At 45.4% G+C, this 72,089-nt stretch overlaps 2 protein-coding genes across 2 annotated transcripts; both read right to left on the reverse strand.

The window, feature by feature from the left end:
* Positions 1 to 21,813: 21,813 nt before the first annotated feature.
* On the reverse strand, positions 21,814 to 29,284 carry LOC142585019 (antimicrobial peptide microplusin-like). Its single transcript, XM_075695456.1, has 5 exons — positions 29,125 to 29,284; positions 28,530 to 28,591; positions 27,314 to 27,403; positions 26,479 to 26,505; positions 21,814 to 22,067 (listed from the first exon to the last, which is right to left on the reverse strand). The coding sequence occupies exons 1-5, from the start codon at positions 29,198 to 29,200 to the stop codon at positions 21,990 to 21,992; spliced, it is 333 nt and encodes a 110-aa protein (XP_075551571.1). The 5' UTR covers positions 29,201 to 29,284; the 3' UTR covers positions 21,814 to 21,989.
* Positions 29,285 to 41,010: 11,726 nt separating this feature from the next.
* LOC142585028 (antimicrobial peptide microplusin-like) lies at positions 41,011 to 46,827 on the reverse strand. Its single transcript, XM_075695469.1, has 5 exons — positions 46,675 to 46,827; positions 46,036 to 46,097; positions 44,622 to 44,711; positions 43,776 to 43,802; positions 41,011 to 41,251 (listed from the first exon to the last, which is right to left on the reverse strand). The coding sequence occupies exons 1-5, from the start codon at positions 46,748 to 46,750 to the stop codon at positions 41,177 to 41,179; spliced, it is 330 nt and encodes a 109-aa protein (XP_075551584.1). The 5' UTR covers positions 46,751 to 46,827; the 3' UTR covers positions 41,011 to 41,176.
* Between the last annotated feature and the right edge of the window lie 25,262 nt (positions 46,828 to 72,089).

Here is a 72,089-nt window from a genome sequence, read left to right on the forward strand (position 1 = left end):
TGATTCTCTCTGTGTTTGTGCTTGTCAATACTTGCAGTTTTATTTATTTACTTTTTTGATAGGAAGAATATGGAAACTGCAAGCGAACTTCTGCCGAAGGCGTCGCCGTCACCGTGAGGTTTCGCATATACTTAGGTATAACTATGCCATATGCCATGCCATGTTATAGGACATGCGGTATATGCGAGTTATTTGCCACACCATTCTATCAATAATGTTGCTCATACCATGTCTTACACTCTTTACAATATTCTTCCTCAGTATTCTTGAGAATGGTAGACCACAAACAAATGTCATGAAACAAAGTGCCACAGGGCGAAAGAATAATATAGCTCAAACCTGAAAATAATGTCATTTTATTTTCACACCTATGCACTATGCGTGTCCCGTGCATTGAGCGCACATTAAAAATGCCCTAATTGTCAAAATTAATCCAGACGCATGCTCACGTCGCAAGCTCACTGCGGCGTGCCCCATAATGAGATCGTGGTTTTGGCACGTAAAATCACAGAACTCAATTCTACAGCTACAGTGACAGGTACCAGTCTCACACTTCGTGTAATATTCTAAAATACTGCTATCACATTCTTTCCTTCGTGCTTATGGCGAAACTCTGATCGCTTTCTTTATTTTGGTTTATTCGGTGTTCTCCAATAAGCTTTAATGTGGAGTATTGCCTGAGGGAGGTCAAGAAAGGCTAAACCGATTGAAAATGAGCGCAAGTCCACTCATTACGTAATATTTCGCAGTATCAAATCAAAATTTATACGATAGTTAGCAGTAGAAATCACAATGGCTATACATTGTATATTTGCAGGATATGAATATTGTTAAAATGTCTTCAATCATGAGGAAATTAATTGAGTGCAAGCAGCTTTTTTTCATTATTATTGAGCTGACAACCGCTGTGTATAATTCAAACTCGAGTAACTCAGCGAAAAGCAAGCTTTTATTTTAAATGAACGCATCACTTAGAGCGCATAAACAACAGCGAAAAAAGAAATCACAAAAACAAACTTCGACGCACGCGCCCCATGAACAACCACGACAACTGATAGCGACAGAAATGCGCGATGGATGTTGGCGTCGGCGTGGCTGTAGCCGCTTTGCATTCAGAGCGCGTAACCTTTCAAAAGGCCTTCTTTCTCGCGTTCGTTGTGCGCATCCATGAATGGCGCGTGAGTCATATGGGGACTTTTGCTTTTCGAAGTCTACCTTTTAATAGGTTCAAGTGATTCCTCGTCGTCCTTAGTATTTATGCAAATCCACCTTATTAGGGTGCAACAGAGGCAAACTTCTCCAGCAAAAAGTCCTCACATTTCTCTCTGGGGTCTTTTTGGGTCGGGCAAACGCGAGAAGGAAGCCTGTCGTGGACCTTTCCCCACATTCCCGTTAAAGAACCTCAGGTGGTGAAAATTAATCCGGATTCCCCCACTACGGTGTGCCTCAGAATCGAATCGTGGTTTTGGCACGTAAAACTCCAGATTTTAATATTTTTTCCCCAACATTCCGCCTGACGGCAATATACGGCGCGGGCGCTCCTGAACACACAACACCCTTATAAAACACTGTTGTGAAAGTACGCCATTCATTTATCCATTATGCCTGCGTTGTAACCTTAATAGCATCCATCCTTGCCGTCTGGAGGCGACGAATGTGGCAGCCTGATCTATGTTTTTATCCTCTATCTTCTAGACTTTACGGCGGTGCATCTGTAGGGCTGTTACGGCCGTGCGTATCTCGTCATTAACTGTGTGTGCAAAAACTTTGTTCAGGAATAGCCGTGTGTGCGCCTGCAGAAAATGCCCGTTTTTACACACAGCTGCCACCACGGTGGTTGGTTGCGATCGGGTAATTCTTGTCGCCGGCGCTTATCAGATAACCAGGGAATGGTTCTATGATTGCTCACAGAGCAGATTAATATGTATTGGTGCCCGCATGGACGAAAATGTTGGAAGTTTCCGAGTTATCACTCGCCTGCTGTATGATTCCCACTGCAGAAGGAAAATTCGCCGGGCCCGCTGACTTGCATTCTCACGAAAAATCAACACTCCCTGATATCTTGTGTCAGTAGTGACCGTAACGCTGCGTTTTTGCCGCAGGTGGCGTTAGCCTGGAGGCAAGTGCCGCGTTCAGTTGCTGGTCATTGCCGGTGGATGCCTCTCCAGCCTGGCGTTAGAGCTTGTGCTTGACTTGCGGACAGGTGCGCGTGACGAAGATTCATGAACGCAAACACTCCTCGTGCAGCAGATGTGACCGAACCTCGCCGACATTCTCATGGCACACATTCAAGACTCTATCGCACCGCTTGCAGTTAACGACAGAACACTTCTTCCCTCAGCTCTTCAACACTTTCAATCAATAACACCGATTCCCGCGTTCTCACTGGAGCGTTGCTTGAGTGGCGGGCGACGGCTGATGCCTGCAAGCTCACGAATCAGATGTTCAATGGTGGTGGGCCTGTGGCGACCCCAGGTGCAGGGTGCGTGAGACTGCTCGCTGTTACGTTAATCCAGTTAATGGAACGACCACGACGCCATCGCAACCGTCAGCAGATATCTACTGTCGCAAATATCATGTCATGCCATGGCAATAATCACATGCATGCTTGCCATTTCATGCGTATCCTGATATAAATTTATTTAAAGCAACGACCACGATGGCATCAGGACCACGAGCATGCCATGACATACCCGTCATGTCATCTATGCCATTCATGTCACGTCATGCATGCATGTCTTGTCATGTATATGCTGTATATATACAAATAAAGAAACTACTTCAACGGCAACAGGACTCGGAGCACATGCCTAGTGGCCCAAATATCATGAACGTCATCCCATGCATTTCAGTAATACCTCTCTAGCGGCGAGTTGGTAGATTTCCAGTAAAAGAGGACAAAAAAAGACGAAAGAGGCGCAAACCAGGACGACCACAAAATGAGAGGGACACAAAGAGAAACGCTACCAACAACGGCTTTTATTCTCCCGCCAAAACGCACGTGTACACCATGGCCACACATGCGCAAACGCAATCAAAATGAACACATCACTTGCGCCAGGTAGTTAACAGATATGTGAGCTTAAAAACTGATCCTCTAAGGCGTACAGGGATAAGTAAGTGTCACTGGCACAGTCATCTACTTTTTTTCTACGTGAAAAGCTTCTAGTACTAAGCGCGCTTGCTCGCATTTGCTTCGGCCAGAATCAAGGTCTCATCTAAGCGCGGTGCACGATTACGGCAAGTATTCAAATGGGACCCAAGATGTGCCCCTCTGTCAGCATTGTTGTTTGCTTTTCTGGCGTGTTCCCTGAGTCGCTTGTTGATACAACGCCCGCTCTGACTGATGTACGTCTTTCCACATGATAAAAGTAGGGCATAAACTACTCCGATTGCGCAGGGAATATAAGATATTCCATGCCTAATTTGGCAGCTTTGACTGTTATCATCGCATGTGCGGGCACACAGTCTTGCGAGCTTATTCAGAGCACAAAAAGTCAAAGGGACGCCGTGCCTACCTGCGGCCTCCTTAAGGTTGTGGGAAACCTTATGCATATAAGGCACCACCACAGGTCTGAACGCTTCACGTTCGGTCGTCGACTTCGTAATCTACAATTTAATCAAATTCTGCCGCCGTTTTTTTTTTCTTAGTTTACCGATTGTGAACGTTTTTGAGCACCCGCGAGATGGTCCTGAAGCCCCAATTCAGCCGAGCGGCGGACGCCAATTTCCGTGAGCACAGAGAGGATATGCCGTTCTCCATGCGTCGCGCAACTGCGGGAAGAGCACACGAGAAGCAATTCCAGCGTGTATTGCCTTTTTCGTTGCGCTGAAAAATAGGCACAATGAATGTCTGCCTACTGGCCCGCTTATCGTTGGGCCATATCAGCAGCAAGGCGCTGTTGGTACTCAAAGAGGAAGAGGAGGAGGAAAAGGAAGTAACGAAAGGTAGGGAGATCAACCAGGCGCACGTCCGGTTTGCTACGCTACACAGGGCAAGGGGTTTAAGGGAAGAAACGAAAGGAGAGGGAGGGAAGAAGGTGCTATCAGTGGAAATACGTGCGGTTGTCCATGACTTCCCGTATATGATCGGTCACTCAGGCCAGTCGCTTTCATGAAACGAAGCAGTGCTCGCGTCTCTTTGTAAGCCTGCGACGCGTGGGGCCGCAGTCCGAGAATCTTAGTCTCTCAATTTGGTGTGCTATCTAATCGCTTAAACACTCTCCCAAGATAGTCGGGTTCGATCTCCTAGAGATTACAAAAAGACAACACGTGCTCGATCGTCTCTTCCCAGTTGCACGAGTCACAGATCGGTGTGTTCGACATTAGAATAAGTAAGGAGTAGGCTTTCGGAATAGTCACCCCTAACTAGAGGAGGCACAGTACAGTTGCATCGCGGCGGGAGAAGTTCGGTGGATCTGCAGCTTCATTGTAGAATCCAGCCGGTTGAAACGGCAGTTGGAGAAACTCGGGGTGCTCCACAAAGCTTCAGACTTCGTTGGAGCAAGTAAACGAAGGCCGCTCGCTGCATCTCTTCTTGATAAGGGTATCGGAAGTGTCAGGGTATCTTTATGTGGTGACCGGGCGGCATCATCAACAAGGTCATTTCCGACGATTCCACAGTGCCCCGGTAGCCATTGGAAGATGATGCCATGTCCGTTTAGAAGGGCTTGATGGAGAACCTCTCTCGTATCAAACACCAGTTCATGGGTCTTGCGTCGTAAGGCTCACTACAGAATCTGCAGGGCTGCCTTGGACTCACAAAAATCGACCCACTTTCGAGGTTTGGCTTGTGAGATGTAATTACTAGCGGCACGTAGAACGGCAAATTCTGTTGCTGTAGAGGACGTTATATCGGACACTTTAAGCGTAATTGTAACTTCTAAGGCGGGGATGATAACAGCGCCTGTGGAGCTGGTGACTGAGCCAGATCCATCGGTGTAAATGTGCGTTCTTCGTTCATATGCCTCGTTTAGTAATGATAGTGTAAACTGACGTAAAACCACTGTGGCATGAAGGGTCTTCTTCGCAATTTCCGGAATCATGAGGCGTACTTGTGTCTGTAGTAGGCACCACAGCGGTAACAGTGGTCTTGCCGCTGGTGTAAAGCCTGACGGAAGGTATCCTTGATATGTCGCAACCAGTTTGCAAAATGTGGCTTGAGGCATTTGTGCTGGCAAAGCAGCAACATTGTGACTGGGTACGCTACACAGATGTCCAATGTGCGCCCTCAGGTTGTCAATCGTTTATGTGTTGGAACTATGTAGTCTCTAGCAATCATGATTGCTGCCTGAGTCGAGGCGCATCGTGGTAGTGGAAGATATGTCCGTAGAGCGTGGTCTTGCAAACTCTTGTTTGTTTTACATGGGAACACCAAATCCGACAATCTGTTCCGTAAAACGCCCAGAAACAGTGCTCTGTACAGCTGCAGCATGGACCGTACCGGCGTATCCCAGGTTTTTCCGCATAGGAACCTCATTGTATGCACACGTGTACCCAAGAACTACAGGGCAAATATAGGTTTACTCAACGCTTAGTTTTTCTTTCCTCTTTTTTTCTTTCCTCTCTTCAAGGCGCTTCCGGCGCCTTGAAGAGGCACACACATCTGCTTACAGATATTCAGTCAACAACAAGCTGCAGCTTGCAAAGAAAAAAAAATGAATTGGAAAGAAACCTACTTCCTCTAGCTTTCCAAAACAACAACAACATCAACGACAAACATTTGCACTATTTTGCGGCATTGCAGGATCATTCAACACGAAGACGATCGAAACTTTCAGACTTTGCCACCAAAGAGACTCATGCCTACATGACGCAACGCGCCCGCCGATTGTGTACCTGTTACACACGCTACTCACGTGATCTCGTCTCCGCCAGTGCTGCCTGCGCACTTTAGTGCGACCCGCTCAGATGTCCCACTTTCATATGCCGTTTTCAACTACAATGTCGGTTCGTAAAGTGATTCAAGCATGCCTTTGAAAAATGTTAGTTACATATCTTTATTCACTTGCTTAAAGCAATTTGACTTCGTTTTAGGGTTTTCCAGGAGGCCGCGCTCTACGTTTTCTTGGGTCTCCTTAAATTGACCTTCAAGCTTGAAGTTAAACCCTAAAATCCTATTCCAGGTGGGCGCTCTTCCTGCGAAATCTTCTTCCAATCAGATTTTTGAACTTTTAGTTTTCGTACCGCTATCATTCTAGTCCCTTCTTGATCTGTTTGGAAAGGTTCACGTAATGGGGGGGGGGGGCTAATTTTACAAGTTTTAGGACTTTCCGTGTTAAGGGGCCTAACTTTCTCGTTCTTTAAGTAAATATTTCAAGCTTATTACTCTTCAGGCGAAGTGTCATTTTTTCAAGAATGACACCCGTTTGCAGAATGCGCCATCAAACGCCGGGACACCCATGTATTTCGTCCCATACTTTGGCAATTATCTCTCAACTGGTGTCATCCTGAAAAATTTCAAGTCGATACACCTTGCAACCAGACCGGCTACAATTTCTAAATTTTGATATAGGCCGTAAAGTCGGTTAAACATAGGCAGTACTATGCCGAAATACATAGGAAGAATTAGTTGAATATGTGTTTTATCTCACATGTTAGTAGTGTCCAGCTCAAGGACAAGAATTAGGCTATCTGCTTTTAAAAATTCCGCCCTACCTATACAACACCCGTCAAATTTATGCAAAGTTTCATCGTGACCTGGCTTTTCTTTCGCTTGAAATGAAAAATGACGCTTGCGGTGAACACTTTTTGAGAACGCTTTTGTTATATATTATTATTCTTGCGGTGGTGCGCTGTAAAAAGAGATGAACAGTTCACAGCGACAGTCGGTACCGCTAACACAATCTGAATTCGAAACCAAAGCGGCAACATGGTATTCCTGCTCTATCCACAGAAATAAATATACGTTCACGTTCAGAAACGAATCACTGGCTTAAATTATGAATCATTGGTTGGAGTAAATGAATTCACAAATGAACTTTCCGAAAATTAATAACTGTCATTTCGAATTCCAGTGTTTTGGCAGGTTTTTCCTTGCATGCATGAAGAATCTCTGCTTTCTCCAAGTGAACCACGAGTTCAGCCTTTTCAGCTCTGCTCTTCTCAAGTGCACTGTTGAAGTCTGACGCGTTCCGCAACAAATTTCTCTACTTGACTGCTTTGCGAAACTAGATTATCATTGAGCACCTCACAAGAATAAGCAACCTCAGACTGTTCGTTCTCAGGAATGGCATTCTTCTCGTGTAATTTTACCAGTTTCCAGCTATTCCTTGGAGCTCTTGTGCGCGTGCTTGAAGCTGATCTGCTCCGCAGGTAAGACTGTTCAATTCAGCTTTTCATCTTATACTTGCAGAAGTCGCGTTGACTGCTCTTCCTTCTCGCATCCAGCCTGACTCAACTGTTGTTCTAGCTCTCTGCAGCGAGACCTACTTGACTCCAGTTCATTGCGCAGCGTGGCAATGGCTTCCGCAAGTTTTGCGCACTGTTCGTCGCTGACCGACGGTTGGGATGAAAGCAATTCTCTTCCTCCAAACGCTCCCGTAAGATTCATCTCCAAATTCCCAAGCATTGTGTCCAGAGCGAGCATCTTTGAATTCTGTCGAGACAATGCATCCTGATGTTTACTCTTTTCCGCTGTGGCTTCACGCATTATTTCCGCCTGAGCCACCTTTTCCACCGGCGATGATTGCAGAGCTGCGTTCAGCTCGGCGTTTGACTTGAGCAGCTCCTGGTTCATGGCATCAGAAGAGGCCAACTTCTGTGCGCGGCCACCACTCGGATGGCACGTGGCCCCGCCACCACCACGATGGGTCGCATGGGCGGCCGCTCCTGTGGTCCAAGGCGCTGCTTCGAGTAGACGCGAGTCGTCCGCGTGCGGTCGCCGCTGTGCACGGCCACTACTCGGATAAGACGAACCCGCTGGTTCCGGTGAGCAGCCGCCCTTGTCTTCCAAGGTGGAGCTTCGCCTAGACGAGAGCCGTTCGCGTGTTGTAGCCCCAACGACACAGCCACCACCTTGATAACGACGCGATACCATGCTAGCTCCAGGACGGGTTCCGCGAGGGGTTGCTGGCGTCCAAGGTGAACTTCCCAGTAGAGGCGGACTGCAGTGTCTGGTAGACCCATGGCAGCGAGCGACAGCAGAGGGTTGCCTCTGTGCCACATTGCTTGAGGCGTCCTCTAGCAGTGCCGTCCAGATGTCCCAGCCTGAAGCTGTCAATGACCGCTGGCCGAAAGGGCACCAGATTGGCCGGCCCCTTTTCATCGGAGTAGTGACGTGCCTGCAGCGGTATGACGTGCCTTCAACCTACCCAGTGAATCGGCGCTCACCAGGTGCAGGCGGCTGACCGAGGCGGTGGATGAACGTCGAGGAATGGCGCTGTAAGGACGATGTCCAGGCGGCCGATGTGGCGCGCTGTCGTGCCTGTCAAGGAGGTGATCGAGGACAGCAACGCAGTCAGCGTCGAGCCTTGCCGAAATTCAGAGCGCGTTCGCTTTGCTCGTGGCTCGAGAGGCGAGCGTGCGGGATTGTCGGGGCTACAATGACGAGTGATGATGATCGAACGCAATGATGATTACGCCATATTCTTCCATTGCGTCGAGAGCATAATAATTCACCGACGATTTCGATATTCCCTAATGCGAAATTTGAGCTGATCTCTATATATGTTTTCCTTTCGCGTGTCAATGTTTTAATTATGATTTTACAGGCTGTCTCCTTTAACTTGGGCCAAACATTAAAATATGTAAATACTACGTGACTGAACAGAACGAAGGTAATGTAGTTTGCCATCGCGTGCAGACGCTCAGACAATTTCTTGCGTTCGGCCTGATTACATCATTACGCTTAATGTATTAATCACCTTCTCAAATATTATAAATAGATGAGAGAGAGAGAAAACATTTATTTTGACCATCAAGGTCGTTGCTTTTGACGTCGAGTGGATGGTGTCCTCATTCCAGGACTCCATTGTCCATGGCTGCTCGATGTACTTGCTGCAGGAGAGCTTCTTGTCCCACCAGGGTATCGCCGGTTAGCGGTACCTCCCACAGCTCAAATGACGTGCTAGGCGTCTTTAAGTGTTGAGGTTTGCCCCCGCACCCCCACGAGATGTGAAAGTGTGTAGGGCGTGTGTCGCCGCACCAGGGGCAGATGCTGCGATATGTTTGTGGGTACATTTTTCTGCATCTGTGTAGGTTTGGAAATGTGTTAGTCTGAATAAGTCTGAGAGCTACTGCCTCTTCAGTGATGAGCTTTCTGTGAGGGGGAGGATAAATCCTGTGGTTTAAGCGCTGGATCTCGAGTCGGTCGCAGTAATTGAATGGCTGGGGCACAAAGGTAAAGGGAGGGTGAGGGATTGATGCGACGATTGGTTTTGCCCCGCTGGGTTGATTAGCGCTCGAGCTAGGGCGTTCGCCCTTTCGTACCACTCCAGTCCCGCGTGGCCCGGCGTCCACGTGAGCAGGTGTTCTCCTCCCTTCGGGATGCCCTTGAGAACTTCTTCCCTTAGGATTAGGAACGCATCTTGCGCAGAAAGTCCCAGCCTGAAGGCAAGCATGGTGTTCCGGAAGAGGTCACCGTCTTCTATGTAGTGTTGGATGCGGGTTTCGATGACCCTCTCGTGCAGCTTGACGATGCACAAAGCCACCGAGGTGGGACGCAGGGCGTTGATCGCGGGCTTCTTGCCAGGCTTCGGAATGGTCACAATTTCCGCGTGTTTCCACTCGTTCGGTACGTGGCCCTTGCTCCAGATTTCCTCGTTTAGGTATTCGGTCAAGTCCATGATGTGCATGGGGCTCAGGTTTCTAATCATGGCATTGGTGATTTTGTCAACCCCGGTGGCAGTGTTGCGCTGTGAGGCTCATGCCGCGGCATACACCTCTTCCTCCGTGATCGGAGCGTCCAGTTGTGGTCTTTGTTCCCCTTCGTATTTTAGGAGGCAGGGTCGTATGGAGTCGCTACCCAGGTATCTGGTTTTTAGGGTGTCAATTAGATCCTGGTCGGTCCTGGGTAACTTGTGAGCGATTTCTAGAAGCATGCGACAGGTTGTCGATTTCGCCTTGTCGGGCTCGATCAGGCAACGTAGGATGGCCCACGTCTGTGCCGTACTAATAAATAGATGAAATAAATAATAAATAGATGAAAAGTGCCAATGAGAAAATTGTAGAGAAACACGAAAAACTCTCAATACAGCTTTCGCTTGATCCGTAAGTGCTATATAAAGGTGTTTTTCCGAGCACGAAAGAGGCCCGCGAATGCACGGAAAATCGCCGCGCGACTGGCCGCTCGAGGCACTTAGCGTCTATTCGAGGGCTTCTTTCAGGCTCGGTAAAAGTGTTTCATGTAGCACGTACTGAGCAACTGAAAGCTGTATCGGGAGTTTTTCTTGTGGCTCTATGATGTTCTCATTGACACTTTTCATCTAATTATAATAATTGAGAAATTTAATAAATAAATAGGACTAATAACTAATTAGGCGCAATCCAACAAAAAATTTACCTAAGTATCTCCAAGCGACGGCAAACAACATTACCTTGGTAAAGTGCACCTACGTAGCATGTTCATATTTTTAAATTTTGGTCCAAGTGAAACGCCCTTCTATTATGAAGAGAATGCAGTAGTAGCGTAGCTTACACGGGCTATCTGTCTCGTGCGGCACATTGCAAACCAAGTGAAATGTGGCGCAGCTGCCTCGCTAATCAGGAGATCGCGAGAGGCAGCGCGTGGGTGACGCGTGGGCGCGATTCACAGCAGCCGCCGCAGACAGACCTCCGCTCATGCAGCGCTTTGTTTTCATAGACACGATGCGTGCTACTCTGACGCTACTGGCCGTCTTGCGCGGCACTACGCTTTTCATCTCACGCTTTCGTTCCACCAACGACGATACCGGACCTTCGTCGTGGGGAAATCGTGCCAACAGTGTCAGCGGCGACAACGCCCAAGGCACCATCACATCGAGCCTCACGCGTACCCGCTCGCTATAGCCCCTTGCAGGAGTAGTGATCCCCGTCACCAACGCTCCACTTTTCTCCTCGCTCTCTCTTCTTTCATCTCCCGTGGCGCTCCACGTTCGCTTTCATCTTTGCTTGTGCCCACCTCGAGAGAAATTGACAAGACCATCTCTGGCACTGATAAAAGTTCTGATGAGCAAGGGATTTAAAGTGAAATTTCTATGGATCCCATCTCACGTAGGAATTCTAGGAAACGTAGAAGCTGACGCTCTTGCACGCCTGGCACTTACTTACATGAGTCCCAAAAGCAAGAGCGCCAAAGATTTTTCAGAACCCTAAGGATGCAATCCGCATTCATTTTAGGGCGATCCACCAGACTGCGCACCCAGCCTGTGTCACCCATGGATATACTCGGGAAGAGGCAACGCTGTTGCACCGCATCCGAACCGAGTCCGCGTGCACCCCGGCTTGGTTATTCAAGATGTGACGACGCGCTTCCCCCGTCTTTGCCTTCTGTGGTCATATATGTGACATCGAACATTGCAATTGGCTATGACTGCAGTTTGTCACAGAAAACAAAAGCGATCTTTGACAGCCGGGAAAAGAATGGTCTCTCGCACAGCACATTTGAAGATGTCGTTTTTCCCGAAGAGCCCGCGGTTTTCAGGAAGAGAGTGCAACGACTACTGAGTGCCTTGATGCGAGACGCGGGGCTCTTCGACACTTCGTGACATGCATAGGGACACCCGCAGAAGGCTCAGGCAGAACAGTTGCCGGCTATGTATGCAAATCTAGCCCTTCTTTATGCAGCACCACCACCACCACCACCTGAATCTACGTGCACCCACCAGCGTCGAAAGCACAGTCGAATTCGTATAGACGGTCATCCGCAATGCAGAACTGAAAAGTGTCTGCACAAGTATTTTCATGTATACATACATGAAGACAACACGGCCTCGAAATCAGCCCGCTAAAAAAGAGGCACAATGTACTTAAGACAAAGCAAGTAACATCACTTATAGCTTCTAGGATGGCCATAAGATTCGCACCCACTAAAACAACAGAAAGTGAACCTACAGAGCGCATTCACTACTCAGGGATTGACCATGGTTCAAGCACATTGCTCACTATGAAATGACTGTTGTCAAGGATCGTCCAACGGTCACGCCAACGAACCCGCGGTTGGTCATATGGAGGATATTCTATGCGAATGTGTCGGAGGTAAGACTGTAACTGCAATGTGAGGCTACGTCATATATATATATATATATATATATATATATATATATATATATATATATATATATATATATATATATATATATATTGAAGCGACATAAGTGTGGCGTGCAGGCCGCGTCTAAGCGTGTACGATAGAAGAGAGTGTCAACCGTCTGGTAGATTTTAAGGTTAACATTCCGCGAAGGAAACCTCAGGAATGGAAAATGCTCTACAGGATTTAATTCTTTGCTTCTTTGTCGAACACTTGTCCTTTCAAAGCTTGTGCCGCAGGTTGCCAAGCCCCTTCCTGTCGTGTGATGCACTAGCTTATATACCTGCCACCTTGTTTCCGACGATTCGAGTGTCGTTTGGTAGCCACTTAAAACCGACCTTATGACCAGCGAGTGAAGCGATTGTCAGTGTTTTTATAACTTACTATATATTTGACTAATCGACATGAAAATAAAAAGAAAGCGTCAGGCAAGTGTCGACCCTAAAGAAGACAAGATCGACGCGCACATGGTTGCTCAAACGATTCGACTCTAAGTGTTGACTATATCTCTCTATTCTGTTTCTTTCCGTCTTTTTTTTATTTTTGATTTTTCACTTCTTTTGTATCTCATTCGTATTGTATTTCTCCAGAAGTTACGTCGAGATCAATGTGGGGCGACATAACGCAAAGCTATTGCAAATTTTTCAATTCCACTTCGGCAATCAGCCCTACACGATTCGTCAAAAATTTTTCGGTCTACCTCACTTCGCCTGTATGTTATGCGACGTCAAGAAAACCACAACAAACTCCCTACCTGCCATGATGCGTTCGCACTGATTATGCCTAAGTAGACCCCACAAATTAAATATAATCAAATCCTCCTGTATACCCTTTTTCGCCATTAGCCCTCCGCTATTTGTCAATTGTTCTTAGGCTCCGCCGACTTTGCCTGTCTGCCCCGCGACGTCACAAAATCGACAAACTCACCATTTACACATGACGTGAACGCATTGGAATCCGTTAATCTGCCGAAAATAGCCGAAGATTTCTTCAGAATAGGCTGATATTGATCTGGAGAACGGATTTATTTTTGCATAACAAAATTTTTACTTGGCAGTATAACGTTGTCGAGCCCTTTTGGCAGGTATAAGACATCACTCAGCCAACTGTTCATTGTCGAGGATCCCTTTTAGCAGCATTGTTATGTTTCCGTTGCATGCTGCCGCGATATTCGAGCAGCCACCGCAAACTAAGCATGCGGAAGCGGCATAATTGCAAATGAAGGCTCCACCCTACTCATCCGATTATGTACTCTCACTGCCCTAGTCCGGCCCCACTGAAACTTTCTCAATTCTGCGTGCTCCTTGCCTCTTGTCAGCCAGTTAGACAAGGAAAATACTTCAAGATAGACAATGCTGTTTGGTTTGAAAGCAAACAAATCTGACCTCCTGTAAATAAGGAGAGCGGTTGATTGGGCTGTCCAGAAAAAGCTGCAGCTCACCACGCTATGCCCACGTAGGCGGTTACGCAACTTTGGCGTCAGCGGATTGGAAGGACAACAGATTGGAATAGTTTTATGTTATAGGGTCCCTCGTCTCCTTGGCCGGGCTGCAACGTAGGAGACCCTCGCTGAATTCTTCAGAAGTCTCGGCAGCCACGCGTCTCTGCTAGGGTGACTGTTTCGCTCCAGGGCCTCCAAACGCTGCTCGACGTCCTGCTCCTCCTGGCAGGCACGACACGAATCACGCGCTTGGGCGACACGGGCTTCGCGAGCTTCGGCTCTCTTTTGGCGTGGCTGGAGCGTGCTTTGGCGAGACGAGCTCCATGCGCGTCGGCACTCTCACCGGCCCGTCGAGCGCGCGCAGCCTCAACGCGCTGTGGTTTCCTCTCGTCAGTGTCGGCTGCGGTCATGGAAGGCGCGGCAAGATGGCGTCACGAACCCCTCATACAAACTATGAGAGCCGCGCATGCGGTGGTCCTCCCTTCTGCCTTCTTTGATCCAGCCTTACTCCGTCCCGATGATGATGGGGATCTATTGGCATCTGCTTTGAAACGGGGTGGTGACAGATAGTCACCTAGCCCGCTTGATTTAATCAGGTATGTTGTACATGTTTTTCATTTTATCATTTTTGTATATATCTGCATAATCTTGTTTTTTTTTTCGTTCTTTGGATCTTCTGTATGTACCTTCTAGCGTTTCCTCTATGCCTCTATAAGATGCCGTCATATCAATCTCTTTCCTGGTTTTTTTACAAAAATACACTAAACGTTTTTTTGCTTATCACGACTACTGACCGGTTCATGACGAACATAAGCGCAAACCCAGCGACTCAAGTTCGTAAGCAGCGCCAGTCCCACGGCGTAGGAGGCTAGATAGATAGTGTGATAGCGGAGCACGTCATGCCGCATGTGTGCCTGACTGATTATCTGCGCATGATCCATGTGACGTCTCATAGCGATATATATTTATATATCTATTATGTAGGCCGGCACTGAATAAACTGACTCCATTCCCGGTTCGGCTGACTGAGGACGTTATAACAGATAGATAGATAGATAGATAGATAGATAGATAGATAGATAGATAGATAGATAGATAGATAGATAGATAGATAGATAGATAGATAGATAGATAGATAGATAGATAGATAGATAGATAGATAGATAGATAGATAGATAGATAGATAGATAGATAGATAGATAGATAGATAGATAGATAGATAGATAGATAGATAGATAGATAGATAGATAGATAGATAGATAGATAGATAGATAGATAGATAGATAGATAGATAGATAGATAGATAGATAGATAGAAACACACAAAGTGCCTGAAGTTCGCAAATAATGCTTTGCATTAGACAGAGCTTGATGGCGTAAACCACCGCGCTGTTTCAAAGAGAGGGCTCATACCATCCATCCGGTATGGAAGCCGTTTGTACCAGTGACACGCTCTGCAACGACCGCTTGTCACGTTGGTGGCACTTGGGAATATTTGCAGTTTAGATATTTATTATTATGATAGCAATTATATGGACACTCCAAGCGAATTTTTGCCGTGGTCGTAGTTGCCGCCGTGAGGTTTCTTGTATACTTAGGTGTAAGTATGCTATATGCCATGCCTGCCCTGCTATAAGGCGGGTTATATTGCCACACCATTCTATCATTTAAGTTCCTCATGCCAGGTCTTACATTCTTCACAAAATTGTTCCTCAGAATTCTGAGAATGGCAGATCATAAATAAATATCATGAAACAAAACAAAAACAGCCAATTCTTTTCACCATAATTCTTCTCAGACGTATATGTTGAAAGTACGAAAGAGTGATAGAGTTCAAAGATGGAAATTATGTCATTTTGTTGACACGGCTATGCACTACGTGTGTCCCGTGCATTGAGGGCAAGCTAAGGATCCGCTATTCATCAAAATTTATTTATTTATTTATTTATTTATTTATTTATTTATTTATTTATTTATTACATACTGCTGACCGAATATGGTCCAAGCAGGAGCGGCAGAATACGAAAACAGCAAAAATATTCGACCTTGAAAGAAAAGGCGCGTGTATTGACAAAAAGACACTCAAAATTGACGATGCATAATTATACGAAACTGAACGAGATATTGCGCGCATAAGAAAAAAAAACATGAAATAAAAGAAACAGGGCGCAACTTATCACTTGTCAATCACTTGTCAGGGGCAAGGAGAAAAGAATCATGCGGCACTGCATTCCTATCTGTGATGTATTAGGGAAACATGAATACTTATGACGATAAGCAAAACGCGAACAAGGTGAGTGCAGGAGCCAACGTTTCAACAAGTGGACTTGTCTTCTTCAAGGCAAGTCCACTTGCCTATACTTATGGGCATTCATGTTAGCCATAATCGGTTAAATAAGGTGTTGTTGTCTATGATGAGATTTTTCACATTATTGTTTAGTTAGATATTCTTAGGGATCAATGCCTAGTTTCGAAAAATATTAGTGGCTCAGAAACCTGATTCTAGCAATCTTTCTGCGTTCATTTAAGCATTTCAGCTTTGTTTACTGCAACATAGAAGACGGATAGTGTCGACGTTTGTAGCGGTCATATACAAAACGAGCTTCAAATGTTTGAATTTTTTCTATCTTTTCTATATCTACCGTTGTCTGCTGGTCCAACACAATACTTGCGCACTCAAGAGAAGGTCTTACAATGGCTTTCGGCGCTTTGTTTCTTCCTTCGTTTGATAATCTTCTTAATTTGTGTTTTGCGAAGCCTAACTTTTTACGAGCTGAAGAGCATGTGTTACCAATTTGTACGGTCCATATAAGCCTGAATGCAATCCTAATCCCTAAATACTTATATTCTTCTAGTTGTTTGATGATGTTACCGTTTATGTTATACTAACACACCAGTTTGTTTCTTTTATTAGTAAGATACATCTGGGCTGTTTTTTTTTTTCAAAAGAGATAATAATACTCCACTTAGCGCACCACTTTTCCAGTAACTTTATATTCACGTTCAACTTAAGTTGCTCAGGAACAGAATTTACAGTTTTAAAAATGACGTGGTCGTCGGCAAGCAATTTAACTCAAAAAGCTGATTTGACAGAATCTGCCATATTATTCATATAAACGTTAAACAATACCGGTCCTATTACAGATCCTTGAGGTACTCTCGAGTAGGCATCTAAATTTCCAGAGTACAATCCGTCTATATCTACGTATTCTTTTCTATTAATCAAAGAAGATATAACCGAGTTGGTTATTTCGGAAGGTATACCAATTGTTTTCACCTTCAGGATTAGTTTATTGTGAGACACCCTGTCAAGAGCTTTGGAGAAGTCGAAAAATGTTATGTCCATCTGACCACTCATATCTAGAACTTCAGCAAATTCTTTAATCGTTCCCATTAATTGCGTTTTAGTAGACAAGCCTGATCGCAACCCACGCTGTGCACAGTGCATGATATTGTGTTTAACCAAAACGTTATTTAAATATTTCACCAGAATATGCTCTAACACCTTGCAGGTAATGCACGTAAGAGACAGTGGTCGATGATTACTAATTTCTACCGGGCTACCCTTCTTAAAAAACGGAACAACACGAGCCAGGAGCCAATCTGTCTGTACTTTGCCAGTTTTTAAGGACTTATCAAATATTATGAGAAGAAATCTGCTGATCAGCTGTCCGTATCTCATAATAAAAATCGCCGGAATTTTATCTGGACCTGTCGACTTCTTTGCGCCTAACCGTAAGAGCAGTTCAACTAGTAGTTCAACTAGTATTCAACTCCAAGGATATGGAGAGAGCGCCTGATCCATCTGTTGTGGAAGTGACATCACAATCGTGTCCGACTTTCAAAACAAGGTTTCAAAGTACTAATTAAACATTTGCGCTATTTGCCTGCTGTCTGTGTTCAGGAGCCCCCCACTACGGCGTGCCCCATAATCAGATCGTGGTTTTGGTGCGCAAAAGGACAGAATTCAATTGTATACAGCTACATCTACAGCTACCAGTCTCACACTTCATCTAAGATTCTGACATGTTGCAATCGCATACACTGCTTCGTGCTTCTGATGAAACTGTGATAGTTAATTATTTTTTTAATTCGAGGTTCTGACGTGCTTCCATGTGGAGTATTGCGTGAGGGAAGTCAGAAAAGGCTAAAATACTTAAAAAGGGGCGGAAGTCAACTCGCTACATTAAATTTAGCAGTCTGAAGTCAAATATTATACGATGGTTAGCTGTTGAAGTCACACTTGTTATACATTGTTTGGCTGCAGCAAAGGAATATTAATAAAATTCCTTTTATAACGAAGTAATTAATTAAGCGCAGACAGCTCCTTATGTTGCGGTGACAACCGCTGTGTTTAATTCAAACTTGAGTAACACAGGGAAACGCAAGCCTTTATTTTAAATGAATAATACGTCACTTAAAGTACGTAAACAACAGCGAAAAAAGAAAACACAAAAACAAACTTCCACGCACACACGCCAACCGCCGTGGTTGCTTAGTGCCCATGGTGTGGGGCTGGTATACGTACGAGGTCGAGGGATCAAATCACGGCCATGGCGGCCGCATTTCCATGGGGGCGAAATTCGAAAACTACCGTGTACTAAGATTTAGGTACGTGGTAGTGAACGCCAGGAGGTCAAAATTATTCAGCAGTCCCCCACTACGGCGTGCCTCATAATCAGGGGCGCTATAACGTAGAGCTATTCCAAACTTTTCTATTTCAATTCTGCAGCAGCTCTCGGCGATGGGTCAAAAACTTTCTTTGGACCAACACCACTTCACCTGTCTGTCACGCGACGTCAAGAAAACCGCGATACCTCCCCATTTGATAAGACGTGAACACACTGATTATGCATGATTGAAAAGAACAAAAGAAAAATATGTAGTTATGATTCGGCGCCTTTTCGTCATTAGCACTCGGCTATTGGTCAAAAGTTTTCGGCCGACACCCACTTCACCTGCCTTTCAAGCGGCGTCACAAAACAGCGAGAACTCGCCACGTCAAAGTGTTGTGTACGCGTTAAAGATGCATTAATATGCCGAACAGAACCGAATTTTTTCCTGAATAGCCGCAGGCTGCCCCGTTCCGAAAGGAATAAAAGATGGCTGCCGCCGATCGCTCATGCACTGGTTACTCGCACCTTCCGGAGAGCATGGGTTTATTTGCATACAATAAAGCTTTCTGCGTGGCAGTGTAACGTTTTCGAGCACTTTCGGCCCGTTTACGACCTCGTTCTGCCAACTCCTTTTTGCTGAGGATTCGTATTAGCGGCATTCTTAACCTTCCGTTGCACTCCATCGTAATTTTCGACGAGCCACCGCAAGCTAAGTAATAGAAAGCGCACCGATCACAGACGCCGGCACCACCCTCTTCATCCGGGTGTCGATATTCAGTGCACTGGCTCTGCCCCATCGAATTCCTCTCCACTTGAGCGTGCTCCTCGCCTCTTGTCAACTAATTAGATAAGGCAAGCCGCTCAGTGTAGGCAATGTTATTCGTTTTTAAAACAAAGTGACCTCCTATAAACTAGGAGAACGTTTGATTGGTCTGTTCAGACAACCCTGAGGGTCACCACCCGATGCTTGCGTCGGCGGTTACGCAAAGTTGACTTCAGGAGATTGGAATAAAAATATCTTGGAATAGTTTTACGGTATAAGGCCCCAGATCGCGGTTTTGCACGCAAAACTCCAGAATTTACACACACGCGCCGCGAGCAACCACCACAACTGATAGCAGCAGGAATGCGCGACGGATACTGGCGTCGGCGTTGCTGCCGCCCCGTTGCACTCAGAGCACCGGACCTTTCACAATACCTTCTTCCTCGCGTACGTTGTGCGCATGCATGAATGGCGCGTGAGAGATGTGGGCACTTTCGCTCCTTGAAGTCTGCCTTTTCATACGTTCGAGTCTTCCTCGTCCTTCTTAATATTTACGCAAAGCCACCTTATTAAGGTTCAAGAGAGTCAAAATTCCACAGGAATAGAGGAAGCCTGTCGTGGACCTTTCCCCACATTCCCGTTAAAGAACCTCAGGTGGTTAAAATTAATGCGGATTCCCCCACTACGGTGTGCCTCAGAATCAAATCGTTGTTTGGGCACGTAAAACTCCAGAATTTAATATTTTTTCCCCAACCTTCCACCTGACGGCAATGCACGGCGCGTGCGCTCCTGAACGCACAACACCCTTATAATACACTGTAGTGAAATTACGCCATTCATTTATCTATTATGCCTGCGTTGTAACCCTAATAGCATCCATTCTTGCCGCCTGGAGGCGACGAATGTGGCAGCATGATCTATGCTTTTATCCTCTATGTTCTCAAATGTATTGGTGCCCGCATGGACGAAAATGTTGGAAGTTGCCGAGTCATCGCTCGCCTGCTGTATGATTCCCAGTGCAGAAGGAAAATTCGCCGGGCCCGCTGATTTGCATTCTCACGAAAGATCAACATTCCCTGATATCTTGCGTCAGCAGTGACCGTAACGCTGCGTTTTTGCCTCAGGTTGTGTTAGCCTGGAAGCAACTGCCGCGTTCAGTTGCTGGTCATTGCCGGTGGATGCCTCTCCAGCCTGGCGTTAGAGCTTGTTGTGCTTCTTGACCTCCGGAAAGGTGCGCGTGACGAAGGTTCATAAATGCGAGCACTCCTCGTGCAGCAGAGGCGACCGAAGCTCGCTGAGTCTCATCGCACACATTCAAGTCTCTATCGCAGCGCTTGTTGTTCACCAGATAGCATGTTTTTCCTCAGGTCTTCACTTTAAATATATAATACTAAGTGATTCCCGGATTCTCACGGGAATGTTGCTTGAGCTGCGGGCGACGGCTGATGCCTGCTTGCTCGCGACTTAGAAGATGTTCAATGGTGGCGGGCCTATGGCCACCCCTGGTGCAGGGTGCGTGAGACTGCTCGCTGTTACATTAATCCAGTTAACGAAACAACCACGACACCATCACAAACAGCAGCACATATCTTGTGCCCCAAATATCATGTCATGTCATGGCATTCATCTCATGCATGCATGCCATGTCATGCGTATCCTGATATAAATTTATTTAGAGCAACGAACACGATGGCATTATGACCACGAGCATGTCATCAGATACGCGCCATCCCATTTACGACACTCATGTCATGTCGTGCATGCATGTTTTGTCATGCATATACTGCATATATCCAAATAAAGAAACGACTTCGACGGCAAGACGACTCGGAGCACTTGCCTAGTGGCCCAAATATCATGAACATCATGCCGTGTCATTCATGTCATGTCGTACATATATTGACATACACGGGGATAACGTGTAAGTTTTATATAATATTTAAAAGTGCCTGTAGGAGACGGCCTAATTCTCGTCCCGAGCTGGCTTACTCGAAGAGGCGTACCTTACTAGCACGAGAACTCGAAGCACATATTCAAGTAATTACCAAAAATAACTCATTAACTTCCTAATTAATTACTTTGAGGCACATATTGCAATTTACGAATTGTAGCCCATGAGCTTGCAGGTTGTACCCAATGCAAACGAATTTCCAGGATGACACCAGTTTCGACATATTATTTCGCAAAGTGTGCAACGAAGTACATGGCTGTTTAGTTACTTTTATGCTTCAGTGCATAAAATAACGTGTTGTTAAAGAAAGTAATTGGAGAAGCAGTGCCTTTTAGAGCAAGCTTGGTGGCGCATATCCCCAAAATGGCGTCATTCCAGAAATGCACACCAAGTGTGTAGGCCTTGCAAACTCGCCGGCTACAATTCGTAAATTGCAATATGTACCGTCAAGTAATCATTTTAAAAGATAAATAGTGGAGTTTTCTTAAGTAGTTAAATATGTGTTCAGATTTCTCGTGCGAATAATGTCCGCCGCTCGGAATAATCCAGCTCACGAATTCTGTTATCGGCAACAGACTATTCTTTTTTAAATTGCAAAAAAACTGAAATACTATCGCCCTGTACATACGGTTTGAAAAACTGCTACGATGACATCACAACCACTTTGACATACCCGGTGGTCAGAGCGAGCAGACAATTTGGGTCACTGACGGATCTACTAACACTGGACAAAGAATGCTTCGCACTCAAATGTAGCACCAAATTGAGGGTGTGAGTTTCCACGTTTTAACAAATGATCATGAAGAGTCGATAAAGGTCCAGGCAAAGTGTTTTTATTTGCCCTCAACACAACACAGGTAAAAAGTTCGAACCTTTCATTACAACAGCGATAAAAGCTGGCCGGAGTCCCTCGATGGCACACCTCTGTACAAAAGAAGAACGTTCAGCCCATGGAAAACTAATTTCTCGAATATATTCGAAACTGGGCAACATTCAGTGGTGGTGGTGGTGGTGCCCGGCCTCCGGATCGCACGTGGTGGCAGCACTGTGAATCTCCGCGATTTGATGCTTCTGTAAATATAAGAAATAAAGCAGGATTCATATACAAAGTGTCTATATATATATATATATATATATATATATATATATATATATATATATATATATGCAAGACGAAGGGTCGAAGGGTTTCGCTCCACACCAGAAGGTATAACTTTCAGAAAAGAAAAAAAGACCAACTCTATGGCATGTGTTGGACTCTAAGGCAGCCGGAGGACTGGCCTTCGTCGGAGTGTATATATATACATATATATCCTGCGAAGACGTGGGTTCGTGTCCCAGCAGCTACCAGTTTTTTTTCATTCACTTTCATTTCCCTCAACTTATCATTTCTTTAATTCAAATAATAAGTACAAGTAATTTCCGCTACGCTGTCCTTCGTGTCCTTTTCTTGTTGGTTTGCTTTCCTTCTCGGTTTCCTTTTTTCTCGTTCATTAAGTACTGAGGATCTCGAATCCGGCAGCATTGATCCCTTCAGATGGCATGTGTGGGTTTATTTATCGGTTGCCTTCACCCATAAAGTTAACGCACACGTGACGCCTGCCGCACATAGGATGTGCCACATCCGCCGCCAAGTTTGTGAGTGGTGGCGCTGGCTAACACTACCAGGGTAAGTCCTAGTAGTATAACATGAATACCCCAGAAAGTCGTTGGGAAAACGGTGCCGCGGTAGCTTACTTGGCTGAAGCATCTGACAAGTGTGGCGAAAAGGTGGATTCGTGCCCCATCTGCAGCCAGTTGTTTTTTTTTCATCCATTTTCATTGCCATTATTTGTTATTTCTTTATTTCAATTATTAAGTACAAGTAATTTCCTCTATTCCGTCCTTTGCTTCTTTGCTTGTTGACTTCTGATAATGTGATTAACAAAAATCGGGCCCCTCGGTTTCCTTTCTTGTCGTTCATATATATTTCTTTACCGCAGAAATAATATGTTCTATGCTCAATCTGAAGCCCACAGACAACATGCCACATAAGCAGGGAGATTATTTTCCTTGCTCCGTTGCCTTTCTAAAGTTCAGTGTACTTCAGTCTGATGTGTCCAGCTCCTAAAAACCAATATGTCAAATAACGACCGCTTTACAATGACTCCTTTACTTGAAAATTGGTACAACACATTAGAAATTACGATGTAGCAGTGCAACCAGCTTATAACAGAGGGTCGAAATCATTAAGTGACTCGTTCAAAGGCACCTTCTCTCATTGGTCGGCCACCTTCGATAACAACAGGTTCGCTAACACCTTTGGCTGGTGGCACTTACGACCTAATCTGTCATGAGAACTTATTCGTGCGTACGAAACCAGATGAAGTGCACCTGAAGCTTCGTTCGATATAAACAGCAGTTCTAGCTCTGGACATATGGATGCACCTCCCGCCTGGGTTACCACGACGTGAACACACCATGCTTTACCGTTTGTGGCTAGGCGTTGCCTTTACTAACTCATTTGCTTCCCTCATTGGAATGGCCAACAGCCCCACGTGCGACACATGCAACATCGATGAGACGCTCGCACACATTATCTGTGTGTGCCCGCGATACAGTGCTCAGAGACAAGTGATGTGCAGAGTACTGGACCATTTGGACAATCGTCCACTATCAGAACTGAAAGCTTTAGGTCAGGACTTTCACAGAACATCCGCGCTAAAGGCCTTACTCGCGTTATTGAGGTTCCTGCGGTCTGCGGGGCTTCACGACAGACTCTAAGAATACCGCCCCCTACCGCTCTTTAGTGTACGCGCTTTGTTCGTGCTTGCCTCTCTTTCTTTCCATCGACCCCTTCCGCTCTGTTTCTCTTTTTATCCCCCTTAACCCTTCCCCCTGCGCAGGGTAGCCAACCGGAACTACCTCTGGTTAACCTCCCCGCCTTTCTCTGCATTATCTTATATATATCTCTCTCTAGCTCCCACCACATGAATTTGCAGAAAGGCAAGTTTCAATGAGTCCAATAATTATTTTAAGAAAGATACAATAGTAGATTCCATGAGTATAATGTCAAGTTTAGGATCCGTTTGCGCCTACTCTGTGGGCTTTGTAAAATGGCAATGCGTACATGTTTTGAAAGGGACACATCCACCTTTTGCGAGTGCTTTGCCGCTGTCCCGCACGTACAGAATTTCTATCAAATAATTTTTGGGGTGATTCCCTGGTAAGGTAGACGTGACTTCGCTGTTTTAATTCCGCGCGCCCACTGTGGCGCCTCTCTGGCTAAGCCGTTGTGGTGCTGAGCAAGAGGTCGAGGGTTCGATTCCGTTTTCATGGATTCCGTTTTCATGGCGGGTATCGCATTTTCCGTTGCGTTTAACCGTAAACATGATGAAAGTCTGCCGACTCGCCCGCCTATCGTAGTGCCACATCGGCATCAAGTTGGTGCGTGTACCCAAGAATTACAGGGCAAGCTAAGACTTTACTCAAAGCTGACTTTTTCTTTCCGTCGAGCCTCGAAAGGGCACACCCATCTCCTTACACATATTCGACCAACAGCAGGACGAAGCTGTCAAAAAAAAAAGAAGGTTTAAGTGGAAACGAACTCGCTTAGTCTAGCTCCATAAAAATAACTTTAATAACAAACTTTTCCAAGGCTACGTCGCGGTGCATTATCATTCAAACAAGGACAATCGATACTGTCAGAATTTTCCAGCAAGGAGTCATCCCAACATGATGCAACGCTCCCGACGATTCAGTACTTGCTACACACGCTGCTCACGTGATCCCTCCTCTGCCGGCGCTGCCACCCTATCTGAGTGCGACCCCCTCAGATTTCCCACTTTTCAATACCGTTTTAAATTAAAATATCGCCTCGTGAAGAGATGGAAGCTTACCTCTGCAAAATGTTAGTCACACATTTTTGCTTCCTTGCTTAAAGCAACTTGAGTTCATTTTAAGTTTTTCCATCATGCCGCACTGTACATTTTCTTGAGCCTTCCCTAAATTGACCATCAAGCTTCAAGTTAAACACTTAGATGCTATTTTAGGTGGGCTGTCGAAATCATCTTCCAATAAGATTTTAGAACTTTTATTTTTCTACCGCTATCATTCTAGTCCCTCGTTGATCTGTTTGGAGAGGTTCACATTGGGCTACTTTTATATTTTTTTGGACTTTCCTTTTATGGCCTAATTTTTTAACTCCTTTAGTAAATATTCCAAGGTAATTCCTCTTCAGTGGAAGTTTTATTTTTCTATGCTCTTTAATTTATTCCTGCAGCAGCTGCATTTATCCTCATCATCGCTTTCATTCGCAATTAGCATAAAATCGTTGCCTAGCTACGACGCCTCAAAGTAACCGACACTGTTGTAATTCGGCCTACATATTATAAGTGGTGATCAGTGTTAAGCTTTAGGATTTTTTTTTAAATCACCTGTTGCATATATCATAACGCTAGCCCTTAAGCTGGATTATTCAGAGAGACGAACATTACTTGCAGGAGAAACCGAAATGCATATTCAAATAAATAACAAAAAAATACTAATTAACTTCTTAATTCCTTACTTTTGGCGCATATTGCAATTTTCTCACTGCATCCAGTGAGTTTGCAAGACGTATCCACTTGTAATTATATTCCAGAATGACACCAGTTCGGATAAATGCGCCATAAAACGTCGTAAAGAAAGCTCTGCCTATGTATTTCGTCCCACCACCTTGGGAATCGATATCTATAAATTGCTATCCTCATGGAAAATTCCAAGTGAATACGTCTTGAAAACTAACCGGCTACAATTCGCTAATTGCAATATGTACAATAAATAGGGAGTTAATTACTGACTTTTTCTTTAGTAGTTGAGTGTGCGTTTCGATTTCTCCTGCTAGTATAGTGTCCGCCTCTTCGAACAGGACCAGAATTATGCTATTTGCTTTTAAAAATTTCGCAAAACTTAAAAGTGATCACCCCGCACACAACATCCGTCAAATTTCTGCAAAGTTTCGTCGCGACCCTGCTTTTATTTCTCTTGCAGTGAAAAGTGACACGTTCGGTGAAAACTTTTTCACAAGGATTTCTTTTTTTCATTCTTGCGGTTGCGCTCTAAAAAGAGATCAACAGTTTGCACTGTCAGTCAGTAGCCACTAGCACTGTGTGAATTGGAAACTAAACCAGGAACATGGTATTCCCGCACTATCCGTCCGAAATAAATATACGTGCACGTTCAGAAACGAATCACTGAAAACTTTCTCCTGGCTGAAATTTTAAAAAAGTAAATAACTCTCACTTCACATTGCAGTGTTTCTGTTACATTACATTACATTGTTTTTTCTCTCGAAATACATTTTAGTTCATTTTCCCTTTTTATTAGAGCTCAGTTCTTGCAAACGAAACAAGTGGTAGTGAGAAATAGAGGGACACATTTGTCAGTGGCTCTCAACCCTTAGAAGATTTAGAGCGAGTGGTTCTATAAATTCTAACGTCCACGTTGTGGCTGATAAACTCACCGTGAAGTGGTTGGCCATGGCAGCTTCCTGTTGAAGAAAAGTATACGAAAATTCTATGAGTCTTTGAAAGTATTACGCACTACTTTTTCCAATGATTACACACCTTTATTTATTACAACATACGGTGGCATTTGGTCTTGACTGAATTATAGAGCAAGAATTTACAGACTTATCTTCTGCAGTTACCAAAATATTAACGAAGTCGAAGTCACTAAAGAACGACCTCATTTCATTGTCACTCAGAATCTCTTCATACGTAACAATAAACCTTCTAATACTAGCATTGATTTAAATTTTCTCTGGTGTGCAAGGTCAGGATTTCTACTGGCTTTCCTTTACAGCAGTGTTCTGAAAACAAAATTCAAATGCCTTGCCTCCACATTCGTGAAGCCTTCCTTATGGCTAGCCACTGCTGCGTTCAAGCAGCCCCATTACATCACGTAGTTTTTTTTTAAGCTTTCCTGATTTTCAAGTTTGTATTACCTAAAGAGCTAACTGCATTATCCGGCGTTCAGAGCAAGGTGTCGAAGAGAAAGGAAATACCAATTCTGGTACCACATCTACTCGGGCCTGCTTGTTCCCGCAAAAGCGTAGAAACCACCTGTGCAAGCCGCATTTGGTGTAGTCATGATAGACGTTTTCATTGTATTTCAAATAGTGTTCTAGTTCGAAACTATTCTAGTGAATAGTTTGAAACGCTCGCAAAGGAAATAAATATTCAAATATTATAGGCCACATACTCTAACACAGTTCCCATGTCTACATCAATTATGCATTAATGCGTGAGTGTATATCGTGTCTATTCAAAACTTCCAGAGAGGAAAGAAGAACTCACCAGGTCGTTTCCAACGCAGAGCTTCCGGATGACGCAGCTCCAGTCCTGGCAGCCGAGAGTCTTCAACGCCTTGTCGAAGCTTTGGTTCGCCTGCATTAGATGACCAGGGAAAGTTAAGCTGAATAAGGCTTACACAAAAATTACTCGCGCTTCATTCAGTGTATATTGGATTGGAACACAAAGCAGTTCATATGCAAAAATGGCTCGTAATAAAAGGCATTGGCTAACGGTGGCAGCAAACCAAACCAGCACACAACCAAACCGAATGCTGGCTAACCGGTGCTAAGCAGAGTATCTTACTGAATCAAAAGAACATCCAAATCGGAACTCCGTGTAAATATGCGCGTTTTGACCAACGCAATGGCGAGTGAATTTTTATGTGGATTCCTGTTACTGAAACATATAGGTGTGCAGACATGTTCAGGTGAAGCAAAGAAAATTGTTTAGTTGTGTTTCGTGGCGTTTAGTCTTGCTTGCCTTTTAATTTCTTCTTGTGTACGTGTTTGCACGCTTATCTTTGACGAAGATGCCTGCGCGTTTACAGAGCCATATTCCACACATGCACGTATCGACATGTCCACAGACAAATATTAGGACATGTGCACGTACTCAATAGACGCAAGACATCCGCTTTAAACACACATAATTTTTATTCGTTTCACTTCTGCTTCATAACTGCTAGCATGAATGTGAGTCGTGTCTGCATTTGCCTGTGCGCGTTCTCTGCCTTTGTTTGAGCCTCACTGCTCGCAATTGTGTGTCTCAGTGTTAAATTCAGAAGTCATTTCATTCGCTGCCACTGCTTAATCGCCTCCACGTAAAAAAAAGAACAGAAAAAAAAAACATATGTGAAGTCATTCCATATCATTCTCGGACAAAATTTTCTGTATCATAATTGTTCACTAACTGCAATATCGCCTGTAAGATGATGTTACAGGAGAGCAGCGTCTATTAAAGTAACGTGTCACTTATTTCCATCATCCCATATTTACAGTCTACTGTGTTCACAAGTAGGCTAATGATTTGTAGCACCTGCAGCGAAACATCATTCTGACATGCGCTTCCCGGAGCTCCATCTGGGCCTCTTCGATTCCACTAAACTCTCTCGTCGAAAGCTCGGAAGCGTGAATTAACGCTTCAGGAACGAAAATGAACCTAATACGCCATCGTATTCTGGAATCACCATCTGCAATACATATATCGCTGTTGTTCTTACCCCTCGTGAGATGTGGAGCCCAATGCATTGCAGTTCATTTTTCAGCTGTCCGTCTTGTTTATCTGCGCAGAAGAAAATCGACCACATTCGTCATTGAGGCACGTAACAGAAACTTATCAGAACGCGCTTATTGGAGATATACTTGAGCGGCACATAACACACGCCACTCTTACATATCTCCTTCTAAATATTGCCGCCATATGTTTCTATGTGCACCACGCAAATGTGACATGTATAACGGTATAACAGAGGTGCGAATGAAAAAGAAAAGGTGGACGGCCAAATTCATCACGAACATTCGAACTCGTCGCTCTCTTAATACGCCATTGGCCCCAGTATTTCCAACTAATATGGTTTTCTCCATCGTGGACACTGTAATAGAAATTAACGTTTACCTTTCTAGGGCATGCATATGTATACTCTCACTTCCGAAGGATTGCAAAACTGAACTTCCTTTCAGAAGGGCCATCATAAATTTCTTAATCTTGAAAATAAGCAGCCGCAAAGGTAGAAAGGAAAAGCTACGCCTACTGAGTCCAATAGCACCTGTCGGAACTTTGGTTCGTGCACTATAAACCACACCCAGTATACTCACCGCAGAGCTCGAGGTGGTGAGCATAGCTCACAGCAGCGACCATGGCGAGCAGGACACAGACAAGAAACGCCTTCATGGTGACTCTCTGGCTCTTCACGATACGGGCACAGCGAAATCAGACAGCTCAAATGAAGCTACTGATGTCTAGGGGCGATACGAGTCCCTTTTTATACCGCTAAAAACGTTGCTGTCGAGCTGCTGCAACCCAGGCAAGTTGCCACCTACACAGCGTGCAGACAGACGTTGCACACACGAGAAATAATGAGGCACCTTCGGCTCCATTGGTCAGAGATGGCGTCAGGAACAAGTCACACGTGCGATCCCTGACGGTGCCAACATCCTCCCGCTCTCATTGACGTATCCCGCTTATGAACCGGCACGCACTGCATCTGAAAACTGCCGCCGCCGCACGTGACATAACCAAGGACTCGAATACGCTCGCCATCGAAGACGCGTGCCGCTTCCCACTTTCAGCAGTTGCGCGACGTCGGGAAATAAGCACCTCGTATTTACTTGCTCTTTGCGTCTCTGGCTGAGTGGGGAACCGGGTGCGTAGGCTGAGCGCTGCGGTATCATAGGTTACATTTATTTACTTTATTACTGTAGTTTCACCATTTATTCGCGCTTCTGTGACGCTCATTCGAAAGTGTATTGACATACTCCACGTGCAGGCTGAAGGGCGCTGCGCAATCTTCCCTCCTGCGATGCTGGCTTTCTTGCTTTTTTCTCACGATCAACGTGGGAATATCGATCTCTGCTTACAAGTATGAAGGTCTTCGTGGTAGCGGACATGCGCTGCAGAGAAAACAACTCACCAATAGCCCTAGCGTCTCTTTCACTTTAGGTTCTTCCGATCGGATGCACGTTTTCACGCCGAACGATCCTTGTAAGCACAGCTACGCTGTTACAGTTCATTGAAGTGTATATCCGCATAACATTGCGCTTTCCTGTTCTTGACAGTGTACAAAGAACATTTAAGTAACGTGGTTCTGTTCACAGAGCTGTGGTTCTTTTTTTCACCCGTCGTAATATCGCTGCGGCAGTTTAAATAGAGAAGTTTTTAATCAGATTCGAGTATTTAAAAACACTCGCCCAGAATATTATATATGAGGTTAAGTTTTCATATTTACGTGAAGTTTTGTACATATTATGGGAGTTCTAGCAACCAATAATCCCGCTTCACAGCATTGACAAATTTTTCATAGCTAGAAATCAAAACGAAGATTACTAGAAATAAAATGTGATCGATATTTGTTCACATATATCAAAGTATGCGTCGCTCTTGGTTATTTCACCTGCCGTGGTTGCTCAGTGGCTATGGTGTTGGGCTGCTGAGCACGAGATCGCGGGATCCAATCCCGGCCATGGCAGCCGCATTTCGATGGGGGCGAAATGCGAAAACACCTGTGTACTTAAATTTAGGTGCACGTTAAAGAACCCCATGTGGTCGAAATTTCCGGAGTCCTCCACTACGGCGTGCCTCATAATCAGAAAGTGGTTTTCGCACTTAAAACCCCATAATTTAATTTGTTTTGTTTTTTTCCTTTGAGTGCGCAGCTTTTAAAAGCATGTGTTAGACATCTCCACAATTTGTAGGACTGTGGTAATTAGAAGGATAAAAAGCTTACTAGCTGATTACACCCACAATGAAATAGCGATAATGACTACATTAAAGTATGGTATGGGAAGAAAACCTACCACCAATTATCATCAACTCGCCTAGTCATCTGAAATGCAAGATATTCTTGGTTGCAGTTACAACGGAATGTGACGCCGAAGGCTGGTTGCCCGACAACGTCACTCCTATACTACTGCCTATGGGCCGCCATTTGGCTACTGCTGTCAATAGTGATCTTTTGCTGGAAGAACTGATCACTGGAGCCGCCAAGTATTCTTGATGTAACATTATCTAACAGCGGTGATATCCACACAAACCCCGTGAAGAGCAGACAGAAATGAAAGATAGTGAGGTGAACGACAGCGACAACAACGGTAAGGCCAAATGAAAACCTGCCAAGTGTCTCAACGCTCTCGCTTCCCCGCGAAGCGTTCCTAACTCGAAGGACGGCTCAGCGGCATTAAATTGCACATTAATACTTTCTAAGCTCTATATGGCTAGCCGATACGTCCGTCCGTCTGTCTGTCGCCTGTACACTAAGATCTCCGGCGCAGCCCCATGCGCATGCCCAGAAAAAAGCACGAGAGGCACGCGATTGGCTGTGCCAGTAGTGAAGTCGTTGCTCTCCGTCGCAGCCGAGTGCAGGCGCCGTCGAGCGCGTAGCTATTGGGTGCCGCGGCGCTGAGGTTCCGGACAATAGGGATCCCCCTGCCTCGTACAACGAACTCACAAAGTACTTTTATCTGGGGAGGTGGAAATATCCGCCGCCGCACAGTGAATTGAACAGACCTCAGTCATTGAGGAGGAGGAGGAGGGAGAATAAACTTTTATTGTATAACCAGCACTTTATGATGGCCAGGCCTAAGCCTCCCATGAAGGGACGTCGAAGGCTTGCCTCGACGCCGCCTCACGGGCGTGCTGGGTCGCCCAGGTTTGGTCGTCGAGGGCGGAGCTCCGCAGAGCCTCATGCAACCTCGACGAGAGAGTCGTGGTGTTAGTCTCTGGGTAGCTGTGCTGGGCACTCCCACAGCATATGCGGAAGCGTAGCCGGGTGAATGCCACAGCACCGGCAGTTGGGGGTAGTGTAGACGTCTGGAAATATAAGGTGGAGGCGGGTGGGTGAAATGTAGGTGTTTGTTTGTAGCAGACGCAGGGTGATAGCCTGCGTCCGGCTGAACTTGGGGTGAGGCGGGGGGAAGGTTCAGCAAATAAGGTAAAAGGCCTTAACGAGATCGTTATAAGTTGTCAGATTGTCCCTGGTGTCCAACTCATCAACAGTGACTCCGGCGGGGTTGACTAGGCCTCCCGCAATGGAGTGGGTGACCTCGTTGAGATTGGGGAGGTGTGGGTTGACAGGGCCCGCATGGGCCGGGATCCATGTTAGGGAGATTATGCTGTCTTTAGAGTGTGGTGCCTGGCAGAGGATGCGAAGAGCTTGGGGAGAAATACGGCCTTTGCGGAAGTTAGTGACGGCTGAGCGGGAGTCACACACGATGGTGTGACAGGTGGGATCTATAGTGGGCAGGGCGATGGCCACTTCTTCAGCCGTTTCGGCAGTGGGGGCAGTGACGCTGGAGGCGTGGTGTAGGACTCCATCGCGTGTGGCGACAGCCACAAATCATGTGCCAAGGAAGTATTGGGCTGCATCAACAAATGTGACGCCAGGTACGTGAGCAAGGGCTTTTATGATAGCTCCGGCCCGAGCTTGACGCCGGGCCCTGTTATTTTCAGGGTGCATGTTTCTAGGGATAGGGTCTATGTAGATCCAGTTACGGATGTCGGTCGGGATCGGTTGTTCGGGGCCCTGTTGCTGATGGTAGGTGAAGCTAAGCGTGGATAGAATAAAGCGTCCCGTTTCAGTAAGGGTGAGCCGTTCAAGCTGAGAGCGTTGTTGGGCTTCAATGAGTTCGGAAAGGTTGTTGTGAACTCCCAGTTGGTTGAAGAGTTCAGTGCTGGTGCAATGCGGGAGGCCAAGTGCTTGCTTGTAGACCCCTCGTATGAGGGTGACGAGCTTGTTTTGCTCAGCCCGGTACCAGTTGAGGTACGCAGCAACGTAGGTAATGTGACATACGACAAAGGATTGGACGAGGCGGAAAAGGCTTTGAGTCCCCCTCGTCGGTTAGAGATACGTTTTAAAGTCGTAGGGTGTTTTGACATTGACACTGAGATTATTTCAAGTCGGTGCATACCCTAGCCCCGCCCTCATACACCGGATCTATTCCGAAATTCAAACATCAAACACTTGCACGCTTTGCTCAGACTTTGCCAACTTAGATCACATGATCTCGCGGTGGCCCGCTTTACGGGGCGATGAAGACGTTACGTTGTCCAAGTGGGAGGCTGCCCTACGCAGTCCCGATTTTGAAGCCCAACTAGGGACAGTCCAACGGGCGAGCGACTTCGCGGAGAGGCTAGGTCTTTCCGTGCCGACATGGGAGCATCCCGCTACGTGCTAGTGCACGTTCCGATGAACTTCAATAAAGTTTTTAAATCCATCCACCCGGAATGAGTAGACCACGCCTTATACGTACTCTCGAGGAGCAGAGAGAGAGAGAGAGAGAGAGATAACCCTTTAATGAAAGACAGAGATTTTAGCCGGCTATTCCAAAGAGCTCTGCTGCCGTAAGCGATATGTTGTAAGATAGTAGGTAATTTCTGCCTAATTGATATGCAGCAATATGAAAAGGCGCTCTCGAGCTGTCACTTGATGAAGACCCGTCTGTGAAGAATCTAACGCTTCTAAAAATAGTGCATTTGCTGGATGGTGAGAAGCTTTGCTTCAAGCTAGTGCTTGGCCTAATTTCTTTCTATTCCTAATATCTTCAACATCTGAGAGGCTGAGAGCGAGTGGGGCTATACTAATCCAAGTACAACCAAATTAGGAAGGCCAACTAAGCTTGAACAAAGACACTCCCTCACCAAAACAGGAATTGACCTCCATGGTGCAGTATTCGGCCACAACCTTTCTGATGATCTCTACAATTAAACAATGGTCCTCAGTCCCCAGAAGCTGCGGAGCGGCTGACCAAGGCGGGGGTCAGACCTGTAACGCAGCAGAGTGTGCTAAGAATCTCTGGATCTGGACAGGCCGCCAATGTAAACTGAGCCTGTCAACCTTTAACAGCCGAACTCTGTCGAGTGAGGCTAGCTTCGCAGGACTCTTTGAGGATCTATCAGACGTTGTTTGTAATATCATCGGCATTAGTGAGATTAGAAGAACTGGCGAGGCTTACACATTGCTAAATAACGGCCATGTCCTCTGCTATAGAGGTCCCCCTGATAAGAGTCAATACGAGGTAGGATTCCTAATTCATAAGGACATAGCTCGCAACATTGACGAGTTCTACAGCATTAACAAGAGGGTAGTAGTAGTCGTAATCAAACTTAATAAGAGGTATAGAATAAAGGTAGTACAATCCTGCGCTCCAAAGTCCAGACACGACGATGAGGAAGTAGATCAGTTTTATGGAGATGTTGAATTAGCGATGAGAAAATTGCAAACACGGTATACAGTAGTAATGGGTGGCTTCAATGCAAAAGTCGGGGAAATACAGGCGGGTGGACAGGAAATTGGCCACTACGGCATCGATCCTAGAAAGGCTAGAGGATAGATTCTGGTAGAATTCGCAGAAACCAAGAAGCTGAGAATAATGAACACCTTTTTCAGGAAACGTAGCAACAGAAAGTGGACCTGGAAAAGCCCTTATGGTGAAACAGGAAATGAAATTGATTTCATACATTCTGCCGATCCCAGCATAGTGCAGGATGTAGAAGTGATAGGGGGGGTAAAGTGCAGTGGTCATAAGCTAGTGAGGGTTAGGATTCACCTCAATTTGAACAGAGAAAAAGTAAAATTGGCCAAGAAAAGACAGGTCAACTTAGAGACAGTAAGGGTAAAAGCAGACAAATTTCGGCTGGTACTTGCAAACAAATATGCAACCTTAAAACATAGAGATGATGATGATGACAGAGGTAATGATTGAAACATAACGAGGCTGGCTTTAGAGGCAGCAATTGAAGTTAGAGTTAAGGCACCAAGGCAACCAATAGGCAAGCTCTCTCAAGTAACAAAGCACCTAATAAAGAATCGATAAAGAATGAAAGTGTCCAACTCAATTCGGGGAACTGTCAGAACTGACCAACAAAGCGAAAATAAGTTATATTTGAAATTATAACGTGAGAAAAACTGAATAAGCCGTAAAATATAGACGCAGCCTGAAATCAGTGAGAAGGAAACTTGGCACACGACAAAACAAGATGTATGCACTGAAAGATAAGCAGGGTAATATCATCAGCAATCTCGAAGGTATAATAAAGGCAGCGGAAGAATTCTATACTGACCTGTACAGTACCCAGAGGACTCAGGAATACTCTATTTGAAACAATAATGAACAATATACAGAAACTCCTCCTATAACTAGAGATGAGGTCATAAGAGCCTTGCAAGGCATGAAATGAAGAAAAGCGCCAGGAGAGGATGGAATAACAGTCGATTGAATCAAAGATTGAGGAGACATAATGCTACGAAAACTGGCGGCTCTCTATACGAAGTGTCTACCGACTACAAGGGTCCCAGAAAACGGGAAGAATTCAAACATTATACTAATCCACAAAAATGGAGACGTTAAAGAAGTGGAAAATTATAGGCCCATTAGATTATTCCCAGTATTATATAAAATAATTACCAAAATAATCTCCAATAGGATAAGGGAAACACTGGACTTCAGTCAACCATGGGAACAGGCTGGCTTCAGGAAGGGATACTCTACAATGGATCACATCCATGTCATTAATCAGATTCTCGAGAAATCCGCAGAGTACAATACGCCTCTCTGTATGGCTTTCATAGATTACGAAAAGCATTTGATTCAGTAGAGATACCAGCAGTCATAAAGGGATTGCGTAATGAAGGAGTACAGACCGCTTACGTAAATACCCTGGAAAATATCTACAGGGATACCACAGCCACCTTAATTCTACACAAGGAAAGTATGAAGTATACCTGTAAAGAAAGGGGTCAGACAAGGAGACACAATCTATCCAATGCTATTCACTGCGTGCTTAGAAGAAGTATTCAAGCTGTTAAACTGGGAAGGTTTAGGAGTAAGGATCGACGGCGAATACCTCAGCAACCTTCCGTTTGCCGATGACATTGTTCTATTCAGCAACACTGCGGCGTATTTACAACAAATGATTGAGGACCTTAACAGGGAGAGTGTAAGAGTGGAGTTTAAGATTAATATGCAGAAGACAAAGATAATGACAAATAGACGGCAAGGGAACAAGAGTTCAATATCGCCAGTCAGCCTCTATAGTCTATGAAGAAGTACTTTTATCTAGGTCAACTAATCCCAGGGAACCCTGACTATTAGAAGGACATTCACAGAAGAATAAAAATGGGTTGGATCGCATGCGGCAGACATCGTGAGCTCCTGACTGGGAACTTACCATTATCATTGAAAAGGAAAATATACAGTCAGTGCTGTTTGCCGGTGCTCACATATGGGGCAGAAACTTGGAGACTGACAAAGAAGCTGGAGAACAAGTTAAGGACCGCGCAAAGAGCGATGGAACAAATAATGTTAGGTACAACGTTAAGAGACAGAGAGAGATCGGTTTATATCAGAGAGAAAACTGGTACAGCCGATATTCTAATTGACATTAAGGGAAAAAATGAGTGTAGGCAGGTCATGTAATGCGTAGGTTAGACAACCGGTCAGCCATTAGGGTGACAGAATTGGGGCCAAGAGAAGGGAAGCGCAGTAAAGGACGGCAGAATACTAAGTGGTGCGACGAAGTTAGGAAATTTGCGGGTGGCGCAGGACATGCGTAATTGGAGGTCGCAGGGAGAGGCCTTCGTCGTGCAGTGGACATAAAATAGGCTGATGATGATGATGACGAAATCTAAGCACTCGGTTGTTTTCGCATTTCGCCCCCATAGAAATCCTGTGTGTGAAGACAGCAGTAAACTAGCCTGCTATTATGCTGCTAATAGTTTCAATTCAGCACTAAGTTGAAGTGAAGTAGTGCTTGATATGAACTATTCATAAGAATATAATGTGGACTGGTCAAATAAGCGCGATGCTGGGAAATAAAATGCGCCTCACGAACGCGCGCACGCACACACGCACACACGTGTACGTACACGCAGATATGGTTGAGTATGGGTGTCGGTGTGTGTGCGCGTGTGTGGCAGGCGACGTATTTACGGTGGTCCGCGCCTGGCTGCGCAGCCGTGCTGCGTTAACATCACGGCTTGAAGAAGCCGGCCACAGTGGCCTGGTATTGCGAAGTAGACAATGTGAAACGTGCACGGCGCTTAGCGCGGTCACTGAAACACGTCGTATTATCAAGATCAGCATTTGCATCGCTCGAATTATGTTGTAGTTCGCGCGCTTCCGACGGCGCACAGATCGATCAATTAGTTCAGTGCGTTTTGACAAAGCTGCGATATTCGTGGGTAATTAGAGGTGTAAGTGCATAGAGTATTAACTGTACTGAAGGACTGAACGAAATTTACGTGAATGATGTGGTGCTTCCAGCATTGGGCTGAAAACTCAAGTTGTGTCACTTACGCCTAACTTCAATATTTTCGTTCAGCCACAGCGCACGTATTCGCAACTCCTCATATTCGCTTCAACCCTGCCTCAGTGATAGATCAGGCTTCACGTGATTAAATTACCTGCAAGAAAAGTGGACAAATACTTATCAACGAACTGGTCAGGGAAGGAGACTCAATCTCTCCAATTATATTCACTGCATGCTTAAAAGGAATATTCAAGCTGTTAGACTGGGAAGGATTAGGAGCAGCAATATACGGCGAATATCTCAACAACCTTCAGCTTGCCGATGATCTTGTCCTGTTCAGGAATTCTGGTGACACATTGCAACAATTGATTGAGCACGTTAAGCGAGAAATTATGAGTAGGTTGAAGATTAATATGCAGAAGACAATGGTAATGTTGAATAGCCGTTCAAGCGAACAATAATTCATGCTCGGCAGTCAAACTCTAGAATTTGTGCAGGAGTAAGCTTACCTAGGTCAATTAGTAACAGGGAACATTGATCATAAGAGGGAAATTTACAGAAGAATGAAAGTGGGTCGGAGCGCATACGGCCGGCATTACCAAATCATGATTGGGAGCTCACCGCTATTTTAACAAGAAAAGGGTACCAACCATTGCATTCTACCAATACTAACATATGGGGCAGAAATTTGGGGGTTAACAAAGATGCTTGAGAACAATTTAAGAACCGCTCAAACAAGCCATGGAACGAAAAAATGTTAGGTCTAATGTTCAGAGACAGGACGCGAGCGGTGTGAATCAGAGAGCAAATGGCAGAAGTGGCAGTAGACATTTAGAAGAAATGTTGGAGCTGTGCAAGCCACGTCACTCGTAGGGCACATAATCGGTGGTCAATTATGCAAATACAAAGTGGGTGATATATGAGAAAGGATCGAAGCGATGTCAGAAAATTTGGTAGGATGATGAAATGAGAAAATTTGCAGACACAACTTAGAATCAGCTAGCGCAAGTCGGGGTAATAGAAGATCGCTGCAAGAGCCCTTCGTCCTGTAGTGAACATAAATATATGCTGATGACGGTTTACAACATCCAGAATCCGTCGGGAATTTTAACACACAGTTGCTCTTGAGCCACAGTTCGCTTTGTACTGCGAGGCGACATTCGAATGTTTACAGAATGGCGTCTGCCGCAGCTTAGATACCACCACCCTTGTCCATACATACCTTGTCCAGATACCATACCTTGTCCTCGTACCATAAGTGCAGTGAGTGCTCCGACCAAAGGGCGTTGGTGCCGCACGATCGACTACTTGAACCGATTTGATCCGAAGCTAGCTAGAATGTTGAACCGTTATGTGCTTTGTGTACTATGCTGTGCAGTATTGCGAGGTGTACTTGAACATGTGTTCTTATGAGGCTGGTAAAATGATGGAAACGTTGGCGCTGATCATTGTGGTGATGTTGACTGATTAGTCTTGACTTCTATGAGGTGCACTTTGGCCTATGACAGACAGCGTAGTCAAGGGCTCCAGGCCCGGACGCCACCAACATATAATATATTACCGGTCTCCAAAATGGACGTGTACGTGCTTTCGTTTATTTCGCCTCCGTCTGAATGCGACCGCTTACCCGCCGTGGTTGCTTAGTGGCTATGGTGTTGGGCTGCTAAGCACGAGGTCGCGGGATCGAATCCCGGCCACGGCGGCCGCGTTTCGATGTGTACGAAATGCGGAAATACCCGCGTACTTAGATTTAGTTGCACGTTAAAGAATCCCAGGTGCTCAAAATTTCCAGAGTCCCCCACTACGGCGTGCTTGATAATCACATCGTGGTTCTGGCACGTAGAACCCCATAATTTTAATGTGGCCGCTTGAAGCTGCTAAACATACTCTTCACCTGGAATGAGGCATCTTCGTCGACGCCAGAAGCCAATAAAAAGCGATGAACGCGGACAAGACGTCAAAGTGTGATAGACAGCGAAACTTGCATGTGCTGATGTTAGGTAGTGAAGTTTTCTGTCATAATTTGGGAGCGCCGGTAGCCACGGCTTCTTCTTCCGTTTCTCTCTTAGGGCTGCTTTCATGGCTCTGCGGGCCCTGCACAGGGATCCTATGCGACAGGAACGCGTCTTTCGTCGTCGGTTGGCGCTCGACGACGTCGTCGACCAGCACCTTAGACGGCACCGTCTGCCGAGGGAGCTGATATTGAACCTATTCGCGGCATTTAACCGCACGTGCAGTCAACCACAAAATTTTACCGAACGTGAAATCTGAGGAAAAGCTGAATATCTGCGCAGCCTCACAACGCAGCCTAGTGCTCGCATTTACAGCCCCTATCACTATATGTGACCAGCATGGTGATGTTCGGTTTTACAGACTAATGTTAAAGACTACTCGGGAATTGAAGGTTTTCTGAGATCCTATGGTCCGTAAACTTTTGCGGTTGACTGAGCAACCGTGTGCTGCGCGTTCATATACCATACCGATAAACATACGGGTTCTGGTCGTTTTGCCTTGGGGTCATACGAGCTATTTATTATGCAGCTTTGTTTCTTTTTCCATTCCGTAAGTAGTATCCAAATAAAGACATTACCCATAAAAGGCTGGCATTATTGGTGGTGTTGCTACAAGCGGGGTAAGCCTGGCAGGCCTGGCCGGCAATAGCTCCGCCTGAGCGCTTCTTTCTGCACCAAATATGCCACCATGGGCCCATCAGTCCTCTCCATCGCAGATATATGAGATGAATACGTGACATTTCCACTGCCATTCTTTGGTGGCGGTACGGGCGAGCGCGGTGGCACTTGTCGGCGCTGTAGCAGACGCCCAGAAAAGGAAGACGTCGAATAGTAGCGATTTGCCGTAAGAATATAGCGTCAACTACAGATGCATGATTTGCGATCATGCTATGAGTTGACCGCGCTTCTTTCATTTCTTGTAGTTTAATCCGAGCTGTGCTTCCTTCTCGCTCTCGTACGGCGGCGTAAGTTAAATGCGCTGCCACTTTGTACCTTAATCTTAGCGTATGAACTTTTTGACTAAGAACAAGGCAGCTTAGCGAGTTCCGTTCCTGGTTGATTATTTCGAGTGATTCTGAAGGCTGCGAAAAAGCCATGTTGTACAGCGTCTACGTAGCCCTATAGGCATACCATTAAGCGGCCAGTCAATGAAAGAACGTTGTTACCGACAAACTTACTTTGTTAGGAGTGCCCCCGTATATTCTGCGAGCGTGGTAGTGATGTATGCCTACCCTTTTAACGAGAACTATTTTCTAAAGCCCTGTAAGGTCCCATCAAACTATTCATATTAAAGAAAGAAGGAGGCAGAGTTGTTGAGATAGTTGGCGTTAAGGCAATAATCACTCACTGAACTGTCGAAATTACAAAATGACCCCTCGTGTGTTTCACACCGTCCTATCTTTTACCGCGTGATTAAGAAAGAGCTAAGGGAATGCGAAAATTGAATTAGTTGCCTTATCTCCTCTAAACACGACTCGTGTCACACGTAGCCTATAGCTTCAAATGCAAAGAAAATTATGACTGCATCTCAAGAAGAATTTCCTCTTTTGGCTCTAATTCAGCGTCCCTTGTCTCCCTCTTTAGGAAGAACACTCATACGTATCCTTTGGAAACAAGTTCCCACAGCCACACAATGGTCGGGCATTCGTGAAGAAAAAGGTAGCACCGACACGTAAGTAGGCCCACGGTTCCATGCCTTAGCAAATCACCTATAAAGAGTCGGCAAGGTTTCACGCAAAGGTGTCTTTATTTGACCTTATTAGGGCAAGGTAAAAATTTTGCCATACAAGACATAAAGCTGCCTGCAGTCCCTTGATGGAATGCCTCTGGAAGTTGTAGGAACTGTCTGGCCAACGAAGGCTCCGTTGTTGAATTTATTTAGAATGGACTACATTCAGTGGTGGTGGTGGTGCCCAGCCTCTGGATCGCAGGTGGTGGCAGCGTTGTGAATCTCGGTGATCTGAGGCTTCTGTAAAAAGAAATAAATAAGGGAGCAATATGTAACGTTTATAACTGAGCCCGCCTGCAATAATATTTCACAGCAGCAGAGAGCTTTTGTTCTTTACTTTGCGCCCTTCATGAGATTAATTGTACTTCATTCTCATGTTTCCATCCCCTAAAAACCACACATGTCAAATAACGAATTCCTTAATCACTCTTGTACATGCAAATCATTACAACACGCTAGAAATTACGATGTGGCAATGCAACCAGCTTATAGCAGAGGGTCCAAATCATAAACTGACGCTTTCGTAAGCGACTTTTCTCATTGGTCGGCCACCTTCGATAACAGCATGCTCCCTGCCAACTTTGGCTGGGGCCTCTTACGACATCGTTTATCCCTAGAACTGCTTCGTGCGTTGGAACCCAGATGTAGTATACATGAAGCTTCTTTCGATATAAACAACAGTTCTAGCTCCCACGCATACAAGTTTGCGGAAAGGGGAGTTTGAATGGGTGTACAGTTAATATTTTAATACACATATTTATGATAGCGTAGTCTGCGGGCCGTGTAAAATGACCTTACGTACAAAGTTTCGACAAAAGACATCCTCCTTTTACGAGTGCTGTGCGGCTGTCCCACGCGCAGACAACCTATACCAAGGTATTCTTTCGAATGACTCCCTGATAATGTGAACGTTATTCTGCGGTTTTCCTTTCACGCACCCACTGTGGTGCATAAAATCTGGAAATAACCTGTTTATTTACGAACATTTTTGCACTTTCTGTTAAGCGCTGCCGCCATACTTTTTTTATGTAAATCGAACACATTATTTTCAGTGCTAAAGTGGCTATTTCATTGCTGGAGAGGACATAGATTCCGAGTGAATATGTAGGACTTTCTTTTCTTATATTACGCTAGACGAAGTTGTTCTGCGCTTATTCTATATTTCACCATGCGATAAGGTGTTTTCTTCATTTCTCTTTTTTCACGCCGTTTCTCAGTTTACCGATCGGCTGCGCATAATAACCGATCACTGTCCTTGTCATGACGGTGATTTCGTGTTTTAAAGACAACTGTGCGCCGTCTGCTGTTCGAGTGGGCCTCCTGTAGCGAATGTGCCGTATTGCTGAGTACGGGGAACGGATTTGAGCATCGGCGAGACGACCCTGAAGCCGCAATTCGACCGAACCGCCGACGCCGATGGCTGTGAGAACAGAGAGGATATGCCGTTCTCCACGTGGGACGCATTCCCGCAACTGCGGGAAAAGCACTTCAACAACCACTTCCAGCATATATCGCATTTTCCGTTACGCTAAACAGTACACATGATGAATGTCTGCCTACAGGCCCGCATATTGTCGTGTCATATCGGCAGCAAGGCGGTGCGTGTACCCAAGAACTACAGGGTAAGCTATGGCTTTACTCAACGCAGGGTTTTTCTTTCTAGTTTTTTTCTTCGAAGGAGAGGAGTAGTGGGCGCCTCGAAAAGGCACACGCATATCCTTACACATATTCAATAAACAGGATGCAGCTGTCAAAACAAAATTTCAATGGAAAGGGACCGGCTTCCTCTAGCGTTCGAAAAAATAATAATAATAACAAATACAAGATTTTGCAAGATTGTGTGGCATTGCAGTATCATTCAACACAAAAAGGATCGAAACTGTCTGACTTTTCCACCAATGAGACTCATGCCTACATGACGCAATGCGCCCGCCGATTCAGTACTTGTTACACACGCTGCTCACGTGACCTGTCCTCCGCCGGTGGTGCCACCGTATCTTAGTGCGACCCGCTCAGATTTCGCCCTTTTTAATGCCGTTTTGAATTACAATATCGCCTCGTAAAGAGATTCGAGTATACCATTCCTAAATGTTAGTTACATATCTTTACTTACTTGCTTAAAGCAACTTGATTTCATTTTAAAGTTTTCCAGCAGGCCGCACTGTACGTCTTCTTGTGACTTCCCTAAATTTAGCTTCACATTGGAAGTCTCTGCTTGACCTGTTTGGCGTGCTTCACGTAGTGCTAATCTATTTTTGATTTTCTTTATTTTACAACTTTTTACCTTCTTCAGTAAATAGGTGAAGCTAATCACTCTATTCAGGCAAAGCTTTTGTTTCGTATGTTTCCTTTTGTTTCTTTTTCGGGTTTCCTTCAACAGCTTCATTTATCTTTCTCATGGCTTGAATTCTCAATTAGCATAATATGGTTGCCTGCGACTCCTCTAAGTAACTGAAACTATAAGTCGTCAGCTGGCAGGAAAATGATTTAACAGATACCTTTCCGAAAGTAAATAACTTTCATTTCAAATTGCAGTATTTTAAACGTAATGTGAACAGAGTAGAAATGTTTATTCTTATTTTTCACATTTCCTTTTAATTGCATCTTAGTCCATTTCCGTCTTTATTAGGGATCACTTCTGGCAAAGGAAGAAGCTCTAGTAAAAATGCAGGGACAATCTTGTCAGTGGCTATCACCCCTTAGAATATGCTAGAACAAGTGGTTCCATCAATTATAACGTCCACGAAGTGGTAGATCGACTTACCGTGAAGTGGTTGGCCATGGCGGCTTCCTGTTAAAGCAAAGTAGACGGAAATCTCATGAGTCTTCCGAGGTATTACGCACATTTTTGCCATTATTACACCCCTTTGTTTACTACAAAATACAGTAGTATCTGTTCTTGTATTTAATGTAAAGTACAAATTTTCATGACTATCTTCTGTTGTTAACGAAATATAGAAGCAACTCAAGAACGTAATCATTTGATTGTCATTCATAATTTCTTGAGACTAAACAATAAAGCTGGTACTAGTATCATTGAATTCAATTATTTCTGGTGTAAGGTCAGGAATTCTACTTGCTTTCTTTTACAGCAGTGTTCCGAAAACTAAACGCAAATGCCTTGCCTACACATCCGTTAAGTCTTGCTTACGGTGAGCCACAGCTGTGGTCAAGCAGCCCCATTACATGATCTACAGTTTCTTTTTGTTTTAAGCTTTCCTGATCATTCTCAAGTTTGTATTACCTCAAGAGCTAACTTCACTACCTGGCATTGTGAACAAGGTGTCGAAGAAAAGAGAAATACAAATTCTGTTAACACAGCTACTCTGGCCAGTTTGTGTTCGTAAATGTGCAGAAACCATCCGTGCAAACCGGATTTATGTAGCCATGACAGCCGTTTTCATTATATTTCGAATAGTCTTCTCTTCTATGGTCTTCTTTGAAACGCTCCTGAAGAACATAATATTTTATATGTTGTATGCCACAAACTCTCGCACTGCATTACATTGACGTCTTACTGGCCAGTTCACATGTAGACATAATTTATGCCTTACTGCGTGAGTGTATATCGTGTGTATTAAAAACTTCCAGAGAGGAAACAAGAACTCACCAGGTCGTTTCCGACACAGAGCTTCCGGATCACGCAGCTCCAGTCCTGGCAGCCGAGAGTCTTCAACGCCTTGTCAAAGCTTTGGTTCGCCTGCATTAGATGGCCAGGGAAAGTTAAGCTGAATAAAGTCGACACAAAAATTACTCGCGCTTTATTCAGTGTATATCGGATTGGAACACAAAGCCGCTCTTACGCAAGAATGGCTCGTAATAAAGGGCACTGGCTCACAGTGGAAGCAAACCAAACTAGCACATAACGAAACCGAATTTGGACTAACAGGTGCTCAGCACACTACCTTAGTGGATCTACAAAACTGACAATGACCGACTTGGTGCAAGATGTGTGCGTTTTGACCGACGCAACGTTGAGCCAATTGGTATATGGATTCCTGTTACTGAAACATATAGGTGTGCAAATATAGACGCATGGAACAACGAAAAGTGTTGGGTTGTGTTTTGTGGCGTTTAATGCTGTTGTCATTTTTGTTCCTTCTTGTGTTAGTGTTGGAAGCTTACTTAGATGTGTTCGTTTACAAAGACATACGTCTCACTGCTCGCAATTGTGCAGTCGCATCGTGAAATTCGGACAAAATTTGATTCGAACTGACTTGTAAATCACCTCCACGTAATAAAAGCAGAAGATGTGGAGTCATTATATATCAATCTCCGACAGGCAGTTTTCGCTACCGAGATCTTTCTTCACTTGCAATATCGCCAGTGAGAAATGCTACGGGAGAACAGGGGCCGTGAAATGGTGTGTCGTTTATGTTCCCCAATCGATTTAATTCAGAACCTCTGTTTACGTTTTGAAACATTGATGCAAGAAATTACTTTCTGCCAGAATGCCATCCTAAGAAAGGGTTTCCTTGCATCCTATTAAGAATGTGTCTAATGCACCTCATTATGCATACTAGAAACAAAATTAGTATATTTCTCTTAAGTACTTTAATGAAAAAACAGAAAGATTGAACAAAGGCCAAGCACTGAGTGTTATGTTAAATGAATCATGTTTTCAGACCTTTGGAAACAATACAAAGTATGCCTAGTCTAGCAGCAATAAGTCGAAGTGAACACCGCGGCTGTAAGAGGTGTGTTCAGCCGCTGTGTGCACTGTGACTATAGATAAACAAGCTGAGACGGAGGAACAGGAGAGGGCGGTGGAGAGGAGATGGTTCGGCACTTTTTAACAGCTTACTGTGAGCGGGGCATGTAGGCTAATAATTTATAGAACCTGCAGCGAGGCATCATTATGACATGTGCCTTCCCGGTGCTCCATTTCTTCAATGCCCCTCCGTCGTCTTAAGCTCTCACCGAAAGCTCAGGAACCGCAATTAACGCCTCAGAACACGAAACAAGGCCTTACTAACACACCAGCGCACTCTCGAGTCACAAGCTCCGATATATATAGCTCTTACCCCCGCAGAGATGTGGAGCCCAATACACTGGAGCTCATTCTTGAGCTGCTCGTCTTGTTTTTCTGCGCAGAAGAAAAAAAAACAGGCACTGTGGTCATGGACGTAGACAATAAAAAAGTTATCAGGACCCAGCACGTTGATTTGAACGGCACATAGCACGCGTCAATTTTACAAATCTCGTTTCATATGTCAGCCGTGGCGGTTCATCATGCATCACGCGAAGTATGGCAGGTCAAAGAAGTCGTTCAAGAATAAGTGGAGAGTGGCAAGCCATGAGAAACTAGAATGAAGAAACCCTCAGGCTAATGGCTTCAACAGTACAACAGTGCGTTTCTTTTGAAATACGACATTCACTTTCATAAGCACTACAGCAGGCCTTTGGATTTACAATTAGGCGCCGTAAGTATACACCGGCCCACTTTCGAAAGATTACCAAACTGAACGGTCCTTTCAAAGAAGCCGATTTCTCAGTCACTAAAGAAAGGACACTTCAGCATGTTTGTATGCAGCGAGGTAATCTTCCAACGCGTTCTAAAGCATGCGGCGATCAGACACTGAGCCCTAAAGACACGTCACGCGGCTAGGATCCGTCCGCACTTTCGCGCATACACTCTGTATAACCCCACCCAGTATACTCACTGCAGAGCTCCAGATGGTGAGCAAAGCTCACAGCGACGACCGTGGCGAGCAGGACACAGACCAGAAACGCCTTCATGGTAACTCTCTGGCTCTTCACGATACGAGCACAGCCGAATGAGAAAGCTCAAATGAAGCTAGTGGTGTGTACCGGCGATCCGCGTCCCTTTTTATACCGGTATAAGAACGTTGCCCTCGTTTGGCAACAACCCAGGCCTGTAGCCAGCTACAGAAGCTCCAGACAGACGTCGTCCGCGCAAAAAAAAAAATTAATACACAAAAACGGAGCTCCTTCGGCTCTATTGGTCAGACATGGCGTCAGGCACAAGTTGCACGTGTGATGCCTGACGGTGCCAACAACTACCTTCCGCTCTTATTGACGTATCCGCGTATGAACCAGCACGCGCCGCATCTGAAAACTGCCGCCGCACGTGAGGTAATCAAGGACACGAATCGCTCGCCACCGAAGACGCGCGCCGTTTCCCACTGTCTGCAATGTCGGTTGCGCGACGCCGTGAAATAAGCCTCGCGTCGTTCCTTCCTCTTTGTAGGACGCGCTGCGTCTGCGTGGCGAACTTTGTTGGCTCGCTGAGCGCCGCGTTATGCGCATTGGAGCGTAACTTTGATGGCGCATTAATTTTATTTCCTTCGCTAAGCTTGCTGTGCCGTTTCTTCCCGCTTCTTAGAAGCTCACTTCAAAGTGTGCGCGCATTCCACATGTAGCAGGCCGATTGATGCTGCGCAATGTTTCTTTCGCGTCTTTGGCTTTCGCGGTCCTCTGCTTAACATCAGCGCGCAAAGAACGATCTGTGCTTGCCAGCATTAAACTTTTCATGGTATCTGATGGCGCTTTAGAAACAGCAACGCAATATTAGTAGTTGCGTCTGTGTGACTGTAGTTTCCTCTCACCGCTTGTACCTATTTTGTTTTTGTTTTTTGCCGTACTATTCATGTTAACACGGTAGCACTTGTTGATTATACGCTTCAGTGATGTCTGTGCTGCACAACATAGCGCTTTCCTGTTTTCGACAGCGTAGGAATAGCGGTATAAAAGCACGTTTAAGTTCACTGTGTTATAGTGCGATCACAATATAATAGTCATAACTGTAGTGCGCGATTTCGACCAGTGAAATGTTAAATAATATTGAAATATTGAGAAAGCACGTGCCTTAAATATAATATTTCGCTATATTTTTCCGCTGTATTCTCAGAGCTGGAATGGACGATCAGGAGTGCCTAAGAAAACTCGAAAAAGGATAAAAAGGTTGATTTCTTTATGTGTGCAAACATGCAACGCTATTGGTACAGTTTTTCAAGTGCACAACTTTCGATGTCGCAAGTTAACGGTCAATGCGATTTGAGGCGTTATGACGGCATCATTTTTCGCCATCAACTCTACAGGTACCCGCTTAGGTATCCGCTTAACTTTCTCACTGATTACCTTCAAATGTAATACTGAAAGTGAATACACTACGCTAAGCGAAGAAAAAAAATCGCGGAGATTCAGCTCATATTTAGAAATCTCTGTGACGCGAACCTTTCGTGACACGCTTAATCAAATGGTTATAAATTTGCCCATTTCATTTTTGCGACTCACCTCACCTCGCCTTGGTTTCAACTTGGGCGCGGGAAAACAAGGTCAATAATTAGGCACCAAAAATCATTCTTCGTTATTTTTATTTTTTGAACAACGGGCACATTGGCACATCCAAGCCGCGGCCGTCCATTAAACTGGATGGAGCTTTTCTTAAGCATAAAGATCATATAAAATTACTTGGCATTAAACACTACCTGGCTATAAAGCAAAAGCTGAGATGTTGGTTGTTCGTCTGTTAAATTTTATTCGCTCGCCATTACACGCGAGATACAGCTCTAATCCGCCGCTAATATCGACAGGTCCTCCTGCCTGCAGTTGCATACGCGTTTCCCGCCTAGTGGCCCCCATTTCCGATGGTGCACCTCACCTCTCGTGCGTTCGTCCGCTCAGCGCTCCATTTTGTATTGCGATGAGTGGCGCATATACCACACGACACGGAGTTCGGCGCTTCATATTTTGTCCAGCTGCTCCCCTCTCACCGTGCAGTTAGACTGGCGAGCCGCGGAATTCTCGCTCTTCACTCTTCGCCAAGTCATCCACTACGGTCCCGATATCTTGTTTCCCAATCTGATTGACTTCCCCTGCCACCCGTGGCTTGACCGCCCTTGTAAAAAAAGTTCCGCTTCCTGTTCACGTGTTTTATTCCCGCTCAGGCCGGGCAGATATCCTGTGTATATCCGTGTATCACGTTTACGGCGCCTTTACCAGCGCAGCGGCGGCGGGAGCGGCCTTTATCGTGTTTCATCACCGCGGTCGCCTGCACTGTGTACAGAAGTTTAAAGTGGTCAACGCAACTAGCGCTTATAGCGCCGAAGTGATCGCCTTTGCTGTGGCGCTCACTTAGATCAACACCTTACACTGCATAGTCTCCGTGCATCTGTAGACCGACTGCTTGTCTCATGCTCGTGTCTCTTTCGCGCCTTCCAGTAACAGATGCGCGCATTCGCTCCATCAAGCGCATGCTCCACTCTCACGCGATAAAAGGGCGCCGTGTTCACCTGTTTCATGCTCCGGGACATCGGGACGTGGTGGGAAATGAACTCACCTACACGGCTGCCTCATCCGCGAGCAGTTATGGGGCGTTAATTGCGAGAAACTAGACTTTCCATTAAGTCCATCCGCACGCGGTTTCATATGTTCGCGCAAAACCATTGGCACCAATACTGGTAGGCGCAAGGCAAGCACACTAGTTTATATAAGGTGAGGAGTGTCCGCAATATACCTCGATGGTGTCCTCCCAGTCGGCTTCTCGGCCACCTCTTTACAGGTCCCAGCCACCTTCCATACTACTTTCACCGTTTTAATCTCCGCGATACATACATGTGCGCGTGTGGAGCGGTGTGTGAGGATGAGACGCATTATTTCACCTCATGTACGCGCACTGCGCCCATTGTTGCCCAATGGCGTGACGTCTCACACATCACTCACATTTCACCGGCCAACTATCCGGTACTTCTTGACAACACTCGTACGCGCGCTATGCTTTCGCAGCTGGTACACCAAATTATAGTCTCGGTCGCGCTCACTCCTAGCACTTCTTCGTTTCCTGACGCCTACTGACGCTCATTCCTCTTTTTCTTCCTGCTCTTCTCAATGACTTTTCCTCTTCTTGGCCTATACCCTGTCTTTTCTCATCACTTTCATTTTCTTTCATTTTGCTTTCGTATGTCTGTTACGTGCCATTTGCACTGATTAAACCAACCACAGGGTGGTCTGGCCCGTGCCAGATGGCTCTAACTGCATACTTCATTTTCATTGTCTCCTTCCCCTATCCTTGCTTTCTTCATTCCCGGGCTGACGCCTTTTTGCTCTCTGCTGGGGTATTAGCCTGCTCTCAGTACAGCCTCCTGGAAGGACTACGTTCCTCTTTGCCTGCCGTCTGCCCTTCCCGGGTCCTGGCTATTCAGCTGCTATAGGGTTACCTCATGGCGGGCCAAGAATGCATTCAGCTCACCTGGAGCCGTATTCTGTAACGGTTCACTTTGGGACCGGTTCAATCTCACGGACGCCATTGCTCGGCGCTTCGTTATCGTCATACGTGGTGGACATGACAACAAATTTTGTTGTCACCACAGAGGTTGTCAATCATCTGAAAAGGAACCCGTCGTCTGCTACGAGAGCAACCGCGGAGAAGTGGTTCTCTCGAGGGTCGCGCACGGTGGCGAGCATGATCTTGAAGGTTGCTAGGGCAACCGCGGCCATCTGCTAGTCTTGCGCTGGCCGGAGCGACGAGAGGGAGACCAATAGTGGCTTCTGTGACTGTGTTGCTGGCGAGCGTTGGCCACAGACGACGACGTGACGAGAGGCAACGGCGCGACGCGTACGACATGAGCGAAGGCGAGTTCCGAAGGCGTTTTAGACGCCCCAAAAACAGAATGCGATTGATTTGCGACGAGCTAGAATATCGCGGACCACAAGATTTAGTAGCGTTGACACTGCGAAATAAGTGCTGTGCGCGCTACGGTTTGTTGTTGTTGTTGTTGTTGTTGTTGTTGTTGTTGTTGTTGTTGTTGTTGTTGTTGTTGTTGTTGTTGTTGTTGTTGTTGTTGTTGTTGTTGTTGTTGTTGTTGTTGTTGTTGTTGTTGTTGTTGTTGTTGTTGTTGTTGTTGTTGTTGTTTTCAGCTTTGCGTCTGCAATGTCGAAGCTATTGGGATGTCGTAACCTTCGGAAAAGAAAAAGGGGTGTGAGATTTCTCTCCACGCTGCAGGAGAAAGTCTCAGTCAATAGCGCTTCCTTTACCGCGGCAAGATTCTCGAAGTTGTGGGATGTGTGGACGGAACTCTCATCGCAATCGTCCACCCTACGAAGCTCAGCCACGGCTAAACGAAATCCTATTAGAGCCGCGGCCTGCACACAGAGAACTGCTTTGATTGCTTAACGTATGGCGCACCCCCTAGCGACAAAAAAAAATAAAGCAACGCAGATAAAATCAAAGCACTAGCTATCTGCGTCGGAAGCTCACTTACTACTGGAAATTAAATGTGCAAGTGTTGTATAAAAGCCAATATTTTTTTACCGAACTAGCAAGAACCTTCGATTACTATATCGTCCCCAAAGTACAAGCAAAAATGATGACGTGACCTTGCGGCAGAACACCGCTCGTTCATTGGTCTCCCTCGCGCCGCGACATTCCACTCTTTCTCCGAGTGACGTCACCTTGACGTAGCAACCAGACCGAACCGGTTCCAAAGCGAACCGTTACAGAATACGGCCCCTGGGTGAATTATACGGATGTTTTCTCTTGGGGCAGTTCGCTCCGCCCTATAATCACCTTGTAATAAATTGACAGAGTCGTGATTCCAGCGGATCGCTGCCGTTTAGTTGTAACAAGATAATGCAACCCGATACCTATGTACGGAGTTTATCCTGGTTTTCTTCTTCATTTCATCAACCACTTTACCATCATCACGCACTTAGGCTCCGAATCCGGCTTTTTCTTCTTTTTTTTTCTTTTTTTGCTCTAATTGGTGCGCTTGGTTAAATTTCCCTTGGGTTGTCGGTACTGACAATCCATTTTCATTTATTTTATGATCGGCTTTTAATGCCCGTTATACCTTCATGGTGGTGCGGGCTTACCCCCACATTTCTTTTTGCTTTTGCGATGGGCGACAAAACTAAGCACTCATGCTACGCAATGTGACACACGCGGTGATCATCTCAAAAAGATGGCTGGAGTTGGCACGACAGAAGCATATACGTGCGACTGAGGCCGAATGGCTAGAGCATCGGGCTACTACATATGCTTGGAAACCGATGTTCGATCCCATTATCGGGCGCGTAATTAAACTTTTTTTTTCTAGCGGGAACTATTCGGCGAGGCGGCAGCAACACCCAGAAGCCACGGTCAGGAAATGACACGGCAGGTTCGCATAGCAAGCCTTTGCTTTAAAACATTTACACCAATCATCACCAATTTGCCAGGCCGTCTAGAATAAGAACATCCCTTCTGCATGTCGCGCAAGTTGTGATGTCAAATGAGCGCCTTTCGCGCAAGATCACTCGTATGCGTGCTCCCTTTGGGCCAAAACATTGCTGCTGCGGTCAATAAGGATCCTTCGCTAGAAGATATTGCTGGTGTTGTCAAGTATTCTTTAAGCAAGTTTGTTTAACAGCAGTAACATCGGAAATGGTGCACCTTGAACAACCATTTCCCCTGGTAGGAGCGTCGCAGTCGGCATAGCCATGCGTGTATAGTCGGCCATAAAGCTAACATTCGAAGAAATCAAGTATTGAGGCATCTATTCGAACATGTTGCACTTGTATTGAAAGTTCAATATTCGCAGACTCCTAAATTAAAGGCTATTGGACGCGCTCCACCGCGGACCGCACTCGGAGGGTCAAAAATGTCATCAGGCACCTTCGGTTTACCCCGGTTATGAGCTGAGAATTCGTCTGCTTACTGAACAATACTCCAATTTGTTTTTTTTTTTGTTGTTGTTGTTTCACGTGAAACCTCTTTTACTTCGGTCAGCACAAGGTGCCGCTTGTTAATGCGGTATGTAACGTAAACATCTTATGCTATTATGACCTACATGTTTGCAAACTGTAGCTATCCATGTGCTTCACTTCGGTATTGTTCCTGAGAGGGAAAAAAGCCATTACTCGATCATTCATGGGTCGTGTGCACAGATGGTGCCGTTGTCGCGCCATGCATGACGCAATCGGAGCTAAATTTAGCATTTCGCTCGATGTTCAGAGAGGCATAGCTCGGCAACACGTTTGTCGATCCGAACGGGAGTGGTCGCATTTGAGAAAGCTCACCCAGCCATAGGCATAATCCATCAAACTCAAACCTGTGCTCATCAGCTTAAGAGTGTGGAACTTGTTGCCGAAATTGTACGGTTGCTCCCCTATGGCGCCTCCGCGTTCGACACGTAGGGTCCAGAAATGGCGTCGAGAGACTCCGGCAGCAAGACAGAGTTCATGCCAGTTCGCGCCCACCGTCTTTGACCACGGCGGGCCCACTGCGAATAGGGAGCGAGCACGATTGTACGATTAGGCTGTAACGCCCCTGTATCATAAGTTAAGCATGGAAGCCTTGTAATGCGCGAGCAAATGTCACTTGTTTGTTTGAGTAAGTACTGTACGCGGGTAGTGCCTTTACACCATCAGCAGCACGCAGGAGACGTTTCACGCACCCCACTGCGACTCCCTCCCTGATACAGCCTACCGATTACTCGCCGCGGTGGCTTAGCGGCGATGGTGCTGCGCTGCTAAGCGCGTGGTCGCGGGATCGAATCCCGGCCGCGACGGCAGCATTTCGATGCGGGCAAAATGCAAGAAAGTCCGTGTCGCAATGAGGGCACGTTAAAGACCCCTTGGGGGTCAAAATAATCCTGAGTCCCCCACTACAGCGTACGTCATAATCAAATCAGGCTTTTGGCACATTCAACCCCAGAATTAATCCCGCCAATTTGTTGTAGTGTTCTATATAGCTGCTATCCGCGACCAAATACAGCTGAAAATAATTGAGTCTTTCAAAACAGGTATATATAGCAGGTGGATATTGATTACAACTTGAGTAGAAATGCGGGTCATGGTTGTTATTTTAAAGTGAATGGCTTTCTTTGGCTTTTTCGCCCGCATTCGTGATGGTTGGCAGTTGGTGGTAACGGTCGAACTTTAACCGCCGATACAAAAATCACTAGCATTGACATACATCGTCGATTGTTTCTGAACTTTTCTTTTTTTTTTTATTCTTGACGTTCGTGTTTCTTTCGCTTAATACCCTTTTTTTTTCACTTTAACTTTCATAACATCTGTTGTCAAAACCATAGGCCTACTCGCAGTCACGTATTAATTATAGATAGCGCAACGTGTAAATAATATAAAGTAATGAGAAATGTTAATCACATGTTGTAGAACAAAATAAATTACTTTTTATGTACTAGCCCTGTGGGTGTAGCGCTTCAGATGATCAGGCGATATTTTATTCGACTTTAGGAGGTGGGATTCCATCCACCAAAAGCAGACTAACTTGTCAGTTGAACGAAGGGCAGTAGAATTTAACTCATGTGAGTGAGTGATTTATTCTTATGACACTGAAAATTTTAGAAACTGTAGCGTTTCGAAAAACAACTTGCCGCAGGTGGGAACCGAACCCACAACCTTCGCATTTCGCGTGCGATGCTCTACCAATTGAGCTACCGCGGCGCTGTTTTCCCATCCACTTTCCCATCCACTTTGTGAGGGTTCGGTTCCCACCTGCGGCAAGTTGTTTTTTCATCCACTTTAATTTCTATTAACTTATCGTTTCTACATTTCATTTATTAAGCACAAGTAATTTCCCCTATGTTGTCCTTGGAGTCAGTGTTTGTTGGCTTCTCATGATATGACTATATATATATATATATATATATATATATATATATATATATATATGTGTGTGTGTGTGTGTGTGTGTGTGTGTGTGTGTGTGTGTGTGTGTGTGTGTGTGTGTGTGTGTGTGTGTGTGTGTGTGTGTGTGTGTTCACCCATTATTCGCTCCATTCGTGAGGTGGGTCTAATTATCTCACAGCGTCACTCTTGTTCGCGCAGTCCACATGATTTCCGTATCAATGGTGGCACGTGATTTTATTCGCCATTCCTTTTTTGAAATTTCATCGTATTCACGTCCCACTCCATATCGCAGACCGGATGGCCGTCCATCGTACATATACGTTCGCCTGCACCGTAGGGTAGAGCATGAGTAAAACCGTGAGCACAGACACTACGTCGCCTCGATTTCGTGCTGGATTGAAACTAATGAGCAATATACTCAAGGCTGAGGCTAACAACATAGAAGATGACAGCGAATTGTACAACATCAACAAGTTTTGATAATTAGAAACGTTGACGCGTTTTTTCGTTGTTTCATCTCGCATGGAAAATTATAGCCTCGAAAGCGTCCGGAAAGATAATTATCTGCACACCTATGATCGATAAGAAGCTCAAACTAGGCAGCAAAAAAAAATTATAGAAGTGCTCAAAACACATCAATGACAAGGTCGACGATTGCCAGGGAAAGACACTACACTTCTATTTGCTACCGCCCAATAGAGTGTCATAATGAGTCCGAAAATCGGGCTATTGCACGCTGGGTGGGCTTGATGGCATTGCCACGATGCGTTCCACTAACCCGCTGCTGTTCTTCATGCAGGTTTTGACGTCAGTTATGTGTCAGTGCTGTTGCCTCTTCTTGCGAAATCAACGAGTGTCAGTTTGGGACGATCGCACCCGTGCTTCGATGACGTGATAACATGGGATATCGGAACCAACAGGGATTCAACCCGTCTGGCGACGCCGCCAGTGAAAGAATGGTTCCTCGACGAAACGCCGCTGGCCCGGCTGCCATCATCGACAACCATCCAGCTGCCTATAAAAGAGGAGCGACTACCCCTGGCGCATTGTGGCCTCGGTGGCATTGCCACGGTGCGTTCCACTAACCCGCTGCTGTTCTTCATGCAGGTAGGTGATCCAAGCGCTCTTTACGCTAAGAAAACCAATAATTATTCTCTTGTGCAGCTACCGAGTCCGCAGGGCTGCTTGCCTGTTGTTTCTGAGTGCCTTTGTGTTATCAGATGCCTTCGGTTACTCTCTGGGGATACTGAAAGTAATCCCGGTCCGGATTACGCCGCATTACTTGCCGAAATGAAGAAGGTATCCGCTGGCCAAGATATGATTATCGCTGAGATGCAAGATCTCAAAAATAAATATATGGCTAAGCGTGCATATTTAGAGACTAAGCGAGAGGCTGACGCACCTGGAGGGCAATTACCAAATCGTTTTATCCATGGAAGCCGATATGCAATCCATACGGGCAGACAGTCAACGAACGACGCAGCTGGTTCATAAACTGGATGCCCGTGTAGATGATGCTGTGAACCGGTCAATGGGAAATAGTTTGATTTTTTATGGCCTCCCCGATCCATCAGCATCAGAGCCATCAAACGAATGGGAAAAAATTATCTTACGCCACTGCTCGGATCATGTGAAAGTACCGCTTGACCCTAAGGAAATAGAGGGAGCGCATCGAATTGGTCGGTATTCCCCTGATCGCAAGCGCCCAATTAACGTTAAATTTGTATTCTTTAAAACAAAGGAAGCTGTCCTTTCTAATGGCCGTAATCTTAAAGGTACTGCCTTCAGCGTTGCCGAAGATTTTTCGCCGGCTGTTATGAATGCCCGTAAACACCTTGTCACCTTAGCAAAAGCTAAGTCTGTGCCGTTTTCCCTTCGTTTCAAAACGCTATTCGTAGGTTCCAAGCGCTACGTCTATGATGAATCTTCGCAGTCGACTAAAGAAATATAGCAACCACTTCGTAACCAAAAAATAAATCGACGCCCCCGAATAGCAGTTGTATCGCGCACCTCTATCTCAGTAATCTTTACTAACATACGAAGCTTCATTGCAAAACGCGAACACTTTCCTAATCTTATACTAACATCTAAAAGCAACGTGCTGGTACACACGGAAACCTGGCTTAGTGACCATATTCCAGACTCGGAAGTGCTGCCTGTTTTATCGAATTTTAACGTGTTTCGAAAGGATCGCACGACAACACGAGGAGGAGGCGTCCTTATAGCTGTCAGTCAACATTTCTCGTGTTCTGTTGTTAGCGTCACATCCGACTTGGAAATCCTTTTCATTCATTGTCACGCCGCTCCACAATCAGTTTTTGAGCGTTTGCTATAGACTTCATCGAAGTAGCCCGAATTTTTCCTGTCAACTTAGCAATGTACACTGCAAAATAACTTTTCAGTACCCCAAAACTGACCTCCTCCTCTTCGGAGACTTTAACTTTCTAGATATTGATTGGCACAATATAGCTCCGTCTTTAGTAAATCCGACAGAAGCAAGAAATTTCCTTGATGTTTGTTTTAATAAAAACCTCGCTCAACTTGTATCTGAACCAACGCGCGTCACACAAGACACAGCTAACGTATTAGACCTAATACTAACAAGTTGACCAGACAGTTCATCGCCAATTACCTATTTGAATGAAATTAGCGACCATAAGGTTATTTACGCTTCCTTTCACTTTGCGCCAATTCCACGCCAGGGAGGAGGGAAGAGAAAAGTAGAAGGCAGGGAGGTTAACCAGAATAACGTCCGGTTGGCTACCCTACACCGTGGGAATGGGAAAGGGGAAAACAAAGATCACAGAGAGAGAGAGGAGGGAAGGAAAGAAGGAAATTGCGGCAAGTTCCCTGACGCGTGAGGTCTTACAGAAATTGCATTCCACGCCAGAAACTTCAAAAGACAATACAGCTTTTTAACAAAGGCAACTACGAGGCTATACGCGATAATATGTACGACTCCTTTATTTCATTCGAGGCATCCTTTAACAAACACGATATCCATACTAACTGGCAAAGGTTAAAAAAAAAATGATCTAGCCGACAGGTTCATTCCAAAGATAACGTTTCGAACGCAACTTCAGAAGCCATGGTTCAACAATTCTTTGAAGAGACTTGAAAATAAAGAAAAACTTTTGTACCGTGCAGCGAACGACAGGACAAACACATGCGCCCGGGATAAAAACTACCCATAGGAACGCGCATATCTATCAGCTATTCGGGAGGCAAAACATTCATTATTTCACGAAGATCTACCAAAAATACGGGTCACTAATCCGAGAAAGTTCTGGCAGGTGATCAATCTTCGCAAAATAAGCAGTATTGCGTTAGTCAACAAGAACGATGAAACGGCCAACGATGATGAATGTGCTAATCTTTTTAATACAGCTTTTGTGTCAGTCTTCTCCTATGAACCTAGCTTGTCATTTCCCTCTACAGTTAACAACTCAGCTAGTGACATGCCAATAGCAACAATCTTTGCTGTGGTATTTTGTCTCCAATTGACAATCTTAAACTAACATCCTCAGCCGGTGTAGATATCATAAATTCAAAAGTGTTAAAGGGATACGGACACAAAATCTGAACATTTTACGATAATACCGAAAATGGGTCCTCAGTGTGCGAGTACACCGAAAACAAGTAGCCACTTCGCTCATTTTTCAGCGGATGGCTTTATTTTTGGCGTTTTTGTGAGCGGGCGCAACGCCGCCCGGCCCAAGCGAGTTGGAAGGCGTGACGTCACGACACCCCCGTCGGATAGCCAGCCGGCCGGCCACGGTCATTCGAGGTGCGCCGCCGCCGCAATCGCGAGTATGGATTCGGGTTCTGGTGCCTCTACCAGCGATGAGTGCACGTCTGTAGATGAGGGCCGTTCCAACTTAGCAAGACATATAATCGCTTACGGTTACGAGCCTTCCGCGTCAAGCGGCAAAGAAGAGCAGGCGGCCTTTAACGTGCCGGTCAGGCAGTCCGGGCCTGCAAAATGGTAATTTCTTTTTCTAGTAAACTTGAAGTGCAGCAGCAGCAGTTCCTAAAATTATGTTACGTAGGATGCAAAATGCCTAGTTTCGTGACCCTGCGTTGAGGCAGAAAGGGAGCTGTTATACGGCTGAATCGTAGGTAGCGTAGCTCGTCGCTTTGTGCTTACCTACGCTGTCTGCTTTCGATCGCTGCACACTTCGTTTTTACGCGACGAGGCACGGCATGTGTAGAATTTTCCAGCCGTTTCATAGCCCTGTGTTTACGGCTACTTTCACATTCACGCCATTAGAAGCCATTTACTGGTTGAACTCGTTGAGATGGGCGGCTGCGCAAGGGACCCGTCGACCAGATCACTTAGCTACATCGATTCTGTGGCCATAGACAAAGGAAAGTCTTTAGCTGTGACATTTAATAGGGAAATGCTGCGCGAACAACCAAGTCATGAAACCCGACGCATGATTATGCAGAGACCTATGAAAATCCGTAATTTTTTGCTTGAGGTTGAAAAGCAACGTGTGAAACGGCAATGTAGATAAATGTGCTGCGCATTTTAGGTTACTACACATGTATGCTGTTGTCTGGCGTTCATTCACTGTCTGTGTTTTGTATATTTTATCAATTAAAAGAGCGCTCGTATGCTGTCGTTCAATATTAGACGCAGCGAGAGTGCACACAACATGACTATTTTGTTTTGTGATAAACACATGCATCCGCAGGGTAAACAATTTGTCACAAGCCGAGAATATCTGTTCTTGCACAGCCAATGAAAGGGTAATTTCCCTTCTTTCAACAGGCACTCCTGCGGTCACCGCTGCGGCTACATGCATGCAGAAAGAGAGAGGGTCTGTTGCAAGAACAACAAAAGTTGGCGAACACAGCTAACAGTTACGAATGCGTCACTAAGCACCCGCTCTTTGAATTGTATTGCCTCAACAGGAGCCTTTTGAGCACAGCCGGGCTAGCCCGGTCGCATAAGCATCGTTGACGAAGTGGTCCGCGCAAGTGAAGCCATTTTTTAGAAGTCTCCATGCTGGGTGTGGTGGCTGACAGGCACGTATGCAAAGTTCACGCACCTTGTCTCTGGGAGACGTGCGCGACGGCGTGTCACAACCGATAATGCTGTTATAACAGCCGTGGACGCAGTAATGTCTGGGCATTTTCTTCCGCTACGAAGAATGCTTCAATACCGATCGACGACCGTGCGAACACGCGTGTAAGATGCACCACCTGCATGGAGCGCTGACGGGGATAATGTTTCAGACAGACCACGTGCGAACATAGCCGACGGCGATAAACAAACGCTGCAAGGGAGCGACACTCCGGAAAGACTGCGCCGGCTGTGGCTGACCTTGGCCGCGCGCGCGCGGGCACGCGGGGGTGTCATGACGTCAAGTTTCAGCTTCTCCCGGCGGCCGCTTGTAGGCAAGGCGCAACAGAAAATCGCAAAAGAAAGGTGTTTCTCGTTCTTTTTTTCTAAGCAGCTTGTTGTATTCGTCATTTTTAACAGTTCAACTTTTGTTCTGACGCAGAAAACCACCCACCAATTTTTGTGTCCGTATCCCTTTAAAAATTACTAAAGACATCAGTGCTGCTTACTTGAGCTTGCTGTTCTCGCAGTCACTCACAACTGGCATCATACCACATGTCTGGAAGGTGGGGAGGGTTGTTCCCATTTACAAATCAGGTGACAAGAACTCTCCACTTAACTATCGCCCCATCTTACTAACAAGCATACCTTGCAAAATCATGGAAGATGTCATTTATACAGAAATTATGAAATTTTTACACGAAGGAAACTGTTCATTTTTTACAGCACGGATTTCGCAAGGGATTTTCCTGCGAAACGCAATTGGCAGTTTTCCTTCATGATCTTCACACTAATCTAGATACTAACCAGCAGACAGACGCAGTATTCCTAGACTTCGCGAAAGCATTCGATAAGGTACCAGATCAACGACTATTACTAAAGCTATCACTGGCGAACGTGCACCCCGATATATTGCGATGGATTGAAGCTTTCCTTAGTAACCGTTCACAGTTTGTACTTATTAACAACAGCCCATCTGTTTCCCTACCGGTTACTTCTGGGGTTCCACAAGGATCTGTCCTCGGGCCTCTCCTCTTAATATATATTAACGACTTACCTCAGCATGTCTCATGCAATATTCGCACGTTTGCAGATGACTGCGTCGTTTATCAAACAATTACTAACATGTCTGACCAAATCTCCATTCAGCAGGATATTAACCACTTGCAACAATGGTGCGATTGCTGGTTAATGACACTTAACCCAAATAAATGTAAAGTAGTGGTATTCTCTCGGCGACGTAACCCACTAGCTTACCCATACACAATAAATAACGTAGACGTAGAAATTGCACAGTCTTACAAATACCTTGGTGTTACCCTTACTAATGACTTGACTTGGAGCACACATATTACTAACGTCATCTCCTCTTCTAATAAATCTCTTGGTTTTTTTAAAACGAAACCTAAAGCAAGCGGCCAAGCATGTGAAATTGCTAGCCTACAAAAGCATAATCAGACCTAAACTCGAATATGCATGTGCTGTATGGAGCCCTCATCAAGCATATCTAATCAACGCACTTGGATCGGTGCAAAACCATGCCATAAGGTTCATCCATTCAAGGTATTCCTATGATGTCAGCGTGTCGCCATTGAAAAAAGAATCTGGTTTGGTTACGCTCGCTAATCGTCGTCGCATCTCAACTCTCTTTCGTTTTCATACCTTTTATCATACTTCACTTAATCAACCACCATACATTATTCCCGCTGCCCGCATATTACATCGAACTCGGCACGCGTACCAAGTTGGCCGCCTTCGCACTCAAACTACCACTTTTTCAGGCTCATTCTTTTTTCGCCCAGCGACAGATTGGACCAACCTGCCCCACCAAATTGCCGCCATAACCTGTGCACCTACATTCATGCAAAAACTAACATACCATTTTTCAGAATAAAAATAAATGTACGGGATATCCTATCTATGTGTGTACTAGATGGAATTATGTACCTAATTTTCACGTGTGTTGTATTTAAAACTCGTGCTCTGTTATCCTTAAACTGATGTATAATAAATATATGTATGCCCGCCCATTATGTAATGCCCCTATGGGCCTTTTAACGTAATAAAATGAAAAAAAAATGAAATGAAGCAACTCAGCCTATAAGACATTAAACACAATTTCGCAGCCCCGCAATAATGTTACTGCCTTCCACAGCAGCGATGAAAAATCGGAGCGTGCTACAATAAGCACGCGCCATCCTCGGCTATGGTCTCTGGACAATCGGTGGCCACAGCGCTTTCCAACGCTTACCCGCGGAAGCTAGAGCGGCGCAGGTAGACATACCATATCGTGTAAATTTCTTCTGACGTCGGCAGCTTATATGGCTGTTTAGGTTTTGTGAATCGAGTGAAGCTTACTATTGGCTTAAGTACTAAAGTTCGTAGCTGTACTATCATTACACACACGCCTTTTTTCGACTAGAGCACTCGTCTTTACAGCGGCGGACATCGCAAGCTTGCTGCTCTTACGAACAGTTTTAGCTTTGTGAATACGCTTTTTTTTTGTAACAATTTTCTTACCGCGAAATTTGTTCACAAGATCGCTTAGTGAATTCCACCCCAGGCAGGGGCGTAGCCAGGGGTGGAATTATGGCCAGGTGCGGAACCCGGGGGGGGGGGGGGGGCGCTTATGGGGCTTCAGCAACCCCACTCCCCCGAAATTGTTTCGTGCACCGCCGACCAAACCAACCGCCGGCGCCTGAAATCATCCTTGATTTTGTCTAGAACGTCGTTTTCACGCTCGAAAAGACATTTCACCGCGAACATTGCTAACTCGGGCTTTCGCGGCAACGCCCATGCACCGGGAGTCACATAACGCAAGGAGCCCCATCCGACCACAATGTTTCAAGCGTCCCTTTTTCAAGATCCTTTTCAGTTCCGCATCTCCTCACCGCGCCCGCAGCGAGTATGCGGCCCGCGTCTGTACCCACCGCCGCGGCGCTGCTGTCGAACTTTGCGCCAAGGAAGCGCGTCGTCTGCTACAGGCGCGTAGAGTTCCGTTGTGCTTTCGCACGGCGCTTAACTGAGCGCATTGCTTACGCTTCACAGCGTCGTTATCGGCGTTGTACAAGATTTGGTAGTTAGCCCACGCACCCGTGAAAACGATCAGTGATGTAGAAAAAGGTGGGCATCGGCGATTACATTTCGTTTTCGGCAGAATAGTCGCTTTCGTGCGTGTGCATTTCGCGCTTTTGGTTCTTAATGCGTTTAAAACGCTTTAAACCTGCTGTAGAAAACTACGGTGTCACATATATGGCGTATGAATCAACGTTTATTAGTCAAAACATCGATAAAGAATGGTATAAATCGTGTGAATCTGATTGGTCGTCTGTGCATCTCAGTGCCGGTGTTTCATATCTTCTACACCTGTATGACGAAATCAGGAGTTTACTTCCCACTTGCACTTGAAAGGTGACGCTACCGCTCCGTATTAATCACACTGATCGCGAGTTACCTTTATTCCTGTTTTCCGAACGCGAAATCGCGCAAGTCAGGATTTACAAAAATTGAACCAACAAAGCTTCAACATTTCTCCCGATTTTATTAAGGTCAAGGTACACCCTCCAGGGTGTACCTCGTCTAGAGATGTTCTATAAAGCGACTCCTTAGTTTTCAAGGCACATATGCAGGGAGACCTGATAAATGGATATCATGCTGACATTGCTCTGCTGGCTCTGGTAAATAGTTACAAAATAAAAACATTACAGACACGTTTTTAGTGGACTTGTATTAGCATATTATAGTTTATTAAATCTCTTTACACACTTTCAGAGACCTTCCTTTTCACTTCATTTACCATTCACACGAGCTTTGCTTTTTTACGTTCCCTCCCAGTTCTATTGGCACTGTCGTTCTCCTGGCTCTTCTTTCGGGAAAAAAAAGTACATTCGTGTGACCAAACAGAAATGTACAATCTGTGCTGTAAATTCACAGCTATGCTCTGGGCAACTGATACAGTTTGTTCCTGTCTTGGAAAGGGCGTCTAAAACACTCCATAGAAGGTACCCAAAGGCTTCTTTTTTTATGCTTGCACAATGGTCTCTTCTATGCTTTTCGTACGGCTAAACAGTTTCCTTGAAGGACAAACAAGGCTGTCAGTCACAAACTCCCGTCCAACCACAAACACTGCTTCAGGAGGTACAGAGTCTTGTGAAGCCATTATATTCCTTTTGCACTCCATGCAGGAGGCCACTTTCAACATTTTAGGTGCCACGTATCCAGCTAAATAGCACAATGCTGCCTTTTCTGGGATAGAAACACTGTACACGTGATCGTCAAATGGGGCTGACAGTACCCTCGGAGGCAGTGATGTGAGCCGCCGGAAGACTTCATTTTTAACCTTTCTTTTTTGTACAAGTGCTTCACGGCGCTTCTCTCCAAGGCGCTCAAATGTGCTGAGCAGGACCTGTTCATCCCCTGCTTTACACCTCCCTTTTGTGGCAAGCTTAACAGACGTGTAAAGGGACAGAAGTCTGAAGAGCTGGCCGAATTTGGACACGGTTGGGTGGTCTGCATCTCCCTGAAAAGCCCGAAGAATCGCTTCAAGGCAAGAAATTGGAGCTCAACAACTGTAATTATAAGGAGTTGAAGGAGAAACGGGATGGAAGGGGTACGGTTACGTCGAGTGGATCCTGGTTCAGGCTTGCTGTCAGAATGTAGCCAACCCCTTGGTTGAAGAGAAACTCAACAAGTGACAGCACAGACATCAACGTTACACGCAGGGTCTCTATAGTCTGCCTAGATGCAAACAGCTTGACATTAGGAATAGATTCTGTCTCGTTCATCATTGTAAAGAAGTCCTCCAAAAACTGAAAACATACAAATAGAAATAGCAAACAGTTTACGAGAAAATGGGTGAATCCATTGAATTTCATATTAATGAGTGCAAAGTTTTTGAATAATAAAGTCTGTGTTCATTCACCAGAATAAAAAAGGCAACATATAACAATTTTCGTACCTTAATTTTTTTTTTATCCCTTTCGTATCCCAGCTTTAGGAATCTTGGGAGTTCAGAATGTCGAAGAGATCGTTTAGGAGCATCGTGAACTGTTCCATTCCGGAACTGCCGGCGAAGCCTGGTACCTTCATTTGTCTGTATACCTTCAGGCCAATCGACACATTTCGGCTGAAGAGCTTCAAGCAAAAAAATGAATAAAAGAAATTTCACAAGTTTCAAAAAAACATAATTGCAAATTAGTTTTGAGAAGGCCTGGATGCAGACAAGCACAATTGCCATGTTGTGTATAAGCGTGCAGTTTTATGGTATCAACCACTTATAGCGTTTATAATCACAATGTCTAAATGGTCAGAATACTCTACCTGAGTCGCTAGACGAACGTTCATGGTCTGCAGTTTCTGTGTCTTGGCGTCATGCTCAGTCAACTTAGGTACCACTTTTATAGCTACTTTCTTTTCAGCCTCAGAAAGGCGTTCATAGTGCTGGAAATTTTCTTGGTATTCACCTATCTGAAACAAATTGTTGTGCACCATTCCGTTATGCACAGTAATTAAAAACCGGGCAAGCGAGTGTCTGCAAGGACACTAATCAACAGGCAGGTATATCCGAGGAATAATTTAACTTGCCTGGCCATACTTGTGCTTCATCATATGATTCGGAATACATTTCACAATATGTGACATGTCACATATATAATGTGAAGGAATGTGCCATCTGGAAGGCAGGGATGTTCAATCTTGAACTGTGGGTGCTCCACCTTTCCGCTGATCCCAAGGTGTGTCCACATCGATTTGTTATTGCCGGCATCATCGCTGATCACTGCCAACACGCGAGCACCATATTCATGCAACTGCAGCACTGAGCTGATAAGTATTTTTGCCAAGACCCATCCTGGTGCTGCAGCCTTAGCTGCAAAAGTCGCTATTGGCTGGACCAATGCAGCAAACATTGGGTTGAACATTGCGACCAGTGCATAGTCTGCAAGTCGGTCCATGCCAGCTTGAGTAATATCCCCGTAGTCTACGAAGCCGTCAGATTTGTAGGACGATCTGTTAAGCTCGATTCCTTCCCCGAGTTTCACTTCATCTATGATTAGACACCCATATGTGTAACATTCTTGCTTGCCAGCCATATGCAATATAATGCTACCAAGGTCAAACTTGTTTAGGCCGTAGCCACACGGAAGACCCTTCAATAGCTGCACAAGACGGCTGGCATTTGGCAGGGGCAAAATCTTCATGTCAGATAACGTTCTGTAGCACTTTGGGCTTGCCAGCCTCAGGAGCAGACAGATCATAAGCCAATCCGAAGTTTATCGGTGCCCACGTGGCGACTTGGCCGCTTGTTGCATGAAGGCTGCCTGTATGGCCATCTTTTGTGCTTCTGGCAGGTCTTGCGTCACTTCACTGAGAGTTGTTGAAGCCCCTTTCTTCAGTTTTTCACTAACTTGGCTAGTTTCTGCTTTCGCTACCGAGCTACATCGGCATGAATGAGCCTCTTCCTAAAAACAGGGGCTGCAAGGCACACTTTTTCTTTGCTTTCAGTCCACTTTTTCTTTTGACGTCCTTCATCATCCTCACACACTTGACACAGACCCCTTTTTCTGCCTCAGAACTTTGCGCAGCTTGTGGTACGTAGCCCCTCCACTGCTAGAGGTGCAACCATGGCAGGCTTGCACAGTTTGTGCAACCTGCACAACTGACTCTACCTCTGCTTGCGAAGGGATTGCCATATCCATGGGCAACGTGGGCACCAGTTTTCCGCGGGCAGATACTACGTAGCTCATGTCTTTGCAAACTACGACATTCTTCAATATTGTGTATACCTCTCCCTCCATTCCTGTCTCGTAAAAAACAATCTCTGATCGCTGTCCATTTTCGTCTTCAAGAGCTGTCGATCTCCACTATCGAGCCAACTGCAAAGAAGCGCTCTTCTCCACTAGCTCATTAACATTCAAACAGTCGATTTGCACGCGCTCCAGTTGCACTTGTACGGTGTCATCTGAGCATCGCTCTGCGTTGCCCCTGCGTTTGCTGCGACACTTGCTCTCTTTTTCGGAGATTTTAGCCGTTTACGACTTGATGACAAGTACTGCGGGTGATTGGAAAATATGGTAGGAACACCACTCCTGAGGGACCATACTCCGTGCTCGATTTCAGTCACTTTCCGTTGATTATATGTTTATACGACTTCACAATGTCCCCTTCTTGGAAGTGGGTGTCGCACACTTTGCATGCTTTCCCCAACACTTTGTCTACGCGGGGTATCGCTCTCTCCCATCTTGCAAGGAGAAGCTGATCGGTCGGCGGAGAGAAGTGCCTCTTCTCTGTGTTGCGCCGGTACCCGCTGGTACATCCTGGCAGGAAACGCGTTGGCATTTGGTTGCCCAGTCCTAACACATTATAACGAAGATAAATCACACTCACCACCTCCCTTCTGACAGCAAAAAATAAAAACTTGGCGTTCAAGATATACTACCATTCGGCAGCCCACGCTACTTGCATGCTTGCAGGTCACAAGGGCAACATGAGCGCCCACACCAACTACACCATACCATACACTGAAAACTGCTGAAGAGCAACTTGCGCACTACTCACGATAATGCACATACACTCACAGGGAGAAAACCAGGACCACTCGACAATAAAACGCGACGCAAATGCTCAAGCTACTGCTGCGTCGGCAGCGTTGCAGCACGGCAGCGTGTCTAACGTTTTGCAATGCATGCTCACTGACCTGGAGAGGCAAAGCAGAAGGGTGGGTCTGAAAATTAATCTGCAGAAAACTAAAGTAATGTTTAACAGGCTCGGAAGAGAACAACAGTTTACGATAGGTAGCGAAGCACTGGAAGGGGTAAGGGACTACATCTACTTAGGGCAGGTAGTGACCACGGATCCGGATCATGAGGCTGAAATAACCAGAAGAATAAGAATGGGCTGGGGTGCGTTTGGCAGGCATTCTCAAATCATGAACAGCAGGATGCCACTATCCCTCAAAAGGAAAGTGTATAACAGCTGTGTGTTACCAGTACTCACATATGGGGCAGAAACCTGGAGACTTACGAAAAGGGTTCTGCTGAAATTGAGGACGACGCAACGAGCTATGGAAAGAAGAATGATGGGTGTGACATTAAGGGATAAGAAAAGAGCAGATTGGGTGAGGCAACAAACGCGGGTAAACGACATCTTAGTTGAAATCAAGAAAAAGAAATGGGCATGGGCCGGACATGTAATGAGGAGGGAAGATAACCGATGGTCACTAAGGGTTACGGACTGGATTCCAAGGGAAGGGATGCGTAGCAGGGGGCGGCAGAAAGTTAGGTGGGCGGATGACATTAAGACGTTTGCAGGGACAACATGGCCACAATTAGTACATGACCGGGGTAGTTGGAGAAGTATGGGAGAGGCCTTTGCCCTGCAGTGGGCGTAACTAGGCTGATGATGATGATGATGATGATGTATGCAAACTAATGGACCATATATTTATTCTCAAGTCGCCCTACACCTTGATAACAACGGGTTGTTTTTCGCCAATCAACACGGCTTCAGGTCTGGTATTTCTTGCGAAACGCAACTTCTTGAATTTACCACCGAGCTTCATTTAAACCTGGATTAATTGTTTCAAACTCATGTAATATTCTTAGACTTCTCAACGGCATTCGATCGTGTTCCCCATCTACGACTAATCTGCAAGCTCTCTTCTCTCAGCCTACACCCGCAAATTCTAGCCTGGATTAAATGCTTCCTCACCGACCGCCTTCAGTACACCGCTATCGGTGGATATTCTTCAGCCTCAAGCAAGATATCTTCTGGAGTTCCACAAGGATCAGTCCTTGGTCCCGTTCTCTTTCTCATCTATATTAATGACCTCCCTTGTAGTATTTCATCTTCTACACGCCTCTTAGCGGATGACTGTGTCCTTTATCGTCGAATTTCTGCTGAGTCTGACCAGGCCCTTCTTCAGAACGACCTGCATTTAATAGATAACTGGTGTACCAAATGGTTGATGCATTTTAACATTTCTAAATGCAAATTTATTCATATTTCCCGCAAGCACACTAACATCACCGATGAGTACTCATTACGCACAGTCAACACCTCGCAAGTACAAACATAATGCTACCTTGGTATCCTAATCGCTAGCAATCTAAACTGGTCGGAACACATCACGAAACTGATCGCTGACAACTCTAAAACACTAGGCTTCATCAGAAGAACATTATCGTTGTCACCCCCTTCCGTCCGTAAACTGGCATATGAAACTTTTGTTCGAACAAAACTTGAATACGCTTCCGCGATTTGGTGTCCACGTCAAACATATCTAATCAATGCAATAGAATCGGTCCAGAACCGTGCTGCTCGATTCATATCTTCAAAATATGACTACGAAAGTAGTATCACTAGTATTAAGTCATCGCTCAATCTACCCACATTAGTCTATCGACGGAAGATAGCACGTCTATGCTTATTCCACAATTTGTACTACCATTTTCAACATCTTCGCGAATCACTTCCACCACCAGCACGCGTTCGTCACGACGCCTGTTCAATTCACTCAGTTTACAGCGCCTGTATGAATCAACTTCTCCCTTCAATAAATCATTTTTACCCACAGCAATCCAGGAATGGAAAGAACTCCCAGATGCAATTGGCATGGAGCATGATCCTGAAGAACTTAAAGAGCGGTTGGTTTCACATTTTGGAAATTACAATTGAACGATTTCTCTTTTCATTCCAAGTGTTGTTGCATTTGAAGTCGCCTGTACTCCTATTTTGTTTTGCTGCATTACATAACCTGCGTTATTTCAATTCATTCTTGTTGTAACATCTTTGACTTGTGTATGTCTATGATGACTCCCCCCCCTTATGTAATACCCTGAAAGGGTCTGTAAGGGTCCAATAAATGATGATGATGATGATGATGATGATGATGATGATGATGATGATGATGATGATGATGGTGGTGGTTGTGTATTGAAATGGCGCAACGAATTTGGGGGAACCTAGTATGCAGGTGCACTGAAATCCGTAATTTGAAAAGAGAATTCTGGTGTAGTCGGATAACAATCACAGCATTTGAGGCAGCCCAGGTGCTGCCGGTAACGAAATGCAGTCAATGACTTCATGGCGATTTATTTTCTAATGTCATACATAGAATGGTGTGATCGCGATATCATGATATCAGCGAGACAAACGCCAAATACTTCGACAGCTTTTGCTCACGTGAAGCAAAGCGAACCGTGAAATAAGTCCCTGTTTATTTGAAGGCCCAACTGCATTTTCCTTCCCTCTGCAACTCCTGGCCCTATCATCTCTGTAGTTAAATATTGCAAGCAAAAAAGATGCTAGTACTTGCACACTCACCAAACATGCAGAAACCACAAGCGTTATTTATACCTAGTCAGTGAAATGAACTCGGATATACATGCGTTACTGTAGGCAGAAGGGATCATTTCATCTAGACGAATTCCTTCATCATCATCAGCAGCTGCCTATTTTATGTCCACTGCAGGACGAAGGCCTCTCCCTGCGATCTCCAATTACCCCTGTCCTGCGCCCACCGATTCCAGCTAGCGCCCGCAAATTTCCTAATTTCATCACCCCACCTAGTCTTCCGCCGTCCTCAATTGCGCTTCCCTTCTCTTGGCACCCATTCTGTAACCCTGATGGTCCACCGGTTATCTAAACCTAGGCATTACATGACCTGCCTACGTTCATTTTTTTCCCTTAATGTCAATTAGAATATCGGCTATACCCGTTTTCTCTCTGATCCAAACCGATCTCTTTCTTTCTCTTAACGTTATGCCTAGCATTCTTCGTACCATCGCTCTTTGCGCGGTCCTTAACTTGTTCTCATGTTTCTTTGTCAGTCTCCAAGTTTCTGCCCCATATGTCAGCACCAGTAAAATGCACTGATTGTACACCTACCATTTCTATGATAATGCGAGCTTCCATTCAGGAGGTGACAATGTCTGCCGTATGCGCTCCAATCCATTCTTATTCTTCTGTAAAATTCCTTCTCATGATCACAGTTCCCTGTGAGTAACTGACTTAGGTAAACGTACTCCTTCACAGACTCTAGAGGCTGACTGACAATCCTGAACTCTTGTTGCCTTGCCCGGCTATTCCTCATTATTTTTGTCTTCTGCATATTAATCACCAACCCCACTCTTACAGTCTCTTTGTTAAGGTGCTCGATTATTTGTTGTAACTCGTCTCCAGTTTAGCTGAACAGGACAATGTCATCTTCAAACCGAAGATTGCTGAGATATTCGCCGTTGGTCCTTACCCCTAAGCCTTCCCAGTTTAATAGCCTGAATACTTTATTTATTAGGTCCTTTATTTACTTTATACTGTTTATTAGCTCCTTTGTTACTTGGAAGAGCTTGCCTACTTGTCGCCTTGGTGCCTCACCTCCCCCTTCTATTGCTGCCTCTGAAGCCAGCATAGTTACGGTTGGTATTGGTATGGTTTTCAAATGTACTTTTCCTTTATGTGACAATGTTCTTTGTCAATGTGTATACCTGTTTTTTTTATACATGCGCACTTCTACGCAAAATTTTATTCATTCTTCCGTACAGCCATGTATTGCTAATGAAATTTATTATACGCCATTTGCACATTTCTCAATTTGTACAGCGGTACTGCACGCGTGTATACCGATGCATGTCTTACGCCATGTGCTACTACAGCAGGCCCCGTCATCCCGCAGCTTATCATCGCTCGACAGTTTAAGCTAGACCATAGGTCAAAATCAACTGCGGCAAAACTTGCTGCAATGCGGCAAGCACTTCGATTTCTCCCCGAGGAGCGGCCTAGCACATGGACGGTATTCTGTGATGCTAAGTCATTGATTGCGTTAAGAGTCGAATCCTGTATTATAGCTTATGTTTATAAAACACAGAGCTTTCTATGGATACCTGCTCATTGTTCCGTCATCGGGAATGAGCAGGCAGGCGCTTTAAGCAAAGGCAGCCTTGGACGATGCCTCTGAAGTAAGTAACGCGTTTTCACGAAAAACATGAACGCCCTGCTTCCGTTGCGTCGTTGCAACTCTACGTTCGAGCACCGGACCCAACCAGGTCTACGCCACAGGGGATTGGATAAGTGTGACGCAGAAATGAAATTCCGTATACCCTCGCAAGCTCAGACGAAGCGAAACAAGTATGGGGCACCATATTCGCCATGGTGTCGCGTTCACCATGCGTTACATACACCTCATATAAGTTGCAGCGGTCCATATGTGAATAATAATGTCATGTGCCAAGACACTTGCAGACGTGTGTTGCATTTGTCCTGCGTAAACACAAGATCGGCAGAAACTGAAGCGGAATTCACAAAAGCTTCTCTCTCCTAACAGAGTTGTACATAATAAATTAAACGTAGTTAATTACTTGTAATCAATTAATTTTAATACCTTTGTAATTACTCGATTGCCTTTTTATGTGGCAATGCCCA

This window comes from Dermacentor variabilis, chromosome 1, assembly GCF_050947875.1.
Source record: "Dermacentor variabilis isolate Ectoservices chromosome 1, ASM5094787v1, whole genome shotgun sequence".
NCBI classification, from domain to species: domain Eukaryota; kingdom Metazoa; phylum Arthropoda; class Arachnida; order Ixodida; family Ixodidae; genus Dermacentor; species Dermacentor variabilis.

Excerpts from the sequence above, each read along its gene's own strand:
- LOC142585019 (XM_075695456.1), bottom strand. The coding sequence starts at position 29,200 with ATGAAGGCGTTTCTTGTCTGTGTCCTGCTCGCCATGGTCGCTGCTGTG. Across the intron at positions 28,592-29,124 it reads TCACCACCTCGAGCTCTGCG|ATAAACAAGACGGACAGCTG; the intron begins GTGAGTATACTG and ends TCTTCTGCGCAG. Across the intron at positions 22,068-26,478 it reads CCATGGCCAACCACTTCACG|AAGCATCAAATCGCGGAGAT; the intron begins GTGAGTTTATCA and ends TTATATTTACAG.
- LOC142585028 (XM_075695469.1), bottom strand. The coding sequence starts at position 46,750 with ATGAAGGCGTTTCTGGTCTGTGTCCTGCTCGCCACGGTCGTCGCTGTG. Across the intron at positions 44,712-46,035 it reads GGCTCCACATCTCTGCGGGG|GCGAACCAAAGCTTTGACAA; the intron begins GTAAGAGCTATA and ends CATCTAATGCAG. Across the intron at positions 43,803-44,621 it reads TCTGTGTCGGAAACGACCTG|GAAGCCGCCATGGCCAACCA; the intron begins GTGAGTTCTTGT and ends TTGCTTTAACAG.